The 72,089-nt window shown below is 34.2% G+C and overlaps 6 protein-coding genes across 13 annotated transcripts in view; 3 read left to right on the top strand and 3 right to left on the bottom strand.

The window, feature by feature from the left end:
- Window positions 1-296, bottom strand: part of LOC147408408 (uncharacterized) — a 5,549-nt gene extending 5,253 nt beyond the window's left edge. The window contains exon 1 of one of the 2 annotated variants that reach the window (XM_086437406.1): window positions 1-296. This exon is cut by the window's left edge and continues 27 nt beyond it. In XM_086437406.1, the coding sequence (XP_086293532.1) occupies window positions 1-125 (125 nt within the window). In that variant the 5' untranslated portion in view covers window positions 126-296. The other variant, XM_086437407.1, reaches the window with a different exon arrangement.
- Window positions 297-19,399: 19,103 nt separating this feature from the next.
- On the top strand, window positions 19,400-23,952 carry KUF1 (KAR-UP F-box 1). Its single transcript, XM_086437402.1, has 2 exons — window positions 19,400-19,738; window positions 22,814-23,952. The coding sequence occupies exons 1-2, from the start codon at window positions 19,494-19,496 to the stop codon at window positions 23,697-23,699; spliced, it is 1,131 nt and encodes a 376-aa protein (XP_086293528.1). The 5' UTR covers window positions 19,400-19,493; the 3' UTR covers window positions 23,700-23,952.
- Window positions 23,953-36,196: 12,244 nt separating this feature from the next.
- SRS (Seryl-tRNA synthetase) lies at window positions 36,197-43,256 on the top strand. Of its 5 annotated transcripts, none has more exons than XM_086437398.1 (10): window positions 36,197-36,347; window positions 36,510-36,697; window positions 37,761-37,854; window positions 37,926-38,074; window positions 38,150-38,242; window positions 39,772-39,951; window positions 40,379-40,545; window positions 42,033-42,167; window positions 42,254-42,347; window positions 42,742-43,256. In XM_086437398.1, exons 1-10 carry the CDS (start codon window positions 36,323-36,325, stop codon window positions 43,018-43,020), a joined length of 1,404 nt encoding a protein of 467 aa, XP_086293524.1. In that variant the 5' UTR covers window positions 36,197-36,322; the 3' UTR covers window positions 43,021-43,256. The 5 variants fall into 5 exon arrangements, with proteins under 5 accessions (XP_086293524.1, XP_086293525.1, XP_086293527.1 ...); XM_086437399.1 differs by having other exon boundaries at window positions 36,216-36,347; window positions 36,522-36,697; XM_086437401.1 differs by having other exon boundaries at window positions 36,217-36,347; window positions 36,522-36,697; window positions 37,754-37,854.
- Window positions 43,257-44,861: 1,605 nt separating this feature from the next.
- TL29 (ascorbate peroxidase 4) lies at window positions 44,862-48,524 on the bottom strand. Of its 2 annotated transcripts, none has more exons than XM_086437395.1 (8): window positions 48,327-48,524; window positions 47,521-47,619; window positions 47,001-47,085; window positions 46,885-46,919; window positions 46,747-46,812; window positions 45,833-45,873; window positions 45,296-45,426; window positions 44,862-45,014 (listed from the first exon to the last, which is right to left on the bottom strand). In XM_086437395.1, exons 1-8 carry the CDS (start codon window positions 48,420-48,422, stop codon window positions 44,881-44,883), a joined length of 687 nt encoding a protein of 228 aa, XP_086293521.1. In that variant the 5' UTR covers window positions 48,423-48,524; the 3' UTR covers window positions 44,862-44,880. The 2 variants fall into 2 exon arrangements, with proteins under 2 accessions (XP_086293521.1, XP_086293522.1); XM_086437396.1 differs by having other exon boundaries at window positions 47,521-47,616; window positions 48,327-48,523.
- An 852-nt stretch (window positions 48,525-49,376) lies between these two features.
- LOC147408404 (LOW PSII ACCUMULATION protein (DUF1995)) lies at window positions 49,377-57,682 on the top strand. 2 transcript variants are annotated; one of them, XM_086437392.1, is made up of 12 exons: window positions 49,377-49,533; window positions 52,422-52,601; window positions 53,475-53,522; window positions 53,622-53,661; window positions 53,763-53,863; window positions 55,414-55,606; window positions 55,685-55,783; window positions 56,192-56,309; window positions 56,567-56,712; window positions 56,832-56,949; window positions 57,085-57,154; window positions 57,341-57,682. In XM_086437392.1, the coding sequence occupies exons 1-9, from the start codon at window positions 49,468-49,470 to the stop codon at window positions 56,685-56,687; spliced, it is 966 nt and encodes a 321-aa protein (XP_086293518.1). In that variant the 5' UTR covers window positions 49,377-49,467; the 3' UTR covers window positions 56,688-56,712; window positions 56,832-56,949; window positions 57,085-57,154; window positions 57,341-57,682. The 2 variants fall into 2 exon arrangements, with proteins under 2 accessions (XP_086293518.1, XP_086293519.1); XM_086437393.1 differs by lacking the exons at window positions 53,622-53,661; window positions 53,763-53,863.
- Window positions 57,683-62,794: 5,112 nt separating this feature from the next.
- Window positions 62,795-64,223, bottom strand: LOC147408403 (protein CDI-like). The gene is given in 3 exon segments (XM_086437391.1): window positions 62,795-63,290; window positions 63,293-63,792; window positions 64,031-64,223. Coding segments are annotated over 2 exon segments (777 nt in total). The 5' UTR covers window positions 63,771-63,792; window positions 64,031-64,223; the 3' UTR covers window positions 62,795-62,991.
- Window positions 64,224-72,089: the final 7,866 nt, after the last annotated feature.

Raw genomic sequence — 72,089 nt, 5'->3', positions numbered from 1 at the left:
TATCCAATGGCTTCGATTCTTCGTGCAGCGAGTTCTGGCTTTGTGGCGTAGAATCTGTTACAGTAGGTTGATACCATCTCTGTGATCACACTCTCTACACAGCTCTCTGAAACCTCTCTCCCCATCGCAACCAACTAGGCTTCCTCTCTCTCTCTCTGCAAATTTAGATCGAAATAAGAGAAATTACAGAGTGAGTTTTCGGGCAACAAGGACGAAGCTGTAACGAATTAACGATTCGATGACCTAAAAATTTCCCCCCTTCTTTCTGGGCCTCCCGATCCATGAAAGCTGAAAGCTTAGCCTACCCATGAGTGAACCTGCTGATTTATTGACATCGTATGTATATGGGCCAGGCCGGTCAAGAATCATCGGTCTCTTTAACAAATATAGGATCTGAGCCTGACATGAAGCCCACTTGAATTCGTGTTTTGGGCCGGGCCTCAGATTTGATCTTTTAAGTTTTTGACTGAGACAAAAGACTTCTTTTTGTAAAATGATTGTGGAGGTCAAATCTGCAAGCCTCAGGATGAATCACAAAAATCGCCTTCATAATGACTGTTCTAGAGGTTGAGTTCATTGAACAGGAAGGCTTTGGGCCGGGCTTGGGTTTCAAAACCTAGGTCCGTACATTCAAGCTTGAAGGGCGTGTAACCATCTAAGTAATTACAACAATTTTAAAGCTCGGACAAGATAGTCATATGGTACCAAATGTCATTGATTCAGTTTTTTTTTTTTTGTGACTTGTGAATAGGTCACCTTGTTGACTCATCTTAAAATCGAGTTACCTCATGGGAGATTCAAATAAAATGTTTGTAATTTAAATAAAATGTGATGTTGTTATTGTAGTGTATGATAATTGTATCTGTAATAGAAGAGACGGTTATTATTTAAATATAAAAATATATTTAACAAATCCATTTGAACGGATTTAAATATAAATATATAATTATTATCTTATCTTTTTAGGGTAAGTTGGACCAAAACCCACCACCTTTACGTCACATTTCAATAAGTCAACCAATTGGGCTATGTTTCCAAGTCCAGGACAATAATAGTACTTTGGATGACCAACAAACATAAATTCAGTTTGATATAATTAACAACTTTAATAGAACTTGGAATTCAATGGTCAGAAATCGTCTATTCGACTTATTTTGGAGAATTATTTTATTTTATTTTATTCTTACGGAGCTAGTAGAAATCCAGGATCCACAATTACATGATCCCACATGTATAATGGCATCCCTAATTGACAAAACTACGCTTTTTCACTTACAAACCACCAATGCTTGCTTGAGTGGGGCAATAAGAGTCTGTGAGCAAACAATCACTCCATTTTGGATTTCAAAGTCCACACAGGCTAAAGCCAACAATTACGGGTTAGTGGCTCAAAGAGCTCCATGTGGCACTGGATTTATTTGTTTATTTTTATTTTAAATGACAAAGTTATTCAGAGCCGTAGCCCGATTAACACCAACGAGGTAATTGACCGCTTAAAACACCATATCTCACCCAAATCCCACACGTACCATGTAAGTCGAGATAAAATCATCTTTGATAAACCCCTGAGGTTTAGTGAGATGTCGAAGACCATGCCCCGGGAAGCAGAGGTGTAGGAGTCATCCTCATAGAATTATCCCAAGAATTACCTTGTTTGTGTGGGGGAAAGGGAGAAACAAATAATTATTTCGATATTTAGGAGTTCGGTGTCCATTTTAAAAGTTGGATGATCGAGTTGATTTTTTATTTTTTATTTTTAAATCTTGTATACCCCATGAAATCTAAAGAGATGTAGTCTAGGATTTGTCAATATGACAATCCATGCTGGCCTAACGACACTTAGTAACTTTTAATATTTTTAAGAGAGATTTACCGGACAGACCTATCGTTGGGCTATGTCTTTTATTCTTATTTGGTAACTTTGGACTAATTGGTGAGTAAATCATCCTCACAAAAGATTAGCCCAGTATGAAACTTCTACTCCATCAAAAGTGGTTTAGAATTGTGGACCGTCCATTTTTTATCGAAAATTTGTAAACCACTTTTAATGGACTTAGAAGTTTCAGATTGGGTTGATTTTTGTGATAATGATCTACTCACCATAGAGATCATCCTCACAAAAAATATTCCAATCTGAAACTTCTAACTCATGTTGGATAAAAGTTTTGCCTCCGTTTTACCGTTTCATCCCCTTTACTTTGTTTGTTGAACGTGCCCCATCTATATATATATATATATATATATATATATATATATATATATATATATATATATATATATATATATATATATATATATATATATATAGTCTAGTTTTTGTGTTGCCCTTGATAAAGATAGAGTTGTCGCATAATTGGAGAGATACATAGATAGAGGGAAATTGTAACTCGAATTCTCAATTAGTTGGTTTAGTGAAACTGCCACTTTCGCCCATGAATGTAAGTCAATTCTAACCAAATCATGTATATCTTGTGCCTTGTGTGATTGTTCTTTGTGTTTATTTTAATTCTTATTGATTTTATACTTTGATTCGTGATTTTACTATAACACCTATCTATTGCATTTATAATACAAAAACTCTCTTACTTTATTAATTTTATTAATTAACAAACCTTGAGTGGGATCCACATAAATTTAAATGATTAAGTACCTATAATACTCTCAGTTATTAATCACATACCATTATATCAGGGGTATTAAAGATTTTTTAAATGTGGGTCACACTTTAAGGTTTGTTAAGAAAGAAAAACACTTTCCTTGCCAAATCAGTATGGAAAGTTTGCTGCATCAATTGTTAGCATTCAAAAACACAATTTGTTGCCACAAGGTTCTAGAAGACGAATTTTCAAAACAAAAAAAAGTTAATTTTTACTCTTGGAATTTAATTTTAAATTTGAGAGTTCGGTAGTTGTCCACTTTCAACATCATGGATCAAACTCAAAAAAGATTTTTTTTTTTTTTTTTAATTGTTTTCTTTTGAATTTGAATTTTTCAATGAAATCTAAAAAATTAAGGTCTAGGATTTGATAATCTATGTGAGCCCAATGACCCATAATAAGAGTATATTTTTTTATAGAAAGAAAGGTTTGTTGAGTAACAAACTTGTTAGAGTAAGCAAACTTTTGTAATAGAACGCAATAGATAGATCTACCTAATAAAGCCCATGTAAGCCAAAGTTTTTGTCTTATATGAGTTAAAAGTTTCGGAACGAGCTTACTTTTGATGAGGAGTTCATCCTCACCCAAAAAATCAGTCCATTTTGAAACTTCTAACCCTATCAAAAGTGGTTTACAAAAAAAAAAATGAACAATCCATGAGTCTTCAACTTGTTTTGATGGGGTTGGAAGTTTCAGAGTGGACTGATTCAAAAACTTAACCCATTCTAAATTTTTTAACCCATATAAGAAAAAATCATTATTATATGATTTGAGTGCCCTTTCAATGAATTAAGGTGCCTTTAACATGGGTTGCTTGGTAAATCTCTCTATTTTTATTGTGAGTCGTGTTGGAGTGACCTCAAGTTAGAATCTCATATCGCACTTCTTGACGTAAAAGTGAATAGAAATCATAGATGCTTTTTCACTCATATCTCGATGAAAAGCATATATAGTTCCCATACACTTTCACATCAAGAAGTTAGATATGAGATTTCAACCTAAGGTCAGGATTACTCTTTTCTTATAACTATTGAAATTATGTATTTCTTTTAGTCATGTTGGAGTGACCTCACTTTAGCAGAATCTCATATCACACTTCTTGACATGAAAGTGGATATGAACGATAGATACTTTTTCACTTGTATCTCGATGAAAATCATCTATGACTCCCATACACATTCACATTAAGAGTGCAATATGAGGTTCCAAACCTCGAGGTCACTTCAGCATTATTCTTTTTTTTTTTTCTTTCCCTTAAGAGTTATCTTTCATTTAGTCACCTAACCCTTTACGATAATGTGCAAAAGCAATATCATGTGAGATAAAGGGTAGATCAATTCTGTGGCTAAGAGAAGTACGACTAGCTTCATGTGGGACCCAGTGAGATAAAGGAGAGATCAATTCTGTGGCTAAGAGAAGTACGACCAGCTTAAAGTACGACCCACCAAAGGGAAAAGCCGTTATTAATTGTAAAAAGTTCGATGTAGTCCAGATGTAGTTTTAATAGTTGAAAAGTTCAAACAAGTGATGGCGTAGGCGTGTTAGTTGGTGGATGTCTCCCCGTTTGGGTCCCATATCTGATTTAATTTTTTACAAAAACGAGTTTTATAAGAAACGCTTATCTACAAACAAACACATCGTAGAGATAAATATTTGTTGTTTCCTCGACACAAGAACTAAGGCTGCAACTTGGGAGGGCAGAACCCAAACCTGCTGGGTTGAACTCAACTTTGAGTTATGTCTTGACATAGTTAGCTTGGGTTCGATCTTAAATTCGGGCATCAAAAGAAATGCTCGACTCAAATCGAGTTAGGCGTTGGCATAAGTATCGGTCAATCCGATTTGTTCGAACTTGAACTTAATATAATTATAATTTAAAAATATTTTTTGTCTTGATTTCTTTTACACTCATAATTCATGTTTCAATATGTATATTTTTATTTATTTATGTGTTAAAATTAATGTGATTATTTTCATTAGATAAATAATCAATCTTTGTTATTTATTATTTGTTTTTAAGTGTAATTCTATATTGTCATACAATGATTATATTACAACTGAAAATTTTTATTTTATTTTTAAAAATTTATTTATTCATAAAAGTAATTATTTTAGTCAAACTTATTGTTTTTTTTCTCTCTTTAAATTTGCTTATAATTTTATGTACATAAACTTTTGAAACACCTTTTTAGAAAAAATAATTATAAATTTTAAGTTCTTTTGCACGTCACTTATCTTTATATAAATCATTACCATAACTAAATTATCAACTATTAATAAGGACTGTATTAACCCGACCAATTTGACTTGGGTAGAGTTCAAGTTGTGCATTTCATACCTAAGGTCGGGTTGGGCAAGGGTGCATTTTGGTGTTTGTCAAGTTTAGGTTGGGCACAGGTTGATTCCCAATCTGCCTGAGTTGCAATCCTAATACGAATTAGATGTTTCCCTCATCAAAGTACCAAACTAACCATCATCCATCCATAGTCCATACTCTATACTCCATGCCATACATCCTTAGACCCATAAAAAGGGTAATTAAGTAAAAGCCCATTAAAATTTGAGATATTGGATTTACCCCTGCAATTTACAAGATTAGGATTACTCCTTTGATGAAAGTCAAGGACCCCTTTTTTTTTATGAATTAATTATGAAAATTTGATTTTATTCAAATTTTGATTTAACAATTTAAGTTTTAAAGGGTGTTTTTTTATATATAAAAAAAAATCAAGATTTCACCATTTATTCATTTTTTTCAAATTAAAAAGAAGATAATTGCAATTTGCTGGGAAAACCTAATATCGCTAATTTCTCTAGGGTGTTTTACTAAATTACACTAAAAAAAACTAGTTTAATTAATTATTAAAAAAAAAATAGGAATACATCGCAACAAAATTGGAGATATCAGGTTTATCCCTGCAAATTTTAAATTATATTTACCTCTTAACCAAATGTAAATGTCCCATTTTATTGATGGATCAACGGTGAGATTTTGAATTTATTCAAATTTAAATTTCGTAGTTGACGTTGTTGAAGGGTATTTTAACTAAAAAGGGAAGTTAAGTTTCGATCAAAGGAGGCAAACCTAATCTTGCATTTTACAAGGGGTTAACCTACTATAATAAATATTGCAAGGAGTTGTTACAGAAATTCCTTTATCAAAAGTAAATGCCACATTTTGTTGATAGATCACCAATGAGATTTTGAATTTATTCAAATTTAGATTTAATAATTCGAGTTTTTGAAAGATATTCTGAATAAAAAGGGACTTTGACTTTCGGTCAAGGGATGCGATTCTAATCTTGCATTTTACAGGGGGTTAAACTAATATAACTAATTTAGCAAGGGGCTGTTACTAAAATCCCTTTAGTTATTTACAATGTTAGAATTGAATATTTAAAAATGATCCAACCACTAACAACCATATCACCAGCCAAGTTGAATGTTTGTGGATCCAAACTTAAGGTAGTGGGTACATTAAATTTTCAAATATATGCAGGCATCAATCATTATTTCAAATAGTACAATAAATTAAGAAACTTAAAGAGTTAGGCATGTGTGTCTAACCTAGTTAATTATTGGGTCCACATGGATTGTCAGCTTAACAAAAATAACTTTTGAACCCTATAGAGTTAGATCAGATTTTAAAAAACGAGAAATGCTAAATTGATGTTGTTTTTTTGCCAATGTCCTGTGATGTGTTGATTCTCAGCCCAACAAATGTTTGACATGTGGCGCAATGACATTAGCAATAGAGTGAGCTTCTCTCTCTTACCCGTTGTCACATTTTTTTATATTTAATTTTCAAATCTTAAAAGGGTCTTTGGGCCCACATTGATTATCGCATTGACAATCCAACAACACAGTCTTTTAGATTTCTTGAAAATATTTATATTAAAAAAAAATTAATATTGTTTTTTGAGCTTGATCCAAGGTGTTGAAAATGAACGGTCACTGAACACCCAAATTTAAAAATAAAATTCAACGGTGAAAAATAATAAATATTTTTTAAGTTCATATAATTTTGTCCTCTACAACACCATTGCATTGGATCATGTTTTTGAATGTCATAAGGTGATCAAATCAGAAAGTTTACTTTTTTTTTTTCACTATGAACAGGAGAGGAAAAGAGCGTCAGGGGCATTGGCAAAAAATAACATGCATTTAGCATCACTCTTTAAAAAAATAAAAAATAAAAAACTTGTTTGTACTTGATTCCGGGGAAATCAAATAATGAAAAGTAATTCTATTTTTATCTTTTATTTATTTATTTATTTTTATAAAGGGTAAATCAAAATAGAAATTGACATCATTTCACACATTGGTGTGGATAGAACCATAGATGCTTCTCACTCGTATCTCGAAGAAAAGCATCTGTTGTTGTGTACACATCCATGTCAGTAATGTGTGAAATGATGTCATTTTCAAAGTTAATTTAGTATTTTCTTATATTTAATTATAAAAAAGATTCTTCTATGAGACATTTTAAATAGATAATTTTAACTTTACATAAATTAAATACGAATTTTTATAACTCATATGCAGGGGAAAATGCCATCCAGAGCCATTACATGTTAGTATTCATGTGGATACCCTCATGAACCTAACTTTGAAATGGCTAAACTATTCTAAATTTTTGGAGGAGCCCTCTCCTTTACATTCCACATCATTATATATATTTTCTTATTTACAAAAACATTTGAGACAACTTATATTTTCAAAGAATAATATTGAATTGATCTCATGTTACATTGTCCTCGGGGTGGAAATGTGTAGGAATCATATATGTTTTTCATTGGGATACGAGTGAAAAACATTGATGGTTTTATGCGCACTTCCACATCAGAAAAGTGTGAAGTGAGGTCAATCCTGGAGTTACTCCAACACAACTCATTTTCAAACTAGTGACATGTTACTCCAACACAACTCTTTGTCATAATCGTTGTTACGATGGAAAAAGTTCTCATTCGCCTCGAGATCTATAGTACCACTTGAAATTTACAAGAATCTATGTTTGAGCATAGATGTGGTATCTTCCAAAGAAAGTCTGATGCCTAAGTTAGAATCACAAAGAAAACTTCAATTGGAATTAAGAAACTCAAATTAAAAGTACACTTTTATTTATACACCCAAGCTCCTTCAAAAAGTCATATGTGCAACTAGTTGAATCAAGGGTCAATCGAACTTTGGAGGGTGGTCTTAAGAAATTCGTTGTTTTGTGAGGTTTCAAACACTTGACCTACCCTTCCTGAGGAAATTAAAAGTACACTTTTATTTATACACCCAAGCTCCTTCAAAAAGTCATATGTGCAACTAGTTGAATCAAGGGTCAATCGAACTTTGGAGGGTGGTCTTAAGAAATTCGTTGTTTTGTGAGGTTTCAAACACTTGACCTACCCTTCCTGAGGAGCTTATCAAGGTTCAACTTGCCTTTTAAGCCAACCCCTTAGGATTTCCATATTCTCTATCTTCGATGATCTTCCGAACCCCTTTTGGCATCACAAGGATAATTCTCAGAATTATCCAATTTATGATAGATCAAATTGTCATTCTATAAGGTATTGATTTATTCTTATTAATTTGTCTAATTCCCAAATTCAAAACTAAAATCTAATGATTAAAAAACTTTATTAGTTTGGATTTATTCTCAACTTTTTTATTTATTTAAAAAGAGTCCTTCTTTTTTTTATACCATGAAATCAGGATAGTTGTGGTGTTAATTTTTGCCGCAAATCTATGTGGACCCTCACACCGGCCTAACTCTCAAATGTTGAGAGGATCCACGTGTCAAATTTGGACTGGCTCCGAAGTTTTTCCCTACTCTCCTAAATTAGTAATTTTCCTCGTAAGACGACGACGGTGTGCACCATGCCGCGTCGTGGTGGGCACGTGACAGACTGTGAGAGGTGCAGATTCTCCTTATACCTTTTGAGAAGCTACAAGACAAGAACACCTTTTTCAGCCATGATACGTGTCGCCACATTAGTGAATGTGAATCTGAATCAAACCCTTGCTCAACTGCTTCTCAAAAAGGTTGATCTGTCTTGCTTTGTTGGTTTTCTCAAATTTCTCAAACAAGGGCGAGAACCGGATCGAGATGAGAAATAAATCCCTCGCGTCGGTTTTAGGTGGTTTGGCAACTCAGTTAAAGTTGCACGGCTAATCTTGTCCGGTTTAACTATTAGTTTCTTTTTAGGAACCTGTATTTGAGTTTCCCCCTATGTTTTTTGAACTGATGATATGACTCTCTTGCATTTTACACCCTTGCAAAATGCAAGATTGGGTTTGCCATTTATTTTATTCAATTTTTTATTTAATAATTTAAGCTTTTTAAGGATATTTCTAATAAAATCAAGATACCACCTTTAAATCATCAAGAAAAAAGAGTTGTTGACTTTCAATCATAGGGATAAACCTAATCTTGCATTTGCAAGAGGGCAAACATAATATCATCAATTTTACACGAGATTATTATTAAAATATCTAATATTCTAATCAATTTTGAAGTATTGTCAGGATAGTGACATAATTGCCAATTGAGTCATCAATCAATGTTATAAAGGAAGGGTGATGTTTTAAGGTAAAATTACTTAAGTATAATATATTGTAGTATATTTTTTTTAATTGATCAGGGCAACATTTTTTACTATTTTACAAAATCTGACTCTAGGATACTTTGGGAGGCCTTGATATATATATATATATAGGGGGCGGTTCAAGGGCCATATGAGAAAACATATGAAAAAACTTTCGTTTTTCAAAATAAGAGTTAGATGTTTGGGATTGAGCTGATTTTTTGCAAAGATGGTCACTATGATGAAAAGATCATCCTCACAAAAAATCAGCTCAATCAGAAACTTCTAAATTCATCAAAAGTGATTTACAAATTTGTGATAAAAATTGATAAAAAATCGACGGTCCACATTCTAAATCACTTTTAATGGGGTTAGAAGTTTTCAGATTGGGCTGATTTTTTTTTTTTTTTTATGATCTTCCCATCATAAAGATCATCCTCACAAAAAATTAGCTCAATCCAAAATTTCTAACCCATATTTTAAAATTTTATTAAAAACGATAGTTTTTACATATGTTTTCTCATATGGCCCTTGAACCTGACCCATATATATATATAGGTCCCGTTCCCCACCTTAAGCTTTACCCAACACTTTAACAAACATGTTTTGTCTTACATGGGTTAGAAGTTTTGGAATGGGCTGATTCCCAAACTTCTAACCCCATAAAAAATGATTTACAAAAAATGGACGGTCCACGATTTTTCAACTTCTAAACATAGGGCTAAAAATTTTGGAATATGCTGATTTTTGGTGAGGATGATCTTCTAATCATAGAGATCATCCCCACCAAAAATCAGCCCATTCCAAAACTTCTAACCCATGTAGGACAAAACACGTTTGTTATAAAATGTAGGGTAAAGCTTAGGGTGTTGAACATTTCCCATATATATATATATATATAGGGCGGCGTTCAATGGCCAACTTTTTGGCAAAACATTTTTCAAAAAGTGAGTTAGAGGTTTTGGAATGGACTGATTTTTGGTGAGGATGATCTCTACACTGAGGAGATCATCCTCACCAAAAATCAGCCCATTCCAAAACTTCTAACCCATGTTTACAATTTGAAAAAATGTGGACCGTCCATTTTTTGAAAACTGTTTTTGATGGGGTTAGAGGTTTTGAAATGGCTTGATTTTTGGTGATGATAATCTCCTCACCGTAGAGATCATCCTTACCAAAAATCAGGCCATTCCAAAACCTCTAACTCATGTTTTGAAAAATGTTTTGCCAAAAAGTTAGCCATTAAACGCTACCCATATATATATATATATATAGGGTCCCGTTCAGCAACAAACATTTTGGCAAAACATTTTTCAAAACATGGGTTAGAGTTCTTGGAATGAGCTGATTTTTGGTGAGGATGATCTCCTCATCCTCACCAAAAATCAGCCCATTCCAAGACCTCTATCCCATGTCTTGAAAAATGTTTTGCCAAAATGTTTGCTGATGAACATTTCCCATATATATAGGGGACGGTTCGAGGGATGTGTTAGAAAACATATGAGAAGCCCATGTTTCACAACTGTTGGATTTTGAGAAACAAATGGCTGAGATTCTGTCAGACGTCATTTCCAAACGAAAAAATGAATTTTTGATTATTTAAAAAAAACTCCCTCATTTTATTTTTATTTTTTAAAACAAACTTACTTTCTATTAACATAATCTCTCAAACTTGACAGAGAACCCCTTTGTCTCGACTGAACTCACTGTCTGTCTCTCTCTTTCTCGTCTCAACAGAAAATCCATTTACCTGAGGAGCAATACGAGGAATTCTCGATGTTTATACCGAAAGAGGAGGTGGTATTGAAAAGGCTGAGGATCGTTAATGTGCTTATGGCGATTCTAAATAATGAAGTTAGGAAGATGAGAGAGAAGGTAATTGAGTTGATGCCAATAATTATTTACAGGAGACAAGGATCCTCAATGGGTTGGAGAGCGAAGAAGGACACTTTCGATGTTACACTGGAAGGAACCATAGGATCAAGTCACGATTCTCTGTAAGGAGTGACAGTCAACTTGAATTCTGTTACTTTTCTAATTGTTGTTATAATTTGATTTTTTTTTTGCTTAATTATTTATTATGGTAAATTTATACAAAGGTTGAGTGAATTATATATATATATATATATGTGTGTGTGTGTGGGGGGGGGGACGGTTCAACAACCCTAAAGTTTGCAAAGTTTGGTGCCAAACATTTTTCAAAATATGAGTTAGAAACTTTGGAATGAGCTGATTTTTTGTGAGGATGATCTCTATGATGAGGAGATCATCCTCACCAAAAATCAGCCTATTCCAAAACTTCTAACCCCATTGTAGACACCCAAATTTGCACGAACCCGTTAGAAATATTCAAATTTTCTCGAGTTGATTTCGATTTAGAACTCAAGTTCTTTGACGGACCCGCATTGCCACTTATCTTCATCATTCATGCATACATACATCATGTCATATAGTTTGCATACTCAACCTTGTCCCTAATCCACTTTAAACATATGTCCATCACCCATATCCTAAGCCCACACCCATACCATAACCAAGGTCCATTTCCTCCTCCAACCTAACCCAAGTCCAAAATCCAAGTCCATATCCTAAATCCAAAGCCAAGTCCATTCTAAGCCAAAACCCAAGTCCATATCCTAACCCAAACCTAAGCCCAACACCAAGCCCACTCCAAGTCTATTCTCTCACCCCCTCATAAGATGACACATGTTGATACCTCATAAGCCCCCAATGCCCAATGCATCATCTAATTGCAGGGTCAACTTTTCTTTTGTGAAAACTTAAGAATGCCCTTCTCAAAAAGTTTAGTCAAACCAAAAAAGTTATTTGGTCTTTGGTAATAATCCATAAAGGTGAGAGAACTTCCCATTATGCCCTCAAAAGGTGGGAATCTTCAAGTACATACATGGAGTTCTCCCATTGGTTCATTTCAAAAATATACTTCCATCCTTGCTTTATTTGTTATTTACAAATGAACCAAGATCTACTTTTCACCTACCACTTCACCTTTACACATGTCATTCTCCTATTCACCCTCCCAAATGTGCTTTGTTTTCCCATTGGTCTATTTCAAAACTACACTTCCACCCTTGCTTTATGAGTTATTTACAAATAAACCAAGATCTACTTTTTACCTACCACTCCACCTTTACACATGTCACTCCCCCATTCATCCTCCCAAAAGTACTTTTGTTCTCTCACCTCTATTTACCAAAAAACCAAGGATCAAAGCATGCTTTTAGGGTTTCTTCACAAATGTCATCTTTACCCTCATACAAATGGAAAATCCAAAAAGAAACAACCTAAATCTCATGTCCATTTTCTTTATTTTTAGGGTTGGACCACTTTATTCCCAAAAGTTCTCCAAAAACTCTATAAATACTCTCATTTTCTAAGAACAACTCATGTTCTCAAGCCCCCATCTCTCAACCTAAAACTCTACCAAATTCTCTACTCATCTCTCATCCCTCAACTCTCTCAACCCTCAACCACATCCTTCAACTTTCAAGTCCATTACACAAGCTCAAGTTATTTCAAGACTTCCAAAAGGGACAAGGTGGGACAATAGTTATTTATTTATCTTTTAAGTTGCATCTTCTTCTTCTATCCTTCTCCTCTTTTTATTTTTAGAAGCCTTTAGGATGTAATGGAGAACCCTCCTTCATCCCGAGTAAATTGAACCTCAACCTTGGGCATGGAATGCTTGAGGCGGTTTGGTCGAAAGGATGGAGGTTGAAGCCCTTTTAAACTCATTCTCATATCATGCATCATAATGTACACTATGCACACACATCACACATGTTGGCCATGATGAAGAAATGTGTAACTCTCTTGATGGGGTTAAAACACTAAGTTTCTAGCTAAACATGCATGCATTAAGGTTATAGATCTAAGAAAACTCCTTTCATGGAACTTCTCTAAAATCAAAAACCAATATTTCAACTCATGCAAAAGTGTGTTGACTCCATAGAATGTTTTTTTCCATAAGATATCTCTTATGTCAACACCAACATCAAAACCTCTTCCAATGAGGTACATACACACTATATGAACCCACCCACTTCATGCATCTCATGCATTCTACTTGTTATCTTAACCCTTTTCAAAAATGGCCAAATCTAAAGGTAAACCACCTTAGGTGGAGAGAATGGGGTGCTTAACACCTTCCCCATTCTCTAACCGAATCCTCTTACTTAGATCCTAGGTAGACCATACCTTTTTCATGATTGAGAGTCACTACAATGCCATAAAAAATGGTTTTTCAAAATAATCGATTCGGGTGCCCATTCACACCCATTTACAAAAAAAAAATGGTGGCGACTCCAAACAACGTAGCATTGAGGTTCAAATATGAACATTCTCATGTCTACACCCATCAAAAATGATTTATAAAAATTGGACGGTCCACGATTCTTCAACTTGTAAACTAGGGTTAGAAGTTTCAAAATGATCGAGCTGATTTTTGTGAGGATGATCTCTTCACCGTAGAGATCATCCTCACAAAAAATCAGCCTATTCCAAAACTTCTAACCCCATCAAAAGTGATTTACAAAAAATGGTTAGCACCAAACTTGGCAAACTTTAGGGCTGCCGAACTACTCCCTATATATATATATATATATATATATATATATATATATATATATATATATATCATTATTTTAAGTGATAATAAATCAATTAATTGTATGTTACTTTTTCCCTTCTAAGACTATATTTCCCTTCATAGTGTGTGGAAGATTTCATATTGTTTGATCAAATCCCCTGAATAAAGTTGTGCATTTGATAAATACCTCAATTCAACTTGAAAATGGAGAACTTCTAAGAGATTAGAGACAAAAAAAAAAAAAAAACATATTATTAGGGTGCCCTAAGCTGAACAGTTGCAAAATTTATAAGAACAAATGGTGGATATAAAAGCAGCATGATGGCCACCTCCTTCTCCTTGATACATATCAAATGTAAATTGACAAAAACGAAAATTGAAGTTTTTTTTCGTTCTTTTTTCCTATCTTTCTTGAACTGGTCATTGGTCGGAAAAGCATAATCATCTCATCCCCATCTCACAATGGCGGAACCCCATGTAAGGCTAGTCCCAAAACCTGCGGTGGCAATTGTTTGGCTTGATTTTACCTTCTCACTTCGAACAGCTTCATCCAAGTCCAAGGGAGTGAGTGAGTGAAAGTTCAGTCCATCGAGAGAGAAGAGACAGTGAGTTTTGTCAAGACTAAGGGGTTCTCTGTCGAGTTCGAGAGATTATGTTAATAGAAAGTGAGTTTGTTTAAAAAAATAAAAATAAAATGAGGGAGTTTTTTTTAAATAATCTAAAACTCGTTTTTTCATTTGGAAATGACGTCTGACAGAATCTCAGCCGTTTGTTTCTCAAAATCCAACAGCTGAGAAAGATGGGCTTCTCATATGTTTTCTAACACATCCCTCGAACTGTCCTCATATATATATATATATCCTCTATTTTTAAGCTGATGGTATACCCTAATTTACCTGAACTTGAAAGATATTTTTCAATTCTTCAACTTCTATGGTAAGTTCTTTTTCAATATATCTCTTGTTATATATGTAGATAAGGATTTTTTCTCTATAGTTTTCCCAGATTTTTCACATGGCATGCCAAACAATTTGCATGGTCTTTCACCATCTGTTAAGTATCTCTATTGGCATGTTGTACTTTTAGGTGTTTGATGATGTATTTGGCAAGCACGTCTTCTTTTTCGTATTGTCAAACAGTTCCTGTAAAGGTGATCAGACCCTTTTCTCATCTAGCATAAACCACGTATAGAACACCCACAACCAATGTCCTTTACTCAATGCTCTTGACTATCACAACATTCATTGGGTACAAATGGGGCTAAGACAACGACACAACTCGATGAAATGTCATGATGAAGTCTAGAAAGACACCACGAGTGGGGCACTTATCAACATAACTTACGTAACCTCGTCTTCAATCCATCATCTTCAACCTTTCATTGAAAATCCTTGATTTTTCTACTAAAAATTAATTATCTTTAACTTTGACAAAAGTCTTAATGTTAAGATTTGAAGGTTTTAAAGAGATGGATTATTGACGTCGACAACAAGGTAAAGAAATAATTATCCTCAAGTTTGAAGATGACATATCTTTTGAATAGAAAAATCACAAGTTTTTCACTGGAAGTAGAATCTGAGAGTATTTAAAAAAAATATATATTGTTAGTCTCTATTGAAGTCCATGGTCAAGGGGTGTGTCATCAATTTAAAAAATCCAATGGATATCTCAAACATTCACCCGGGGGATAAATGCACTTTGCATACGGTACATAATTTTTATGACTCCTTTTGGATAAAGTTAACTTTGCAGCCAAATATCCTGAATACAAACATATTAAGGGTAGAATTGGAATTTTAAGCAAGAGGACGAACGAGATAAAGAAGGATATTTTTGGAAAACGAGAGGTTCAGAATACCAGGATTCAGAAAGAATGCGTACCGATAAAGGCAACTTTTAAGACCACGCAACAGGCCTTTTTCCATTTAATTCGTCTTTTCTCATGCTCCAAGGGCCATTGTGAGGGATGGAAATGGCGCTCGAATGAACGCCACCTGTCAAGTTGTCCACCTCCCTCTCTATTTATTATTTGAAATAAATCCATGGGGACACTTTCTACTCCTCTTTAAATTTACAAAGTTGCCACAATTATTCTCGTGAGCTTCATTTATGTCTCAAAAAAGTAGAGATTTTCATATAATAGTTCTTTCAAGTACTAAAATGCCCTTTTATCACGATTCTGTCTCATTTTTTTTTTATTTTTTATTTTTTTTAATTTTATTTTAAAGAAGGGTGTGTTTGTTTGATGAACAACATACTATTTTTTTTTTCTTGTTTCAATTGCTAGTGAAAATTTGAAGGTGACGAAGAATGTGAAAGTGCCAGCCTCAAAATGTTTTGCCAACAACAATGCAGCTTTATAAGTTGTTTACAATTAGGATTAGGCCTATATAAAATCTTATATATAATTAGAGTTGTGATATTCTGATGTCCCCTTAGACGACTCCCTCTGACATACGCTGCCTTACGCTCCCATCACAAAATTGTAAATCATTTGCCTTAGGATACACAATAAAAAAAAATTATGATTCTATCTATCCTGAGACAAATGAAATATGGTTCTGTGATGGTGGTGTCAAAAAATCATTATTCGTATAATTAATAAATATCTAAAAAAAAATATAAAAAATCATGCTAAATTGATTAAAAAAATACGCTCAAAACACATTCATTGACGTGGCGGTGTGTATAGTATCATAGAAGTTTTTTCATCGAGATAAACATGGAAAAATCAATGGTTCTGTGTACACTATAAATGATCCCTATTTTTACCTCGAATTTGGCAAGTACTAATATTTTCTTTTCCATAGGGATTTTTACTATTGGGTAATAACTTTCCCAAGTAGTCCGATTGTATATGTGGGGGACGATCTCAATTTGTATGACATGCTCTTGAAATCTTTGGTGATAACAATCAACCCTCGTTCTTCATTCGAATAATATTATTTGTACTTATATCAAGGTGACACATATAAAATGATTGACAAAATCATATTATATATGATCCATTAATAGTCGTAAGCTTAGCAGATTTAGGGTCACCCCATTTCTTTGATTTGGTCATATGGGTTTTATTTTAGGTGTAGCTGGACATTTTCTTCCAGAAATAAAATAACATTAATGTAGGATTGTTGAAATAATTAGTGTAAATTCAACACAATTATCATCATCTACGTCTTATTATAATATTAATCCTATTTTTCCATTGAATCGGGATAATCTGACTTACCCATGTGACATACTCAATTGACACCCTTGACGTGACAAACTCTGGAATCATAGATCTGTTCTCCTCAGGATACATAATTATGATCCCCCATAAAAAGGTGAAGTTTTGTTTCCCAAGGAGAGTAGATCTATGATTTATGAGCATGTCACGTTAGGGGTGTCCATTGAGTATGTCAGGTGGATAAATCAGACTATCACGATTCTTTTCCATTTACTCTTAATCAATGTATTAAGTCAAGCAAAGTTCTTCAAAATTTTCTTAATACCTCATCTTTTTTACTATCAGTCTAGCACCACTAATTTCACCTTTTTAGTGCCCTCGACTTATATAGAAGTAGTTTTTAAAAAGGCCCAAACCAATTTCCAATCTTTTTACAATATTGTTTTTTTGAATGATTAATTTTTTTATAATAAAAAAAATATTTTTATATAGTAAAATAGAGGAATATGATTCGTTTGACCAACTCCTAATATCTGAGATAAGTGGAATTTGCAATAAGACTCAATGGGGTTTCAAGTTTGACTTGGTCAAGTTTGACTTGGTCAAGTTTATATAATTCCGTGAACTGATTTAAAAAAGTTGTACCGAATTTAACTCAAAATCTAATGCAATCAAGTGGGTTTATGAGTTTTAAAATATAGACTAATAATGTTGGAATGTATTGATTTATGATTACCTAAGGATCAAATATAGGGGTGGCAATCTCAACATGACCCGTGAATACGATACAAAAATGACACAAAGTTAGTGGGCTTAAATCAAACCTACTTGGATTTAGGTCATAATAGTGTCAACCTATTTAACACGATTATTAAATGGGTTGGGTTTCAGTTCTGATTGTCAACCCGCCTAATCTGTTTAGACACGTTTAGTTATTCTGTCATTAACGTATAATTTTAAATATATCAACAATTATTTAAGAATGTTTTAAATTACTCATGTTTTTAAAAAAATTCTTAGAACTTTTTCATGATACATTTTTTTTTTATTCTATAAAATATAAATGGTGTTTTAAGATATTTTTAAATTAATAAATGGTTAAACTTTAATTTAGGAAGGAAAAAATATTTTTCTTAATAAGTTATTTATTTATATTTTTTAATTCCACTATTTTCATTAAAATCTAGAGGTATGTAGTGTTTGATTCCTAATATTGGTAAAATGACTCCTAGTAAGATTTAACGTCTTACCAAGTAAAGCTATTAGGTCTCGCGTGATTATAAAATACATTTCGTTTAATCAATAATAATAATAATAATAATGAAAAACACTTTCCTTACTAACTTAGTAAGGAAAATGACATCCAAAAACATGATATGATACACATGGTTGTAAATGATAAACTTCTACTAATTAAAAAAAAAATTTAAAAAGTTATTTTTTACTATTGAATTTATTTTATGGTTTGATGATTTTATATTTAGTAATGATATTTTATTTTTAATAGTGGAAATGAAAATTATTTTTTTCTATAAAAAATAAAATTTTATTAAATAGGTTATATATGGGTTGGGTCTGAGTTTGGTAAATTTTCATAATATCCTTACCTCAACATGATACCTGACCGTTGCCACCCTTCTTCAAACATGACTTTGAACCAGGCGTCTTGTTAACGTGTGTTTTTAAGGGCACGCGTCAATGGACAATAAATAAACTGTGGAAATTGGATTTTGTATTGAAAATACCATTAACAAAATTACATTTTATCAAAATACGCTCAGATTCCAATTTCCAAAGTGAATTTATTGCACTTTAATGCGTGCCCTTAACAAACCTCTTTAATTAGATCATTAATCATGTAGAAAACTTTATATATATATTTGAGGCCCTAAGAGATCCAAATATTTTTTCAATGTATAAGTTAGAAGTTTTAGAACATGATGATTTTTTGTGAGGATGATTTCTATGATCACAAAAAATCAGTTAATATTAAAACTTCTAATCCTATGAAAAGTGATTACAAAGTAATGATTAAAATGAACTCCGTAATTTTTTAACTTGTAAATTAGGGTTAGTAATTTAAGAATATACTGATTTTTTTTTTTTCATGGATGATCCCCTCACCATAGAGATCATCGTCCTAAAAAATCAGTACATTCCCAAAAAAAAATTTTCCAATATAAGAAAAATACCTATATTATATATATATAGTATATATAGATATATATATATATATATATTCTCTAAATCTAATTAAAGAAAATAATCTAAACTGAACATGCAAAAGGGTAATATGGTCATTTGGACTTTTTTTTAATCCCAAAATGAGCAGAACAGGACAATGGCCATTAGTCTCAGGACCTCAAAGCGTGTAAATAGCACAAAAATAGGGCCTAAATTACATTTCTCTTATACCCATAAGAAGCCAAGTTACAGTAGTCCACAAATAACAATCAGAGAGAGAGAGAGAGACAGAGAGAGTCGCCATGATCGCCACTACAACCACAAAGCGATTCAAACCGTCAAACCAGGCCGGTGACGAAGACCAACAACACCAGCCACTCTTACCTGGACTGCCAGACCACCTAGCACAGTTATGCCTCTCACACGTTCACCCTTCTCTCCTCTACTCTGTCTGTCTCTCATGGCGACGCCTCATCTACTCTCCTTCCTTCCCTCCTTTTCTCTCTCTCTATGCTCTCCTCTCCTCCACCACTCAAAACCCAAACCAATCCCAACCCGACACGATCCAATTCTCCTCATTCGATCCAATCTCCTCAACATGGCATCCACTCCCACCACCACCATATGACCCAGATCTCCACCGTCCTCTCCTCCTCCGCCACCCATCCTTCATTGCTCGTAACCTCCCAATCCAAACACACACCGTTGACTCAACCCATCTCGTCCTCCTCGCCGCCACCACTCACCATCTCCTCCAGCCCTCTCTCCACCCTCTCACCTTCCAACCAATCCAACAAATGGCGGTCCTTGGCCCTCCCTTCTCGATCCCACGACGTTGGTGCGCAACCGGAGATTTTCTGCTGTTAAAAAGAAAAGTCTAATTTTTATAATTTTAGTTTTGATTAGATGATAATAGTGTAAGAGAAAAAGAAAAAAAAAGATAAAATATTTTCTCTTTCATATTTATTAATTATTGATTAATCTTTTATTTCGTTGAGAGCTTATTCATTCTGAAACTACCTCTTCCCTACAATATTTTCTTTATTATTGAAATTAGATATAACACATCATAAATTTTTTTTGCATATAACACATCATCAAATTTTATTTCTTTTGTACATCAAATCTATTGTGTCCTAACATCAAATCTATTGTGTCCTATCTAACCGACAAAATCCAGGGATTGTTTGCTCACATACCGGCCAAAATTTCCTAATAAGATCATATTGTCGCATTCAAAAACAGTATGATCCAATACGAATACGAAAGTGTTGTCGTAGATGATGAAATTCTATGAATTTCAATTTTTTTTTTCTTATGTATTGTAACTTTAAATTTAGATGCTCCATAGCCGTCCATTTTCAACACTATTATTAAGTCCGAAAAAATTTATCGTTTTTTTGTTTTTTTATTAGCATGAGTTTTTTCATAAAATTTAAAAGGTTGTGAGGTTACATTGCCAATAGGATAATTCACATGGATCTCATGATATTTTTTAAGATTTGAAATTTGAAAATAAAGATTTCTGGACAATGAATGTACGGACAGGAGATATATATATATATATATATATTTTTATTACTTGCATCTGCATGTAACTTTTGTAAACCACCTCCAATCAAGAACAACGTGCAATATTGACGTTAGGTTATTAGTAAGCTTTGTGGCCAATATTTGCTTTCTTCCGCGACTTGTCCAATAGGATTAATAAGAAGAATTCCTAAGAGATACACAACAAGAAGCTCTCAACTCTGTATAACCCTTTTTAAATTAGCTTTTTTTTTTTACATTGTTAGAAATGTTCCAATGAAATGATTTTTCTGAATTACGGTACATTACGTTGCGTTGCAATCAAGCATCCAGAAATCAAGTGAGCTACAACGAGTAAAATATTTAAGCAAACAAGGACCACCTGCAACATTGACTGCATGCCCATACAGAAATGATTTTTCAGATTTACGTCAATTAAGCATCCAGAAATCAAGTTAGCTACGACGAGTAAAATATTTAAGCGAACAAGGACCAACTGCAACATTGACTGCATGCCCATACAGAATCAACGTAAAGCTTAAGCAACCATAGTTGGGAGTTGGGACCATCTGCAATGTTGAGTGGCACAACCATTTGAGCAAACATACATAATCAAGAGTGAACTAGAAGGCGCACCTTAGGTGCCCAGCTCACCATCTAAGCTATATGGAATGTCTCCCCTTAACCTTCAGAGAAGAACTATATATGACACAGCTCATATGGTAGATACTCATACGTAATAACAGATTAGTGAACCATATGAGAGGTTCGAACCAGTGTTGCATACGTGCGGTGGTGCACGTACAAAAATTAAAGTTTTCTTTATGGTTAAAAAGGTTTATTTTCTTTGAACAGTCTACTAGTTTTATAGATGGTGAAGATGAAGAAGGATTACAAAGTATAAGAAGGATCATTGTTGGGTTAGTTTTCAAAGCCATAGAAGTTCTCACCAGCTGACAAGAAGTTCTCTGTTGGAGCCGTTTCATCTTTCGTCGGACCACTCAAGACCATGGGCAGTGATGGATGGGTGTATTAAACTTGCTGCCACATTTTCAATTAGGAATTTGATTACTTGTCTGTTTATTTCTTTAGCTGCATTGTGGAGGGAAGTCCCTGCACCTCAACTTTGAAGTGGGATGTGATTAGGGGCTCTCACAGGCAAATACTCCCATTATTTGCAACTCGAGCAAATATTTCATTCTACCATCTCAATCATTTTTATGTACCACAGACATGGGCTCAAATTCCACCTTCCTATCCTAAAATACAATATTAACTAGAAAATGAATAGAAGAAGATGGAGAACTAAAGCTCTATCTTTCAAATTAGGGCAAATGCAAAATTGATTACATGTTGTGAAAAAAAATACTTTAAATGATAAATGACAAAGTATAAAATGCCCTCCCAAAAAGAACATTATATTTAAATTTTTAGAATACAACGTCAAAAGTTTGACCTATATGGGTTAGAAGTTTCAGAATGGGCTGATTCGAAAAATGATCCAATACAGTAGATGATGAATTCAATGAATTTCAATATTATATATAAGGGGAATGTTCAGCACCCTAAGTTTTACCCACACTTTTAACAAACGTTTTTTGTCCTACATGGGTTAGAAGTTTTGGAATGGGCTGATTTTTGGTGAGGATAATCTCTATGATTAGAAGATCATCCTCCCCAAAAATCAGCCCATTCCGAAATGTTTAGCCCCATGTTTACAAGTTGAAAAATCGTGGACCGTCCATTTTTTTTAAATCATTTTTGATGGGGTTAGAAGTTTTGGAATGAGCTGATTTTTGGTGAGGATGATCTCCTCACCATAGAGATCATCCTCACCAAAAATCAGCCCATTCCGAAACTTCTAACCCTGTAGGACAAAACGCATTTGTTAAAGTGTGTGGTAAAACTTAGGGTGCCGAACGGGACCCATATATATATATATTTTGTTATTATTATTTTTTTCACACTTGTATTTTAATTTTAAATTTGGGTGCTGGGTAGCCGTCCATTTTCATCACCATTGATCAAATACAAAAAAATTTGTTCTCCTCTCCTCCACCACTCAAAACCCAAACCAATCCCAACCCGACACGATCCAATTCTCCTCATTCGATCCAATCTCCTCAACATGGCATCCACTCCCACCACCACCATATGACCCAGATCTCCACCGTCCTCTCCTCCTCCGCCACCCATCCTTCATTGCTCGTAACCTCCCAATCCAAACCACCACCGTTGACTCAACCCATCTCGTCCTCCTCGCCGCCACCACTCACCATCTCCTCCCAGCCCTCTCTCACCCTCTCACCTTCAACCCAATCTCCAACAAATGGCGTCTTGGCCCTCCCTTCTCGATCCCACGACGTTGGTGCGCAACCGGATCGGTCCGTAACTCACTCTACATAGCAAGCGGAGTCGGGTCGGGTTATACCCAAGAACTATCCCGATCCACTGAGAAATGGGATTTGAAGGTAAACGAGAACAAGTGGGGTTGGGAACAAGTGACGCCGCTCAAACATGGAAGATTCAGTCGAGAAGCTGTTGAGGCTGTTGGGTGGAGAGGGAAGCTTTGTATGGTAAATGTAAAGGGAAATGCAGTAAAAGAAGGAGTTATTTACGATGTGGAGAAGAATTTGTGGGAAGAAATGACAGAAGGAATGTTGATTGGGTGGAACGGACCTGCAGCATCGATGGATGAGGATGTAATCTATGTCGTTGATGAAGGAAAAGGGGTTTTATCGAGATACGACTCAGAGAGAGATTCCTGGGTTGGCGTTGTTGAGTTGGAGAAGATAAAGGGAGCGGTGCAGATAGCTGCAGGTGGAGGAAGGGTTTGTGTTGTCTGCAGTGACGGTGCAGGGGTTGTGGTTGTAGATGTGGTGACGTGGCCTGTGAGAGTATGGGTTGTGGGTCCACCTGAAGATATGGAATTTCTGGCCGTTCATGTTTTGCCGAGGATGAGTTTGCCGGAAACCTGACCCACCGGGATGAGCTGAGTTGTCAGAACGGTCTTGGAGTTGGGAGGCCAGACATTAAAGAGGTGCCTTCTTTTTACTACACAAAGAAAAGAAAAAGTCTTCGATTTTAAAGATTTTCTGCTGTTAAAAAGAAAAGTCTAATTTTTATAATTTTAGTTTTGATTAGATGATAATAGTGTAAGAGAAAAAGAAAAAAAAAAGATAAAATATTTTCTCTTTCATATTTATTAATTATTGATTAATCTTTTATTTCGTTGAGAGCTTATTCATTCTGAAACTACCTCTTCCCTACAATATTTTCTTTATTATTGAAATTAGATATAACACATCATAAATTTTTTTTGCATATAACACATCATCAAATTTTATTTCTTTTGTACATCAAATCTATTGTGTCCTAACATCAAATCTATTGTGTCCTATCTAACCGACAAAATCCAGGGATTGTTTGCTCACATACCGGCCAAAATTTCCTAATAAGATCATATTGTCGCATTCAAAAACAGTATGATCCAATACGAATACGAAAGTGTTGTCGTAGATGATGAAATTCTATGAATTTCAATTTTTTTTCTTATGTATTGTAACTTTAAATTTAGATAGAGCTCCATAGCCGTCCATTTTCAACACTATTATTAAGTCCGAAAAAATTATCGTTTTTTTTTTTTTTATTAGCATGAGTTTTTTCATAAAATTTAAAAGGTTGTGAGGTTACATTGCCAATAGGATAATTCACATGGATCTCATGATATTTTTTAAGATTTGAAATTTGAAAATAAAGATTTCTGGACAATGAATGTACGGACAGGAGATATATATATATATATATATATTTTTATTACTGCATCTGCATGTAACTTTTGTAAACCACCTCCAATCAAGAACAACGTGCAATATTGACGTTAGGTTATTAGTAAGCTTGTGGCCAATATTTGCTTTCTTCCGCGACTTGTCCAATAGGATTATAAGAAGAATTCCAAGAGATACACAACAAGAAGCTCTCAACTCTGTATAACCCTTTTTAAATTAGCTTTTTTTTTTTACATTGTTAGAAATGTTCCAATGAAATGATTTTTCTGAATTACGGTACATTACGTTGCGTTGCAATCAAGCATCCAGAAATCAAGTGAGCTACAACGAGTAAAATATTTAAGCAAACAAGGACCACCTGCAACATTGACTGCATGCCCATACAGAAATGATTTTTCAGATTTACGTCAATTAAGCATCCAGAAATCAAGTTAGCTACGATGAGTAAAATATTTAAGCGAACAAGGACCAACTGCAACATTGACTGCATGCCCATACAGAATCAACGTAAAGCTTAAGCAACCATAGTTGGGAGTTGGGACCATCTGCAATGTTGAGTGGCACAACCATTTGAGCAAACATACATAATCAAGAGTGAACTAGAAGGCGCACCTTAGGTGCCCAGCTCACCATCTAAGCTATATGGAATGTCTCCCCTTAACCTTCAGAGAAGAACTATATATGACACAGCTCATATGGTAGATACTCATACGTAATAACAGATTAGTGAACCATATGAGAGGTTCGAACCAGTGTTGCATACGTGCGGTGGTGCACGTACAAAAATTAAAGTTTTCTTTATGGTTAAAAAGGTTTATTTTCTTTGAACAGTCTACTAGTTTTATAGATGGTGAAGATGAAGAAGGATTACAAAGTATAAGAAGGATCATTGTTGGGTTAGTTTTCAAAGCCATAGAAGTTCTCACCAGCTGACAAGAAGTTCTCTGTTGGAGCCGTTTCATCTTTCGTCGGACCACTCAAGACCATGGGCAGTGATGGATGGGTGTATTAAACTTGCTGCCACATTTTCAATTAGGAATTTGATTACTTGTCTGTTATTTCTTTAGCTGCATTGTGGAGGGAAGTCCCTGCACCTCAACTTTGAAGTGGGATGTGATTAGGGGCTCTCACAGGCAAATACTCCCATTATTTGCAACTCGAGCAAATATTTCATTCTACCATCTCAATCATTTTTATGTACCACAGACATGGGCTCAAATTCCACCTTCCTATCCTAAAATACAATATTAACTAGAAAATGAATAGAAGAAGATGGAGAACTAAAGCTCTATCTTTCAAATTAGGGCAAATGCAAAATTGATTACATGTTGTGAAAAAAATACTTTAAATGATAAATGACAAAGTATAAAATGCCCTCCCAAAAAGAACATTATATTTAAATTTTAGAATACACGTCAAAAGTTTGACCTATATGGGTTAGAAGTTTCAGAATGGGCTGATTCGAAAATATGATCCAATACAGTAGATGATGAAATTCAATGAATTTCAATATATATATATATATAGGGAAATGTTCAGCACCCTAAGTTTTACCACACACTTTAACAAACGTTTTTTGTCCTACATGGGTTAGAAGTTTTGGAATGGGCTGATTTTTGGTGAGGATAATCTCTATGATTAGAAGATCATCCTCCCCAAAAATCAGCCCATTCCGAAATGTTTAGCCCCATGTTTACAAGTTGAAAAATCGTGGACCGTCCATTTTTTGTAAATCATTTTTGATGGGGTTAGAAGTTTTGGAATGAGCTGATTTTTGGTGAGGATGATCTCCTCACCATAGAGATCATCCTCACCAAAAATCAGCCCATTCCGAAACTTCTAACCCATGTAGGACAAAACGCATTTGTTAAAGTGTGTGGTAAAACTTAGGGTGCCGAACGGGACCCATATATATATATATTTTGTTATTATTATTTTTTTCACACTTGTATTTTAATTTTAAATTTGGGTGCTGGGTAGCCGTCCATTTTCATCACCATTGATCAAATACAAAAAAATTTGTTGTTTTTTCAATTTTTTTTACCATAAGTTTTTTCATGAAATCTAAAAGGTTGTGATGTTCAATTGCCAATGTGATAATTCATGTGAATCTCACAATATTTTTTAACACTTGAAATTAAAAAATAAAGATTTTTGGGCAATGGATGTGCAAGCAGGAGAGGGAAATTTCTTTTTTTTATCACTTACGTCTTCGTATAGCTTTTGTAAATCATCTCCAATCAAGAACATCGTCCAATATTGATGTTAGGTTATCAGTAAGCTTTGAGGCCAATATTTGTTTTCTTCGACTCGTTTGAGAGGAATAATAAGAAGAATTCCAAGGAGATAGAGACAACAAGAAGCTCCCAACTCTTTATAACCCTTTTTAAATTAGCTTTTTTTACATTGTTAGAAATGTTCCAATGAAATGATTTTTCAGATTTACGTTACATTATGTTGCTTTGCAATCAAGCGTCCAGAAATTAAGTAAGCTACAACGAGTAAAATATTTAAGCGAACAAGGACCACCTGCAACATTGACCCCATGCCCATACAGAAATGATTTTTCAGATTTAAGTTACATTACGTTGCGTTGCAATTAAGCATCCAGAAGTCAAGTTAGTTACAACGAGTAAAATATTTAAGCGAACAAGGACCACCTGCAACATTGACCGCATGCCCATACAGAATCATCGTAAATTGTAAGCAACCATAGTTGGGAGTTGGGACCATCTGCAATGTTGAGTGACACACCCATTTGAGCAAACATATATAATCAAGAGTGAAGTAGAAGCACAACTTAGGTGCCCGGCACACTGCCTAAGCTATGGAATGTCTCCCCTTAACATTCAGAGAAACAACTATATATGACACAGCTCATATGGTAGATACTCATACATAATAACAGATTATTGACCATACGCGAGGTTTGAACCAATGTTGCAATACGTGCGGTGGTGCACGTACAAAATTTAAAGTTTTCTTTATGATTAAAAAGGTCCCTTGTCTTCGAGTGGTCTACTAGTTTTATAGATGATGAAGATGGAAGGATTACAAGGGTTAGTTTTCAAAGTCATAGAAGTTCTCACCAGCTGATAAGAAGTGGGTGTGTCAATGGGTACCCATTTAACCAAAGCGAATCGAAATCGGAATCAAATACCCTTGTTCCAAATCCCTTTTTATTAGAATCAATTAAAATCAGGTCTAAAATGGAATCGAAGCGATAGGAATCGGAACCGTTAGATTTTATCTTATGGGTACCCACGGGTACCCAGAACCGATTTATTTTATCATTTCTTTCTATCCTATAGATAATGGGTCCCGTTCAGCAACAAACATTTTGACAAACATTTTGGCAAAACATTTTTCAAAACATGGGTTAGAGGTTTTGGAATGGGCTGATTTTTGGTGAGGATGATCTCTACGGTGAGGGGATCATTCTCACCAAAAATCAGCCCATTCCAAAACTTCTAGCCCTAGTTTACAAGTTGAAAAATCGTGGACCGTCCATTTTTTTGTAAACCATTTTGATGGGGTTAGAAGTTTTGGAATGGACTGATTTTTGGTGATGATGATATAATGATCAGAGAGATCATTCTCACCAAAAATCAGCCCATTCCAAAACCTCTAACCCATGTTTTGAAAAATGTTTTGCCAAAATGTTTGCCAAATGTTTGTTGCTGAACATTTCCCATAGATAATATAAGGTATTTTTTTATTTTAAAACAATAATGCATGTTATACAAAATTCTTCATATAAATTATCGATTGAAACTTAAAATGAGTTACTCTTTTAAAAAATAATTACTTTTAACAAAGATAAATTTCTATTCTTGAAAAAAATAATTAATTTGTATCTTTAAGTATAAAATAAATTATAACTAAGTTAACAATTTTGTTAATAATATATTAATTTTTTGAAAGAATTTTTTTTTTTATATAATGATTTGAAATATTTTTTTTCTCATTCGATTCTTGAGAATCGGAATAGATTAGTACCCATGATTTTTGGTGATTTCAATTCTATTTATTTTGGTATAGAACCCAGAACCAACAAGAACTGAAACCAAACTAATATAATGATTATGGTTCTAAGTTCCTTAGGAACTAAACCGGAACCGATCCATTAACACCCCTAACAAAAAGTTCTCTGTTGGAGCCATTTCATCTTCTCGTCAGACCACTCAAGACCATGGGCAGTGATGGATGGGTGTATTAAACTTGCTGTCGTCAATGTCATCTAGCAAAAATACCACATTTTCGATTAGGAATTTGATTACTCGTCTATTTATTTCTTTAGCTGCATCTGGAGAGAAGTCCTTGCATTGCAACTTTGAAGTGCGATGTGATTAGGGGTCCCTCGTAGGCAAATACTCCCATTATTCGCAACTCAAGCAATCAATCGTAATAATTTCATTCTACCATCTCAATCATTTCTACGTACCATGGACATGGGCTCAAATTCCACCTTCCTATCCAAAAATACAATATGAACTAGAAAATAAATAGAGGAAGATGGAGAATTGAAGCTCTATCTTTCAAATTAGGGCAAATGCAAAATTGATTACATGCTTTGAAAAAAATACTTTAAATAATAATTGACAAAGTACAAAATACCCTCCTAAAAAGGACATTATATTTAAATTTTAGAATACATGTCAAAATTTTGGCCTATACGAGCTCGAAGTTTCAAAATGGGCTGATTTTTGTGAGGGTGATCTCCATGACTGATTTTTCAAATAAGTTATTTTGCCAGAACGTGCGTTGAAAGAGTAAAATTCTCATTTCATCACACTATTCATTTGTAAATCTTCCATTTTAGGAACTAAAGTATTTTATTTTAGAGGGCAAAAATTTACAATTTTATAAAACAAACATATTTTTAATCATTTACTAAAATTAAAACAAGAAAAATATTTCCCATTTCATTGAATAGTAAAATTTTCTCCACTTAAGAAAAATATTTCAATTCGGAAATGGTAGATTTATGTTTTTAAGAATTAAAATGAATAGTGTCTTCAAATGGGAATTTCACAATTTTCTACCTTTTTGAGAACTTTCCATGCTGGGCTCTGGTTCAGTTCCTAAGAAAATTATAACCATAACCACTATATTTTTTTGGTTCCAATTCTTAAGAATTGAATTGAAAAAAATATTTTAAAATTATTATAAAAAAGTTTTTACTTCTAAAAATAACACATTATCAACAAAGTATCAACTTAATTATAATTTGTTCTACTAAAAATATGATTTTTTTTTCAAAAATTAAAATTCATTTTCTTTACAAGTAATAAACTTTAAAAAGAGATGACCCATTTTAAGCTTCGATGTTTAGTTTATATGAAAAATTGAAGAATTTTATATAATTTTTGTTAATTTGAAAATATATGAAAATCTTAAATCATGTAAATAAACGACAAAATAATTCTGTTCCATATTAGACGCGGCTCTTATTGGTTCAATAAAAAGAGAACTGGAACCGGTGTTTTTCGGTTACGGGTGGGTAATGATTTACACCCTATGCTGGGCTGCCCGATTGGCATAGCATCCTAGACCAAGCCCACCATTAAATGATTTGGCCCAAGCCTAATAAATAAATGGGCCTACTTACAGCACCCAAATCCGGTCCAAGCAGGGTCAGACCAAAGCCCGGCTCATTAGTATCCCTAAATAATCATCAATGTGGGGACAAATTGGTTAGTTTAAACTGAGGTGAGTGATAGAAGTAAAAAACTACTACTTTCCTCTTTACAGTCCTCTATTTTCCATGGCGAAGCATCTTCAAACCCTAATCAGTTCTTTGGTTCTTTTGGGATTTCTGTATTATTTCGCTCTTACAGCCCTCGCTAAATCTCCTCGACCGATTACTGATTCTGAGGTCAGAGCGAAGAAAAACTCTTGTTACGAAGATATCGAAAGGTTAGATAAAATATCTGTTATTAATTTTAAATCAGTGATTTTTTTTCTTTATAATTGTTCATAAATAGATTGCTATTTTCGTTCTTCGTTGTGATTGATCGAGAAAAGTGGGCTTTGGGGATGGCAATGCAAGTCTTCGATGAACCAAACTATGGTTGATGAAAGATGACTTAAAAAATATAATAATACAACTTGTAAAGTAATGTATCATTCGGATCTTGACGGATATAGGTATGGAACCATATCTGATCCAAATCCGACTTGGGTCAATGGACATCAACCCATATCTGAAACATATTTTAATTCGGATATACTTGATGAAACCAAACCCGCTAAATTCAGATTCGGATCACTCGGATTTCGGATAAAAATTTGTACCATTTTAAGTCCTAAGTACAAGGCCCAATAATAAAGGGAGCATCACTTTCTATTTGTCTACACTCAAATACCATAAAGAAAAAAGAAATGTACTCTGGGCTTGAGTAGAAAGGTGCGAGGAACATAGCCATGTGATTTACATATGAATAAGCTCATTACTACAAGAGCTATAATAAAGTCGGCATTCGTGATTTGTCTCAGATAAAGTGTTCCATTAGAGAAAAAAAGTATGAAATATATATATTCAGGCTCATACGGTATGACCAATGAGTCATAGGGTGTTTCGGATACTTGTGCAGGACACCTGTGTTAGTGTCCAATAACCATCCATTCCTTCTATTTGTTGTGGATGCATAATCACATAAATTAGACTATATGCACAATATATTTTCTGAGTCTGGATTGCTTTTAGTTTCATTTTTTATTTGTTCCCTCACAGGATATCAATGGGAGAAAGCCTTGCTGGTATTAGGGGCTCTTTTGATCTCTAAGACGTGATGTGTTGTTGACAGCCTTAGCAGCTTTTTCCAGTGTTTGTGGTATCAGGTTGATGTAAAAGTCGTAAATTTCTAGCAACTATTACGTTAATACTTTTTGTTCTCTTATGGACAACAACAACAACAACAAGGTAAGACATGGTACCACTGCTCTTGTTAGATAATACTTTGGCAGCTAGAGCAGCTTGAACTCAGGCAGTCTCGGCTGCATGGGCTGTACAATCATCTTTTCTATCAGCAGTGGCATACCATTTTCAAAATCTGCAGGCACAGTATGCTTGTCCAACGTCTTGTTGGACCTAAATGTAAAATTCTGCAGTTTATAGCCATTTTATATTAGATTTCTTTTTTCCATCATGGGATTAAATACCATCCAAGGATTTGAACCCTATATGTAAGAGATCAGCCTAATTGGTCCGAAGGAAGTGGGGTCTGGGGCCCCCCCTGTTTTAAGAATCCCATTGAATCAAGCTTGTCAATGGATCGGATCAGACCGAAATCCAATCTGTTCTGATCCAATAACTTCGGGTTTGGATCAGTTTTTGGGAATCCGATAAGGTTTCGATTCAATATCTTATTGGATCAGATCTGGATCAATAATGTCCTGATCCGATAATATGTTAGAAATTATATAAATTATATCATATATTTGTTGAGATGTACGGAGTTTATTTAGATTTGCATAAAAATCGTATTTAGTTTGATCTAGACCCCGATTTGATTGTTATAGATTTGATCTGGATCTTAACATTAAGTTTTGATAAAATATTTGATTGGATAAGAGGATCCAATCGATACTTATCGGATCAATTCCAGACCCAATCCATTGACAACTCTACCATTGATAATTGAAGACAATAGTAATGATTTTCATTACTATTGTGTGAAGACAATCGACGAAAACAATTGTCTTGTAACAAAGATGGTAAAATGTCAAAAATGTGCTCATGTTGATGTCTTTCGATCTCAACCATAATCGTAACTGTGAGAAGTCTAATCATTCTCAATCTATCTCTCATCGATCTTAACTTAAATACCGTTGTTTTGAAGTAAAATCTCATAGTTTTCATCCCAACATAGAAAATCTCGTTGTTTTCGATCCAAATACTGTCATTTTGAAACTAAGGGTATGTTTGATTGTACATGGAAAATAGGGTGGAAAATCAATTTTCATGGAAAATGACATTTTTCAAGTGTTTGATTGCACATGGAATGGAAATTCATTTTCCACCCCAATCAAAAAGTGAAATCCATCCATATTTTCCATCCTCAATTCTTTCCTACTCATATCTTCTTTTTTTTTACCACCACCACCACTATTACCCTAACCTCGTCGTCATCGTCATCGCCATCGTCGTCGTCGCCGTCGCCGTCTCTATCATCACCATCTCCGGCCACCTTCTCTCTCTCTTCTTCTCATTCTTCTCCATCCCTCACCTCTTCCGCTACCTACCACCACCACTATTTTTCCTCCTATCTTCCTGATCATATTCTTCCTTACTTACCTCTGTCGCCGCCACCATCACAATCATGTTCTCCCTTCTTCTTCCTCACTTACCTCTGTTGTCACTATCTCCAATGTCGTCGCTTACCACACCACCGTCCCTGCCGTCGCCACCACTGTCACCGTCACCGTCACCGTCACCGCCATCATATCTGAACCATTTTGCTTTCATTAAAACCATATCTGGATTCGATCTGACTGAATTAATCGATAAGATTATTTCAAATAAAATTACTAAACTGTGAGTTGAACACAAGACCTCTCCATTTTGGAGAGATGCCTTGACCACTACACCAAACTATGGTTGATGAAAGATGACTTAAAAAATATAATAATACAACTTGTAAAGTAATGTATCATTCGGATCTTGACGGATATAGGTATGGAACCATATCTGATCCAAATCCGACTTGGGTCAATGGACATCAACCCATATCTGAAACATATTTTAATTCGGATATACTTGATGAAACCAAACCCGCTAAATTCAGATTCGGATCACTCGGATTTCGGATAAAAATTTGTACCATTTTAAGTCCTAAGTACAAGGCCCAATAATAAAGGGAGCATCACTTTCTATTTGTCTACACTCAAATACCATAAAGAAAAAAGAAATGTACTCTGGGCTTGAGTAGAAAGGTGCGAGGAACATAGCCATGTGATTTACATATGAATAGTCATTACTACAAGAGCATGTCGAGGACAGATAGCCATTGAGATGACATAAGTCATTAAGAGCTATAATAAAGTCGGCATTGATTTTCTCAGATAAAGTTCCATTAGAAAAAAAAATATAATATATATCACTAGTGTTATGATCGTGTTTCGGTTTTGTCGGAATGTTATGTCACTGTAGTGTCCAACCATCCATCCATTCCTTCTTTGTTGTGGATGCATAATCACATAAATTAGACTATATGCACAATATATTTTCTGAGTCTGGATTGCTTTTAGTTTCATTTTTTATTTGTTCCCTCACAGGATATCAATGGGAGAAAGCCTTGCTGGTATTAGGGGCTCTTTTGATCTCTAAGACGTGATGTGTTGTTGACAGCCTTAGCAGCTTTTTCCAGTGTTTGTGGTATCAGGTTGATGTAAAAGTTCGTAAATTTCTAGCAACTATTACGTTAATACTTGTTCTCTTATGGACAACAACAACAACAACAAGGGTAAGACATGGTACCACTGCTCTTGTTAGATAATACTTTGGCAGCTAGAGCAGCTTGAACTCAGGCAGTCTCGGCTGCATGGGCTGTACAATCATCTTTTCTATCAGCAGTGGCATACCATTTTCAAAATCTGCAGGCACAGTATGCTTGTCCAACGTCTTGTTGGACCTAAATGTAAAAATTCTGCAGTTTATAGCCATTTTATATTAGATTTCTTTTTTCCATCATGGGATTAAATACCATCCAAGGATTTGAACCCTATATGTAAGAGATCAGCCTAATTGGTCCGGAAGGAAGTGGGGTCTGGGGCCCCCCCTGTTTTAAGAATCCCATTGAATCAAGCTTGTCAATGGATCGGATCAGACCGAAATCCAATCTGTTCTGATCCAATAACTTCGGGTTTGGATCAGTTTTTGGGAATCCGATAAGGTTTCGATTCAATATCTTATTGGATCAGATCTGGATCAATAATGTCCTGATCCGATAATATGTTAGAAATTATATAAATTATATCATATATTTGTTGAGATGTACGGAGTTTATTTAGATTTGCATAAAAATCGTATTTAGTTTGATCTAGACCCGATTTGATTGTTAATAGATTTGATCTGGATCTTAACATTAAGTTTTGATAAAATATTGATTGGATAAGAGGATCCAATCCGATACTTATCGGATCAATTCCAGACCCAATCCATTGACAACTCTACCATTGATAATTGAAGACAATAGTAATGATTTTCATTACTATTGTGTGAAGACAATCGACGAAAACAATTGTCTTGTAACAAAGATGGTAAAATGTCAAAAATGTGCTCATGTTGATGTCTTTCGATCTCACCATAATCGTAACCTGTGAGAAGTCTAATCATTCTCAATCTATCTCTCATCGATCTAACTTAAATACCGTTGTTTTGAAGTAAAATCTCATAGTTTTTCATCCCAACATAGAAAATCTCGTTGTTTTCGATCCAAATACTGTCATTTTGAAACTAAGGGTATGTTTGATTGTACATGGAAAATAGGGTGGAAAATCAATTTTCATGGAAAATGACATTTTTCAAGTGTTTGATTGCACATGGAAATGGAAATTCATTTTCCACCCCAATCAAAAAGTGAAATCCATCCATATTTTCCATCCTCAATTCTTTCCTACTCATATCTTCTTTTTTTTTACCACCACCACTATTACCCTAACCTCGTCGTCATCGTCATCGCCATCGTCGTCGTCGCCGTCGCCGTCTCTATCATCACCATCTCCGGCCACCTTCTCTCTCTCTTCTTCTCATTCTTCTCCATCCCTCACCTCTTCCGCTACCACCACCACTATGTTTTCCTCCTATCTTCCTGATCATATTCTTCCTTACTTACCTCTGTCGCCGCCACCATCACAATCATGTTCTCCCTTCTTCTTCCTCACTTACCTCTGTTGTCACTATCTCCAATGTCGTCGCTACCACCGTCCCTGCCGTCGCCACCACTGTCACCGTCACCGTCACCGTCACCGCCATCGCCACCGCTGCCGCCGTCACATCCTCCCCCCTTCCTCTTCCTTCTCATCTTCTCTTCTTCTTTTTTCTCATATTTTTTCCATGATTTTATCAAAGTAAAATCAAACAATGGAATTTGATTTTCCAACCTTACCTATTTTCCACCACTATTTTTCCATGGATTTCAAATTCCATGGAAAGTCACTTTCCATGCAATCAAACATATCTCATTGTTTTAACCCAGTGCTTGGAATCTTCAAATGCAAAATATTGAAAAATAAAATGAAATAATAAGCAAAATGAAATTAGTAATACCCCCATACTGTATATAATTATATTAGTTCTACCCCACCATGTGGTAATGAAAACATATAGGTTTTTTTTTCCAGGGAAACTTAACTTGAGGTCAAAACATTAAAATGAGCTCTTATGAGAGTTCAAATCTCCACCCATTGCAGGAAATACGATATCTTAGAACTTCAAAGCAATGGGTCCAAGAAAAAGAACCCTAATCCTCTCGACTCTCAAGAAATAGAACCCTAACCCTCTCGACTCTCAAGAACAATCTAGCAATAATGTGTAGAGATCTTCTTAAAAAATATGAATTAGGATTTTTATTTTAATCCAACGGTGTAAATTGTTTCAATCCAATTATTTAAGTTAGTTTTTATTCTTTCATTTAAAACAATGATATTTTGGTAAATTAAATATGATAAGGGTAATTTGGGCATTTTACTAAAATACTTTTTTTTTTTTTTTTTTTTTAAGGTAATCAAGGTATATCTGTATTTCATGGCAATGGTTCATGGAACTGAAGTTTAGTGTCTCTCGTCGAAGGAGGTGAAGGAGAGGAATCATGGGTTTCTCTTCTCTTGTTGGAGGTTTAACACTAAAACTTACATCCATCCCATGTTCGTCGTCCTCCATTTTCAGACCTTCAATCCTTCTAAAATCTCCACCTAAAACCCTAACCCTAAATCTAAATTTCCGACATCACTTCTCCCAAAGATCTCCACTTTCTTTCATTGCTAACGCTCTTTCAGTTTCCGAAACAGTTCCTCTTCAAGCCCAAGACGAGAAGGTTTCGAAACCTCAATGGAAAGCTTCAATCGATTTCAAATGGATTCGAGACAACAAAGTTGCAGTCGCAAACAACATAAAGAATCGCTACTCTGATGCCGATTTGGAGCTTGTTCTTGAACTTTATGAGAGATTGTGCAATCTTCAGAAGGTTAGGATTCCTTATCATCGGAAAAAAAATCCTATTTTGTCAATTAATTTCCCTTCTTTGATGTGGTTTTCTGTAAAAAAAAAATTGAAACTTTTTGCAAGAATGCTATTTATTTGATGGTTTAAAATTTTTATATAATGCCATTGCAACATTGGTGCCCCATTATACTCCATTATTTGATATATACTGTTCTTCTGTTAAATTCCCGCTTTCTTGTTTTTAAGAATTTTCTTTTGGGAGAAAATAATGGGTTGCAGCGGTTTATGTTGTTTTCGGATTTTAAGATAATTTCAAATTCAAAAACAAATTTTTTTTTTTCACTTTATTTATTTAATATTATTTTTTAAATTTACTATTTTGTAACAAGATGGGTGTATGAAACTATGGACACGTTTCAATTTTAATATGATTTTGATAATTTTGTAGTTTGGATTTTCCCCTGATTCTTTTTGTAAAATATTATTTGTAAAATTAATTAATTATCTATTTTAAAAAGTGCATGCTTGTGAGGCTTGTGTCTCATGGCTTTGGCTAGTGAAACACCTTGTCCCACTTCTTAACATTTAGAAACACTGGTTTTATGGTGGTGGTCGGTAATTTAGTATCATCCTACAGATTGCATATGAACATCATCATCATTGTTGTCTACACTTTATTGTGACTACTAGGGCGCATGAACATACTGACGCACAGAAAGTAGCGGGGAGTTCTTTAGAAAATTGGAACAATTTTTGGCTAATTTTTACTCACAAATGGAGATGAAAGTTGAGTGGTTTCTTGGATAAAGATATGTGCGACAAACACTTGTATTGATTTTTATGGCATGCCCGTGTATTAAATAGATGACGCCCATAGTTGTGAGGTTGTGGTTTCAGTATCAGCTTACCTACACAATAGACTTGAACATAGACACCACCACGACAAACATCCATCATTTACACCTTATCCTGCTTACTGGGGCACATGAACATAGTCACACACACACAGACTAAGTATGGGGGCTGTCATATGGAGAAAATTGAAGCAAAACAGCTGGTAGCTAATTTTCACTCACAGATGGCAGGAAGTTGAACGGGTTCGTGGAGAAAGAAATGTGGTCGCTAACAAAATGAAAGGAAAACTAGAACCATTGGAGCGCCAGAAACTTATAGAAGAAGGTACTTGGTTGATTTATTTTCATTAACATTGTTCTGGTTTTAAGAGTCTGCTCACACTTATTGTATTGCAGGAAAGAGTCTGAAGGAAGGGCTTGTAACTTTGGAGGAAGACCTCGTTCAGCTTACTGATAAGCTTCAACAGGAAGCACAATGTATACCAAATATGACTCATCCCGATGTTCCAATCGGAGGAGAGGATTGTTCAGCTTTGAGAAAAATGGTATTTCAGATCCAATATCCTCTAGTTTCAACATTTGTCAACTTTCTCTTTTTAAATTTTCTCTTCATTGTGTAGGTAGGTAGTCCACGTGAGTTTAGTTTTCCTGTCAAAGATCACCTCCAACTTGGGAAAGAGCTAGATCTGTTTGATTTTGATGCAGCGGCTGAGGTATCCTATCTGTTATCTCCTAAGGCATATTTAACTTGTGTTTATGCAGTTCTAAATTCCGTTTTCGAATCTTCAGAGTTCTCAAATTATTGATTGTGTCGTAAAGATCCTTATTTCCACGCCCCAACCCCCCCCCCCCCCCCACACACACGGAGGAATGTGTGCTTCTAAAAGATCTTTCATACTGTACCCAATCCCTCAGTGGTGCGGTTATACAATTAGCTAAAAATCTTTATTCTATTTTGTTGACATCATTATCTTAAATATATCTGTTAGGAAATTTCTTAGTCCAGTTCATGCTTGTCTCCATTTTATGGGTGTTTATTGGATGTGAACTAAGAAATTCAGTCGTTATTGTTTCTGGCTGAATGATTAGTGAGATTGGGTAAGAAAAAAGCTTTTTAGTAGAACAAATCAATTGGAAGAATACCATAGCATTTCACCCTGCCACTTGCGCTTCAAGGGTTGGGTGTTAGATACCTTGATTTGAACTTGTCTACTCACCAGTGCAGTTTGGAGTATGCATATAAATTGCTAAATATTAGTTTTGGTATGTGTGGCTAGCTTTTCTGTGGAGCAACAAAGTTTATATCTCATGAAGTTGTCAAGTGGATTGTGAGACAGAAAGTTCTTGTTCTTATTATTGTATATGTTTGTTTGGGTTTGGGTAGTGGTTATGGAGTTGCGGTGGATTTTGTAAGTAGCTTAACACTGATGCTAGGAAAAAAGACACTGATTTAAGTGGGTGAAACCTTCAAAGAATCACACAGTATCTCTCTTGTAGGGTACTTTCTACACTTGCTAGTGAATAAAGAATGGACCCTTATAGGAATTTCCGTAGGTCTTTCTGTTGAATCATACAAGTATCTCTCTTGTAGGTCTTTCTGTTGAATCTAGAACGATTCTTTCACTTACATTCCTGGAAAGAAACTTTTCCTGGTAACAAGTGGCTGTGATGTAAGGATTTCTAGAAATTGGTCTATATTGTGTTCGCGTTGAACTATAAAATAGAGACGGAAGAATAGTGTAGATCAGCAGGACACGGCAGTTCTTCAATAACATATAGGAACCTATGCTTTATGCACATTCACCTATTCTAATTGTGTATGGTTTTCATTGGCTTGTAGATTGTGGTAAAGTTGGGAGGGAAGGGGATGGAGGGATTTCATTGCACTATGTTAATCATTGTTGGCCTGACATTTTCTATAGTAATAACTAAACAAAACAAAACATCTGTGCCAAGATGGCAATGCTAATACATAGAGCATCTGGAGCAGCTGAATCTTTCAATTTATTAAAATTGAATAAAATCATTGGATTTTAATAAAAAGAGAATCTGGAGCATGCTTATGTCTAGAACCATCAGTTATTATGAAACTCCATGCTGTTTCATTATGAATGAATTTGATGGTTTGCTCCAAATTTAATCTAAAGATGGTTTATTTATTGAATTTGATGACCTATTCCAAGTTTAATAGCAATATCACCCATTCTTTCTGCTCATAATGTGCATTTACTGGTTTGTTTAGGTCAGCGGGTCAAAATTCTACTACCTAAAAAATGAAGCAGTCATGCTAGAGATGGGCCTTACAAACTGGGCCATTTCAGAAGTTATGAGAAGGGGTTTTACACCTCTAATCACTCCTGAAATTGTACGATCATCCGTTGTCGAGAAGTGTGGATTTCAACCTCGAGGAACAAACACCCAGGTTATTTATTTATGCTGTCCTTTGTCAAAACAAAAAAAAATGCTGTTTAAAAGTTAAATACATCTACTGTTATCTTCTTAATGTTTCCACCTCTTTCAAGTTATATACCTCAATGGTGCTTCATGTACAGTGTGAAATGCAAGTGATGGTGATAAAGGTGTTTGTGTCTTCAAATCTTTTCTTACTATCTCCATGAACTTCGTTTTTGGTCTCCCTTTTGTTTTATTAAGAGGTTTTGATCATTACTAAGTACATTCCTGTCCACATTGTTTGTTTGGCTTCCCTCTCATTCTTTATGAGGCTTCAATCATTACCAAAGTGTGCATTTTCACCGGTGCCATTGTACCAAACTGTCTCAATTGACTTTGTTTTATTACAATTATTAATAGTGTGTCCCAGCCTCAAAATTCTGATTCTTGTTTGACAGATTTATTCTATCGAGGGCAGTGACCAATGCCTTGTCGGGACTGCAGAGATTCCTGTCGGGGGAATTCATATGGATTCTATTCTTGCTGATTCAGTGTTGCCCTTAAAGTATGTTGCCTCCTCCCATTGCTTCCGCACCGAGGCTGGTGCTGCCGGCACTGCAACAAGGTAAATGGTTGTGTGAGTTCTATCACAATATCCTGTTGGAAGTTACCTTACATCTTTTCACTTTCAGTGTACTGTCTTACAGTCTTAGATGATGAATGTACTTTACAAAGTCATTTCTACAAACTTACAAAAAAAATTACATCAGTTGGATTGTCTTAACAAATGTATGATCAGTCTCTACTTTATTGGTCCTTATGAATGGGCAACTTGAACAAATGGTTAGGAATCGTTGTGATTTTGTACCAACAAACTTGTGGAATTGTCTCAGTACCATCACAATTATATAATATGGTCTCCTGTCTATGTGCCATATTAGGTGTTGTACATTTTTATCCATCTAAAGCTTCCAAATGAATCTTCCCAACTGTCCAACCAATTACATTATTTACACAAACAAATAATGAGAGCAGGAGTCTAGAAATGAAGTCTATTTTTAAGATGGTTCAGATTGTTTGTGTTTGTTTTTTGGGTATAAAAAGAGTAGAGATCAATTTACAAGGAATTTACAAACTTAGCTTGTGAAAGGGCATCCCACTAGATTCACAACATAGCCAAGTGCTGATTTACATCTGAAACTAGCCCATGATACATTTTCTCCTCGTATCTTTGTTATGGTTGAGAATACCGTTAGGATTATAGACTTGAAGTTGCTATCTTTACCTTCAAACTAGGGCTATTTCATTCTTTACATGGGTTTCAACAAGTGTTTTCCAAATAAACTAGGTCATTGAAACAGATTCCCCTCATATCCTGATTAATGGTTGACTATGAAAATACTAGTGCTCTTACCTTTTTGGGTATAGCCCTGAAATTGCTGTCATTGGATTAAAAAATACAACTGTTGCATTCTTTAATCAATATGTGCGCACCTCTAGGAAGTGTTCATTTTGTTCCAAAGGATAAAAATAATTCCTATAGGATACAAAATAATTCCTATACATTTCTAGACATAACACTATAGATAAGATTGTTCAGATCATTTGTTTTATATATTTTTGAGTTTACTATCATACAGGCCCACACTGAAGGAAGTTGCACAACAAAAAATGACGAGAGTATTGGTCTAGATACAAGATTCATTTTCAGTGGTTTAGATCATCTGGTCAAATTGATTCTTGATGGGGCGGGCCCAATCATTGGATGGTTTGGACTAACAAGATGTGCACCATTTTTACGGTGTAAGCCTGTAGTTCTATAAGTATGATATTACCATCTATGAAGACGCTGAAACTATCCTGCATACCTAGTTTTTCTAGAACTAATCCAAAACGTTGAGCCTTTTTAAAAAGTCGTCATTTAGGGTTTATGTACTATATGGTTATCTGCATTTAGCCCACCCAACATTTTTTATTTTCTCAATAGTCTTGCCACACAAACTAGCATTGCCCCCCATTTATTTCATGAATTATACATTCTTTAGCTAACTCTGCATTATATTAGGAAGAACGACATTTATAATTTGAGACCATGGTCACATAATTACGCAGGGGTCTTTATCGAGTCCACCAGTTCAGCAAGGTGGAGATGTTCATCTTATGTCGACCAGAGGACAGTGATACCTACCACAAAGAGCTGATTCAAATTGAAGAAGATCTCTTCTCATCACTAGGACTTCATTTCAAGTACGGAGTTTTATGTTTTTCCCTTCAATCATGTTATTCTTCATTGTGATTCAGTTTTTAATTTATGATCTATGATTTGCTTGCAGGACTTTAGATATGGCATCGGGGGATTTGGGTGCACCGGCTTATCGCAAATTTGATGTTGAGGCATGGATGCCGGGACTAGGACGGTATGGTGAGGTATGTCTACAAGATATCCAATAGATTCTATGTGAACCATAGTTTTAAATCTCTTCCAAGAGATCTTGTTATCATTCAACAACGAGACGGATATACACGATGTTTCGGACTTCACACCACCTCGTAAGATAAACGAGATGACTCGGACGATATTTTGAAAATCTTGGTCAAGTCAGTGAAGCTTGACCGAGTCAGTAAAACTCAGCCCAAGTCAACTGGGATTTTGTAAATGGTTTATCTCGTCTGAGACAAAGTGGTCTTGTCCATGGACGAGACTAGATCTCAAACCAAGTTTTGAAACCACGATGTGAACTACACGTTGGATGGACTGGTCACTTAACTGTTAGCCATATTGTTTTTAAGTTTTTCTAATCCACATCGTCTGTTGTAACAGATATCTAGTGCATCCAACTGTACAGACTATCAAAGTCGGCGATTGGGTATCAGATACCGCCCTTCTTCATCGGAACCAGCATCAAATTCTAGAAAGGGCAAGGTCAACGTCAGTCCAACGCAGTTTGTGCACACACTTAACGCCACAGCTTGTGCAGTCCCGAGGATGATTGTGTGTTTGCTAGAAAATTTCCAACAAGAAGATGGTTCTGTTGTTATTCCTGAGCCATTAAGGCCCTTCATGGGTGGTCTTGCTCTCATTAGTCCCAAGTGCAAATGAGGATGGTGATGGTGTCAGTCCCTCGAATTTTAATAAGGTTACAATTTCAGCTCTCACCGGAAAAATGTTAAATCATGGATGTAGAATTCTTAAAACGGTGGAATTATGTTTAAAATTTTTGTTTGATACTTATTTGTTTCAAGAAGAGAGGGCCGATTTTAGGGTGGGATTAGTGAATGAGTTGGATTATTATTATGCATAATTTATTTTAAAAAAATTGCCATTTTTTCTCTTTTCATGTTTGCTTTAGAAATTTGAATCTGCATCAACATTTTTCCTGTCAATTCTTCTATTTTATTCATTTTTCTGTTCTCTGTATTGGACCTTTCAGCTCCATCCCCAAACATAATTCTATTATTATTCAAAAAGTATAAACCTTTGAATGATCCTTCGCTCGGTTACCCATTGTGCGAAGAATTATAGCCCTTCTTAGTTAGAAGCACTAACTGAGTCACCTGCGGAATCGCAAATCTCTCAAGGAGCAAAACCTCTTTGTGTGTGTGTTTGGGGGGGGGGGGGGGGGGGGTGGGGGGTTGCTCCAGTTGGGCCACATGTTCAATAAAATCTTTGTTGCCCTGATAGATCTTTAGGACAAAGGCCAAATCGCTTGCCAAGAGACCTTTGTATCCCACCATCATTAGGAAGTTGTTAGGGTAAGGCTCTTGTAGCGATATTTGGATAGGGACCCATCATTGGTAATGGATCTCTGGAAGAACACAATTTATGAGTAGGATTTTATTTCTCTGTTCCATACCCTCTTCTCGTGTTGCCAATTGCAATGACTAGATTGGGGCCTGGCCTTAACAGATCGTAAATTATGTAAAATAACAATCGGTTGATTTTAAATGAAATTATTTCTGATCTAGCGTCATTTAGCTCTCAAATGATGCTAGATCATTCCTTCCGGCCCTTGGAACCATTTCAAGGTTTGAACCTGAGATGTCGTGGTGGGTTTGATATCTTTAGATTCAAACCTTTTTTTTTTTTTTTTTTGGGTATGCTTATTGTGGGCATCCCCACCCTTTTAGGTGAGACTAATCCCATGGTCACATGCACTGCCCCCTTGTGAAAAGTCTTAGGTGTAACTGGTTGAGTCGAGGGTCAACCAGACCTTGGTGGATAGCCCTAAGGAATTCAATGCTTGGTGGGGTTTTGAACACTTGACCTACCTTTCCTGAGGAGCTTATCAATGCTTGGCTTGCCACTGGGCCAACCCCTTGGGGTTCATTAGTTATGAACCTAACGCAATGCCTAATGTTATGCAAAGACCAGTTCTCCAAGTTGGTCAGGACTGCCTTTTTGAGGGGCGGGACATGGGTTTCAGAACCTTTTGCAGCTTGAGCTACCCATCTTGCTAAACAGGCTTACATGGTGGAAACACCAAACATTCTCAATTGCCGATGACCCATGGACTCTTTACGGTACTTTTGACACGATTAAATTATCTGGTAAAAACTTTGGTGGAAATGTAAAAGAAAGGAATCTCCATGCCATGTTTCATGTTGTTTCAAATTTATTTTTCGTTGTCCCTAGTGGTACAAAATTTCCAAAATGTCTCTAGAAGGTTCCTTATTCAATATCTGTTCAAAAGGTCGAAAACTTTGGGTACATATAATTTACGCATCATCTGACCTTACATGTAGCGTTACATCACGACCGTCCGGATTATAGATCCAACGGTGGATATCACCGCATTATGAAAAATGATTCCACGAGTTGAGGATTTCACTATTCTTAATGTAGGTGATAATGGCATGAATAGTTGATCATTTCCTAATAATGGTTCGCAGAATTGATGTCATGAATTAAACCACCTTCAACCTACTGAGACAGTAAGGTTGAGTGTTGGGATTACATGTATTAAGGAAATAAAATAGAGAAACTAACCTGTCCATTTGAACCATATGCAGTAAATAGTAAGTTCCCTTTTTCTACATTTCCACCACATTTGCGAATTGCTGAAGCGAGAAAGGTACTTTTTATTGCTGATTCCGCTACATTGACGAAAAAGAGTATATAAATTCATGGGCATTTAGTTGAAGATCCTGTTTTAGAATTGAATAAGCATAAACTTTGTAGTATAATACAACTAACTATATGGCAGAAAAAACAGTTGGATAGGCATCACAAGCTGATGCTGTGAGGCGTAATAAAAGTGTATCGATTTTTCACTTGGGGTATTTGAAACTGTTCGAATCATTTGAAACAAATACGAAGTTTGATCTGTTTTACAAAGGTTTATGGTTTGAGTCTGTATACCCTTAATATATCTCACCTGCAAATTGAATGAGATCAGCATATGAAATGGGTCCACCTTTGGAATAAGAATCTATCTCCTTTTTTGCTTCCTCCAAAAGATTCAAAGCTGCAGAAAGCCCTTGATTTTCAGGTCTGCTTATCTCTGACCTTTAAGCAACAAAAATAATGAAAACGATATCAAGTTAACATCGAAACAACATTTAAAATGTAGATGCCTAAATACGCAGTAAAAGGCCAAAAATACTGGAAGACATGATTCTTGAAAAAAGTATCTGATAATGCATCATAACATGGACCATTTGAGAATCTGGCACAAGTCAGCATCATTGGATAGGCTAGGAGGTCTCTTTGGAGAGACCCTATACAACTCATATACTTCATAATGTATAATTTTAGCCATGTTAAAACTATACTTTCAAGTGCAAATGTTGTGTCTACAATGACCCGCATTTGTCATGTTAATGGATGATGACCTCTATGTCAGGTAGACTTCGGGGTCTCATTGTCAAATACCATCACGTATTTAAGAGATGATATCATGCTTAAGAAATACCTGAACCGGATTGATCCATTTGCCCCTCCAGACTTTGTAGGCTACAAAATCAGATGCGATTATATTTTTTCGCCCAAAAGTAATAGGGTGGATGCTAATGTCCAATGCAAGCAGCCTCCAAAACAATATTCTTTCCATACATGACCTTAAAAAAGGAACCAATAAATTTTGTCTTTCGGTGGCAAACAAGGTTTAATGTGCCATATATCAGATTTTGGGGAGAAAAGCAAAAGCAAAGGTTCTTGACTAGAGATTGAAGATGAGGACATTCAGGTAATTTTGATTAGTCTATTAGAGAAGACTGAGGTCAATGGACATGTCATCAGCTTGAAAATAAATGGGGGTACGAGGGTATCTCAAATATTCAGTAGAAAGAGAAAAGAAAAGAAGAGCGGAACCACATAATTGTACCCCAGAAATAGTCGTCGTTTCTAACTTGCCCTCTATTCCTGATAATTAATTTAGTTTCATTATGTTTGGATTCCTCTTGAAATGCTTCAACCAAAACATTCTGCTACAAACCAGAACATATAGAAATATTTCGAGAGAAATCAAAAAGCATTCATCAAAACTTTGATTTCAGGCATGTTTCATATCTGACTATTATATAATGAAACACTTCGAAGCAATACGGCATTTTAAACTGTGGAAACCAAACGCAAGGCTTTTATTGTCATTAGTGAAAAGAAAACTTTTTGAGGTTTTGTTATTATTTATAACTGCTCCATTGCACAATGACAATAAATCCATTTTCTTCTAAAATAAATGATTGATTGCTTTTTAAGGGCATTTATGGGTTTAAAAAAAAAGTGATTTTGGAGGTTGCTAACATCCAATGCTTGCATTAGCATCTCCCAAATAATAGATATAATACAAAAAAAAAAAAAATGGTGATAAAGGTTCTAGATACGAACCTTATCGTAAGTCATGATATCGTTTAGTGCTAGAGTTAGAAAGGATGGAACAAGTTCCGGATTCGCCTAAAGAAAACACACAACGTCAAGCGTATAGCTCATCATGAGATCATTGTGGAGCACATAAGTAAATCTTACCTTTATGGCCGTGTACAGAGTACTCTTGATATTTGCTGTGAGAATTGTAAAGGAAAATTTTGTTAACCATAGGAAATTCTAAAAATGAGAAGCTAGAGAGTATGTGAAGAACATACATTGAAATTCCGAACGTTGTCTGCGTTGGTTTAGATCAGCTGCCTTGGCCATTTCTACCAATGATCCCGAGCTTGCTATTAGTTCCTAAGGAGGAATGAAAACTGGCAGAAACTCATCATCACATCATTCTTCATAGAATATTATAAGAAGATAACTTACTTCATTGTTTGAGTATTGATTTGAAGAGTTTTTTATTTTCTTTGTGCCAAGCACCAAAGAAGCATAATTAGACTGAATTGATATGAACTAGTCTAATTCAATTAAATAAGGTCTGATTGACAAAACCAATCTTCTCAGAATCATCTAGACCTACAACCCATGATTAGTCGTGTTGAATGTTCCATTATGGATTTGGCAGAAACCGATATTTATTGGCTAGACTTGCTGAGACGGTAAGAAACTTCAAAGTATGGACCCAATTTATAATTTTATACAAAGGTTTACTTTCCCAAGTTCTAAGCTTAGACACTAGTCCAACTAGTAGAGTGTGTAATATTCTACAAGTTGGATATTACATACCACGCCAACCGTAGCCCCAAAGCACTTCAACGCGTCCCTTCGACTGAATCCATCTTCATAGTGAACCAAGTCCTGGATCTTACAACGAATGCTGCCCTGCTTTTCCATATAAAAATGCTAGTTAGCAACCAACTGACTCAAAGAATGAGCTTTTGTGCACATTTTAAGAGTCCCGTTATGGGATACATGAAACAATTCAAGTGTACATGAAAACAAAAAACACAAAGAATGATTTTTCTACCAAGAAAATTACATTGTTGCAACACTGAAATAGGGATTAACCCAACCGATTAAGAGGGAAAAAAAATGAATCTTGGTAATTTACTAATTTTGCACATAGTAATAATAATCAACAAAATAGTTTCCAATCCAAAACCAACTCTCCTGAGCTCAAAACTTATTTGCCCTTACATCGAATTTCCCCAGGTTGGGTATTTGATGAATGGTACCTATTGGGACCTTACACATTCAATTCTTCCTAAAGACATGTCTTCTGTTACTTCAAATGTGTTCATATCAGTTATCATATTGCTTGTCAGTGGCCTAAATATTGTACAATTTACGATATACATTCATAATGCACTATAAATTGAAATAAACAAAACTTGAATGCGAAATCTAATAAAATGGTTTATGTAGAAGATCAAGTGTTTCCAAGCTATAAATTTTTTTTTTTTTTTGATGGGTATAAGCTGGACTTGAAACCATGACCTCAAAGTTGCTTTGCAATGTGTCAAACCAATCAAACAAACTATTATTATATGAGACTGAAAAATTAGACAAGTGGCAAAAGTGTAAATACTTACTGGGGAGTATCTAGGTGTGGTGGTGAGAGATGAAAGATGAGATGATGGAAGCAGAGAAGGGAGGGTTGAGAGGAATGAGAGTGTTGTAATTGCCATTTTCCTTCTTCTGTTTAACTAAACTTTCCTCCTCCTTTGTTAGCTTTGAAAGAGGAGAGAGTAACGTTTTTCAGGATTAGTTTTGGATTGTGGAGGGAAGGGTACTCGTGGCAGACATGAATTGTTTCTTTTGATGGAAAACGTTATCCTAAATTCCCAAGTAGAGACATTTTCTGATGCTTCTAAGGTGCATCAAATAATTGATGCTCCAGAGATCTATTTTGGGCACAAGTCGCTTAGGGCTCATCCATTTTAACCTTCTCACTTGGGGGGTCACTTGTGGTTTAAGGATTAAGCTTACATTGAGGGTCTCTTGTGCCATGTGATCATACAAAATTACACCTTAATATTTTTCTTTATAAGATATGTGATGATTGTGGGTAGGGTTGTACATTGCGAATCTAATCCGATTTTTCGAGTACAAGTCAAGTATTCATGGAACTTGAATCAAACCAATTGATTTTGGGTCGGGCACAGAAAAGTAATCAAAAGGTATGTCCATACCCTACATAAATCTGATTTTTTGGGTGTGGGTTGTGCACGATTTCGGGAATACATTAAAATATAGTAAATTTAATTTTTTAAAATATCAAAATTTATATAAATACTTTAAAATATTAATTTACTTTAAAGTTAAATTTTAAATTCAAATTTATATAAATATTTTAGTTTTTAAATTATAATAATGGATTGACAATTTGATATATAATTTCAATAAAATGAATCAGGTATAAGGCCTAGCTGATATTCGAATCTATTATGATGTTGGGTTTGGAATCGAGAGACATCAAGTTCGAAATAGATGTAGGGGTATTGATTCATGTGATCTGGCGCGTGGCCTAGATTGCATTTTATGTAACGTACCTGTTATACTAGATATTTTTCTCTTTTTCTGTTTTTGTTTTTGTTTTTTTTTTTTTTTAATTTGGTGGACTACACTCTCTCTCTCTCTCTATATATATCTTTTTTTTTTTCTTTTCTTTTCTTTTTTTTATTGAAATAAAATCTCTCGTTGCGCGCGAAGAAGAGGAATAGAATTTCAAAGATGCGGCTATGCGACACTTCAAATATTTCTAGGGCTTCAATTCCCATTACTACTCTGCCACACCAGGTAAGAGAAGTCTCTTAGCTGGATTTTGATTGAATCATTTGTTTCAATTTTTTAGTTTGTTCATCTACATTTCATTAGTTTTCGCAATTTTGTTTTTTGTTTTTTTTCGTCTATTGGATTTAATTACTTGTAGGGCCTGTTTGGATCGTTGAATTAGTTCGGTCTCAGAACAAGCTTGATGTTACTCTCTATAAACTACTTCTAAGCTTGGCTTAAACTAAGGGTGAAATTGCAGTTTTTTCATGAATATTCTGTAGTAGAGATGAGGATGAAGAGATGGATAGACTAAGAAGGAAAAAATTAGAGGGGAACTGTTATACCCATAGTAATACAATTCGCATTCGGTTGTTATTTGGCTGGGCTTCAATTTGATTAGTTTGAATAAAATCTTGTTTGTTTATTTTCAGATTTAAGAACAAGAAGACATTTTCAGCCGAAAAAAATCAGTCATAAAAAGTTGCTGGACGAAGTTCTGAAATCTGAAAAAATATTTTATACCTAAAATACCCTCCTCAAAATAATTATTTTCATCACTTATCCCTCTTTTGTAAAAATCTTTAAACCCTTACCTCTCATTTTTCTTCTACATCTCCTTCATGTCCAACTTGACTGTCAAGATCTACAAAAGTATGTGCATCTACTACTCTATTGTTCTTCCTTGATCGATTAATAGCATGTGAATCTCATATTGAGAAAATCTCAAAATCAAAACTTCAACAAACAACCAAATCAAAAATCAAAACTTCAACAAAAACCCAAAATCAAAACTTTAACAAACAACCAAATAAAAAATCAAAACTTCAACAAAAATCCTAAAATCTCAAATAACCAACCGAACCCATTATGGAGAAATCGAACCATTTTCAACGTCTTTCCTTATTTCTCTCTCCATCTTCTCTTTATCTTTCCTTCTATCTTTTTTGTTTTTCTTCTTGCATAAAATTGGGTCATTAGACGAATAGAGAGAGAGAGAGAGAAAAGAAAGAGAGATGGATAGGTTTTGTTAGGTGTATGAGTTGTTTCCTTAGTCCTTAGGTGGACTCTTTAGGGTGTATGAGTTGTTTCCTTGGTCCTTGGATGAACTCTTTAGAGTGTATGATTTGTTTAATTGGTTATTGTGTTTTACTTGGTTCTTGTATTTTCTTGGTTTTGATAAATTGGAGAGAGAGAGAGAATAATATAAATGAGAGAGACGAAAAACAGAAAATTGGAAAAAAAATTATATTATTTTATATATTAATGATTTATTTTTGTACTTTGAATGAGAATTCAATTTGAAAATAATACTTTTGGATTGTTTGATTTGTTAGGAATTGAAATTAAATATGTAGATGGTTTCATTATACATGTTTTTTGGTTAACAATTTATTATAATTACAAAAGGGTAATATTGTCAAAATGATCATTATGTTTTAAAATTCTGTTTGTAACCAGAAGCTCTTATAAATTATAAACAAACAACTTTTCCAGAACAAGATTCCAGATTTCAGATTTCAGACTTCAGACTTCAGATTTCAGACTTTAGACTTCAGACTTCAGAAGTGTTACCAAACATACCCTAAATCCCAGAAAGTTTGTAAAAAAAAAAAAAATTCAGCTAAATTTTGGGGAATAGAAAAATGATGTTTTTGGGTTTCTAACCAATACCCATTGTAGAGGTTATTTCTTTACTAACCTTGAATGCCTCAGCAGCAACTTTAATGCTGAGTCCATCCTTCACTTAATCGGGGCACCATTTGGTATCTGCCAAACACCCTTCGATGCTCTAGTTAAAATAGAAGTTGCAGGAAATAATGGCTAGCAAATTAAACTAATTTTCAAAAGTCATCTCCTTCATGACCTCCTTTCCTACTTATAGGCTAATCTCATTCCTTAAGCACCCCCTTAGCCATATCACCTCTTTCCATATTCAAGGGGATTTCAGGTGATCCTTTCCTAGATCTTAGGTTTAGCTAACAGAAAGTCCTCACAAAGTAGTAACTCCTAGATTCCTGGGATCCTTCCTCTGGCCGATCTAAGAAATAGTTGAGCTTGTCTCAAGTATCTACTCTACTCTATTACTCCAATAGGTAATCAACTCAACTCGGTTATGTTGAGCTGAGTTGATTAGCTCCTCAGGTGTCATGGGGTTGAGTTACGCTGGAATACATTCTTGCCTAACCTTCCAACCTCCTCTCAGATTATGCCACATGTAGGACCTGGATTTTATCCAGATTCTATCCTATACACCCATCATCTTCAAACTTCCTAAAAATCGTATCTTCTTCTTGAAATTTGAATGTTGAAGAAAATAAAATTTTGAGGGTGATGGGAAAACATGTTACCATGTTCCAGGATAAATCGAGAAATCATCGATTGATTTGTTGATTAGCTGATTTTTGGAGAATTTTAGCGAATTTTGTGACTACAACTTATACCCACTGACATTTTTGGTGCCCTTTACGACATTTTATTTGGGGGGGGGGGGAGGGGGGGGGGGGTAAGGATTGTCTTTATGCTCGTAGACATAGTTAGTAATAAATCTGTTAAGAGTTATATTATGAAGGGTGAGTAGTTTCATGCATTTGAATTTGAATTATGTAAGGGTTGGGAGGAGTCTTGGGGACTTTGTTAAAGTTTAGGACATGATTAGGGGGTCGGTTAGGCAACTTTGTGCAGCTGTGCTTCTATAAAACAACAATGGATGTACGCTTCGAAGGGAAGTTTTCAATAAACCTTATTCTTCACTGTTTCATCTTGTTTTTTTTTTTTTTTTTTCTTTCGTGGAGTTGTTTTTTATCAACCTTGTAGTTGTAGATTTTATATTAAAAAGGACCATACTTTGATTGAACTAAATACATTGACCTTTTTTTTTTCAAATTTTTTTATATCCTTTTCTCATATTTTAGGTTCTTAGTGGATCAGCTTTTCATGCCTTGAAGAGTAGGAATGTTAGTTGCACCAGCTTCTCAGCACTAAAAAAGTCTAGAAGCTGTGTTTTTGTTACTCGGTCTATTTCAAGAGATAGCAGTACTCCATTGGGGTTCGATGTGCAATTTCCTAGTGATTACTCTGAGCTTCTCAGACAGGTAAATTTCTGATTCCTTATGATATTTAAAGTGAAGTTCTTAATGAAAAAATAAGGGATACATTGGAGATACCTAGCAATATAAGAAGAATTGAAAATGACAGTAAATTGTTTGGTAGAGTGTTGATACCACAACTTGGGTTCAAAACCCAAGTTCACCTTCTAATTACTAACCACTAATCCTCTTATTCATAAAAATAAAATAAAGTAAAATAGTGAATTTGTTGGGGGTTCCCCTCTTCATGAAATCAACAGACAATTTTTTTCCCTGAGACTTAGGTGCATTTGGTAATCTAAAGAAAAAAATGGATTACATTTTCATTTTTTATCAGTGGGTATATTATCTAACGAGTAGACAGTTTCCCAAAAAATGTAATCACGATCTCTTGCTTTTATATCAGTAATATAATGCACAAGCTCATAAAAATGTAATCACAATCTCATAGAATTTGTTGTTTTGAGCTTCCAAGAAACCAAAATTGTTCATTGAATCTTTTTTTGAGAACTTTTGAATACAAATCAAGCAGGCATCTGGAGATTTGGCGACATTCTTGAGCAAATTGAAGATCTATTTAGGGTGAAACTTTTGTTTTCTCATGTAGGGGGATAATTTGTTCAGATTGTATGCCAGCTAGAGTGAGAAGTCAAGGGTATAATGTTTGAAACTTGCACTTGGAATCATTTTAGTCATGATGTTTTCCTTTCTTCAATGATCAAATACCGTATTGTTTTCTAAATATCTCATATATAAATGTGATAGATGTAACTATAAATCTCTTTTGTTTCTCCCACTTTGGCTGATCTCTATGTTTTCATTTTGACATCTCTTTGCTTTACCCTAATTGTTTTGTAATTTGGGCCTCTGGCTAAACAGGCAAAAAAAGCTACTGAATTGGCTTTGATCGATAACAAGCAATTGATGGTGAGTTATTTTGTTTTTCGTGTGAATTGAATAAAAGGAAATTAAACTAGTCACCTCTGCCAATATTTCATAGTTTGTGACAGAGAAATCTGCTAACAGGAGATCGAATTTCCAACTGCTGGACTTGAATCTGTACCAGGTTCTTTGTGCTTGCTTTGGAATTCCAGTATTTTATTTTTTTGTGATCCATTCTTCCAATTGACTTGAAGTGTCTCTTGTGGAAACTCGGACTTGCATCAGGTGACGGTGAAGGAGGAATAGAGATGACTGGAAGCATGCAGTTGATCCGAGAGTTTTGTGACTGCTTTGTTACTCCAGAGAAAGTAACAAGGACTAGAATTGTATGTCAGTTATTAAGAATAAAGCTAGGATAAATCCACTTTTATCTGGAAACACTAATAATTGCTCATATGCACGGTATCAGGACTTTAGTTTACAATGTGGCTTCTAGATTCTATCTTGACATTCTAGTTGAGTTAGATATGTGAAAACAAATCATCATCCTGGAAGCCTTATTTCAAAGATTTGGGTCGGCTAAATGAATCCTGTTCCTCTCTTCCATTGTGTTCAGAGTCATGTCTGTTAACCAACAGACTACTCCAAAAGACTGTTCTGTTGGAGAGGGGGAGAACTATGAATATAAGAGGGTCATGGGACTTAACTGGGGTACGACACACCCGAGAGTGGAGAAAAATATACACTCATCAGTGTCTTCCATTGTTGAAAATCTTCATATCTGCTTTGACTATTGCCATCCATGTTTTTTTGGGTCTTACTCTCACTCTTTTAGAATCTTCAACTTGAATATAGATTTGTGAAAAATAGTTATTGGGGAAATATGTCCTTTCTTAAAAAAACCCTTTAGTTGTCTGGGTGAGATGATTTTTTGAACTGATGCTATTATAATCTTGGATTCTATTGGTTATTGGTTTTTCACATGTCACATCGTCAGAGAATCTTTTCCTTGCATCATTCACCCTAGCACACAAACCATCTTAGGTATCTTTATTTAAAGCTACAACATTGTTGGTACTCTGTCTTCTCTTTCAAAAATAGAAAACTCAGCTCTGGTCAAAGTGGAATGAAGAATACTTTATGAAAGTAGCTAGTCCAATAGGAAATAAGCAATATCCTCATTTCGTCCCATATGTTCTCTGTTTCCTTCTAGGAATTATACATTATATGCTTGTGAAAACTATTTCCGTGATGTATATTTGTTGAGTCACTTCATATTCTACTATAATATGTGCGCAATAACAATTTTTCAAATATCGTAGTGGTATTTTGTTTGTATTAGTCCTTAAATATGAGAATTCTGTTGGATTGTCCCTGATGCACTTTGATAGAATTCTCTTCCTTCCCTTTTTTCACTTAGGAAGTGGAAAAGAATATCAATGGTATTTTGTTTTCTTGCTCTATTGCTGCTTCTGCAGGACTCATGCATATGCATTAGAATGCATTTTCTAGAGTATGAGGGGAGGGGAAGGGGACTCACTGTCCAGCCCTCTATGGGTCTAGAGACAACAAACTGACGGGCTTAGCTCAACAAGCTCTGGCTCCTGAATGTGGGCTGAAGTGCTGAGGGTTGTTTTGTTCCCTGGGGTGAGAGCACTAAGGATGATTCTATTATATGAGGGGGATGGGTAGGCTACTCTTGTTGGGCCGAAGGGTGTCAGATTGAATTATTGTAGTGGGGCTGAAGTCAGGTACCCTTTAGCACTTTGACCCCAGTTGGGGGGCCAAAGTGTGTCAGGTTATTATGTGATTGAGCATTTATAGCTTTTTCTTATAATAATGTGTGCAATGAATTTAAAAAATATATATGTTTCTTGGACCATTTTATGTCCAGATTGTGGCTTATGTATTTATGCCTTTACACTTGCAATTTCAGTTTTTTCCTGAGGCAAATGAAGTGGAGTTTGCAAGAAAATCAGCATTTGGAGGAGCTTCATTTAAGCTAGATTATTTGACAAAGCCGTCTTTATTTGAAGATTTTGGTTTTGTTACAAAGGTCAAAATGGCAGATCGTGTGAAACCACAGGATGAAATGTTCATGGTCGCATATCCATATTTTAATGTCAATGGTACTTTCAAACACCATCTGCCACTTGAACTTCATTTGTAGATTTAGCAGAATATGATTTTTTTCATTTGTAATCCAGAAATGCTTGTGGTAGAAGAACTCTACAAGGAAGCAGTGGAGAAAACGTCACGAAAAATGATTATATTCAATGGAGAACTTGATCGCATAAGAACTGGGTGTATCCTTTGCCTTTATTTCATGCTCGTGAAGATGAACAAACCTCGTTAGAGGCCACCCGTTCATTTTTCTTAAAAATCATGTGAAACTCATTTTTCTGGTTTATAACATTTGACTGAATCTTTGATACACTTAGTCTTAGAACACGTCCGGGCCCCGTTTTTGGGATAAGGTGTTGATGATGAATTGTCTTATAATAAAAGTGACATGCTTTATCGAAAGCCCACACTTGATGCTCTCTTCCCTTTCCTTTTCTTTTTTTTTTTTTTTCCTTTTTTTAGGAAAAAAAAACTGCTTGAGTTAAAAGAGTTGGCTTCTAAAAGTTAGTGAAGGAGTTCTCAAAGCTTCTGTTGAAACAACTTTTGGATTTTCTGGCTTCAAAGGCTACTTGACTTTTATTCGAATTAAGATTATCCACCATTCTTCTATCCAAAGCTAGCAGCACTTACCAAGACCTTCTTGCCCAAGCTGGAGACTGTGTATTACATTCACAATTTTAAAGGGTGGAATGGAGGAGCACTTTTCAGGTTTGCTAAGTAATCAATAAACAACTTTGTCATTTGACCTGGTTGATACCATTATCTTCTGAAAAGAATTATTTTGTGGGGAGCTTGTAAGTTAGCTTGTGACTTTATACGGTTCAGCTTGAAACTTTTGTATACTCGAAAAGCCTCTGAATATTCTGCAATATATTTGTAGAACATGGAAGCCCAATCTTCTTTCTCCTATTTGGAGTACCAAGGGAAGATTATATATGCATAACTAGTCACTTGGTTTAATGCAGGTGCTACCCTGGACCTTGGAAGGTCCTTAGGAAACTAAAAGGTAAATATGTCTGCTTGCATCAGCAGGAAGTGATGCCATCCCTCAAGGAAGTCGCTTTGGATATCCTCCCGTCAGCGTGAACTTTTGAGAATCCATATATTTATAGTGAGCAATTTCAGTTTATCTTGCTTACGTTCGCATATAATAGACATACACACACACTTTAGTGATGGAGAACAGTCTTGCTTATAACATAAAATTTTATTGATCCACTCATGTTGCAGGTTTCAAGTCAAAGCATTTCCTTATTGTCGTGCCCTGCAAAAAAAATTAGAGCATTTCAAATGAAATCCATTGCATGAGATTCGTCTCCAAGGAACAACTACACCTTCACTACTATAGGTGCTCTTTTTCCCCGAGTGTCTGATGTTATTAGTTTCACGAACACAATAACATATGCTAGAAGTTTGACCAAATGATGAGAGCACCTGAGAAACTCATTTAATACTAAAGTAAACTGTTCTGCTATTGGTCAAGGTTCTTCTATTTAACTGCATATTAGCCTCCAGAGAAGTGCCCGGCGGATTCCTTCCATCACCGAGCAAAGGTATTTGCTTTTTCTCTGGTAGTCTGCTTCCTTGGGTGCGGGTCATTGTTTCCATAATGTTCTTCATGGATTTATTGGATTGGTTTTTGTTCTGATTATGATATAGTTTATTTCCATGTGAGCCTCGGTCTGTTTCTTAATTTTTGTATATGCATTTATTGATCAATTTCTCTGTTGATTATCCAGAACCTTCTAATCATTGCAAACATGTAACACTACGTATTTATAATTTCTTCTATCAAAGTTACCTAAGGTATGTTAATTCCCTCCCAAAGAGCTTTGGTGCTGCACTCTTTTATGAAGAAAAATTTGTACTCCATTTCTGTTTTTGTTTCGATATTGTGTTTCTATTAAGAGGCAAAAAATTGGAGAAACAGGGGTGTTTGGGTGTGGGATAAATATTGCATTTGCCCCTGCACCAATACCACTTCAGGATTATATGCAGAAGTTCGGGCATGTAAAGATTTGCATTTGGGTTTAGTTCAAATTAAGGTGGTGCAAGGTGTTCAATATATTGTTCATTCCAAACACAGTTTTAAAAATCGTCCATGGCTGAGATGATTCGCCTGAGTCATTCGTGAATGAGTGGGATTTTCAGTGTAACTCGGCCTTCACATTGACTCATCCGAGATCTGATGATTCACTTGATATTTTGAAAATATCAAGTGAGGCAATATAAATCCTGGTTGAGTCAACTGTTTTTTTTGGAACAAAAATATTATTTCTTAATTTTTTAAAAATATTTATTATTTATATGATCATATGACTAAGCATCTTGTAGTTGTCTTATTGTATACAAAACAATCATAATTATATATATATATATATATATACTCATCAAAAATGAAACTACTTGGGCAAGTCAATTGGTATCGTTGGAGGTGGGATAAACTGAGATGGAGTACCGTTTGGATACACTTTAAAGGGTAAACAAATTTTCTTTCAAAAGTTGAAAAGTTAAGAAAGGTTATTTGGATTAACTTAAAGAAAAATTAATTAATGATTTTTTTTTTTTTTTTTGTAATTTAAAAAAAATTATTTTATGTATATTTGCTTCGATGATATTCAATCTTCTCTCATAATAGTAATTATTTAAGTGTATTTTTATTATTTAAAAGATTAAGTAACGATATTATTTACCCTTTCATTATATTATTAAAAATTTAAGGGTATTTTTATAGTTTAAAAAACTACTTAATGGGGATTTGTGGCAATAGCAGTAAACCTTCTCTCATAACAATAGTATATATATATTTGGCATTCAATATGGTGATTTAGTTAATTTTAAAAATTAACTAACATTTGGTGTCAATAGTTTTTCACCTTTTAACTGGCAAAATGAAGGATGGTTTTGAGACCGTGTTATATAATTTTTTCCCTTCTCCCAGTATAAAAGATATTTTATTTAAGAGTTGTGCTAGAGTGACTTTAGCGGGGACACCTTGACATGGTGGTGCGTTCATGTCCGTATATGTGTTTACTTGTGTTTCAAATAAATGCATTTATGGGCATGTGTGCACCACCTCACCAAGATATCCTTAGGTCACTCCAGCATTAATCTTTATCATTTTATAGATTTATAGATACTTCTATTGACGCACCAACTTTTGCTTATAGCACAACAATCCACATAAGCACAATTATTTACTTTGAAAAGGATTGGTGTGTTTATAAATAAAAAGCTGGTGTACTAATAAAATCTCTCTTATAAAAGTGACATTAAGTGATAGGTGAAGGTGAGTTTTAAACCTAGATTGCCCTATCTATCTACCACTCGACTTTAACCAACCTAGCGAGTTTCACTTTCTAACACCTTTTACTGGATAAAGAGAGGAAATTTTGATAAATCAGCCATTATCCTTTAATTCATGACTTGACCAAATTATCTGGATAATTTATGTTATATAAACCATGAATTAAACCCATCCATCACAACAAAACCTCATCCCAAAGATTTGGGATCAGCTACACGACCATTTGATTGCATTCTGTCAAAAATGCCAACTCTTTGGATTTTGTCTACATGTGGGTAAGTATGACCATTTCAAAATTTCTTTCTTGTGAGGGCAACAATGACAGATTTTGTTTTCCACCTTTGTTATTAATTATAATAAATCCTTCTAACTTTAAAAAGAAAAAAAAAATGTGAGGTATGCCCCCCTTATAGTAAATCCTCCCCTAATCATTTCCATGGTGGGCTTGAGACTACATGTAATTAGAGCACATTTCCATGAACATGTGTAGGGATTTTAAATCTGAGAAAATTTGAGACTATAAATTATTATATTATACATTTTATTTAAATATATGATTTTTTGATAAGCAAGTGGGTTAGTGGTTACAGCTTAGTAGTTGGTTGGCAGTTTTCTATTTTTAACATTTAAAATTAAATAACTTTTGGTGTCAACAATATTCCCCCTACTCTCATTATATAATAATAAGAAATTTTATATTTAAATATATGAATTTTGTATTTTTGTTTTTTTAAACTTTCTAAGGCACTATGCTCAAGATTGCACTCACGTGGTACTGTGACATTTTTCTTCTCTTTTTTTTTTTTTTTTTATATTTTATTTATATAAGTGGGGTTAGAGATGAAAGCAAGATTGTTGTATCAACACTCCACACTTTAATGATTCAATTAACTTGGCAAGGCGCAATTTATAAATAAAATAGTGCTGGAGTGACCTCAGGCTGGAATCTCATATGGCAGTTCTTGACATGAAAGTGTATGGTATCATAGATGTTTGTCATTGATCTATGGTTCGTATCCACTTTCACATTAAGAAGTGCAAAATGAGATTCCAACTCGAGATCAATCTAGCACAACTCTTCTAAATATGTGGAATAATGTTGAAGTGACCTCCTGTTGGAATCTCATATCGCACTTCTTTCTGTGAAAGTGTATGGGAACCGAAGATACTTTTCATCAAGATATCAATGAAAAAGTATGTATGGTTCCTATCTACTTTTACGTCAAGAAGTGCAATTTGAGATTTCAACTCGAGGTCATTCCACCACAACTCTTCTAAATAATGCTGAAGTGACCTCATGTTGGAACCTCATACCGCACTTCTTGACGTGGAAGTGTATGGGAACCATAGATGGTTTTCATCGGGATATGAGTGAAAAAGTAGTTATGGTTGTTATCCACTTTCACGTCAAGAAGTGTGGTATGAAGTTCCAGTTTGAGGTCGCTCTGGCATGACTCAAATATGCGATATGAATAATGTTGAAGTGACCTAAAGATTCAAAAAGCATCTATTCATTCCTACACACGGGCATGCCTGGATGTGCGAAATATATATATATGTATGGGAAATGTTCACCATAAAGATCATCTTCACAAAAAATCAGCCAATTTCAAAATTTCTAACCCCATCACAAATGATTTACAAAAAATGGACGGATCACAATTTTTCAACTTTTAAACATGGGGTTAAAAGTTTTGAAATGGGCTGATTTTTAGTGAGGATGATCTCCTCACCATAGAGATCATCCTCACCAAAAATCAGCCCATTTTAAAACTTTTAACCCATGTGGACAAAACATGTTGGGCATATTGTTGGGTAAACATGCCCCCTTGATCTTCTTACCCATCTCCTCCCCTTAATTTTTGGGTGGCCCCTCCTCATTTTGGAAAATATCTGAGATACCTCTATATTTTCAAATTGATGACATACCCATTTTAATCTTATTAAATTTTAAAAACACTTTCCTTACTTAATAAGATTTCAAATCTTACCAAACGTCGTTGGGTTCACATGGATTACCATATTGACAATCCAATACCAGTCTTCTAAATTTCATGAAAATATTTAGATTAAAAATAAATAAAAATCTATTTTAAGTTTCATCCAAGGTGTTGAAAATGGACAATTATTGAACTTTCAAATTTAAAATTAAAATTCAAAAATAAAAAATAACCTTTTTTTACAAATATTTTTTCAAATTTCTTAAAATTTTGTCCTCTACACCCCTGTGGTATATTATAATGTTTGCTAATGACCGTAATAAGATTTGAAATCATACTTAGTCACGCTAGCCCGACTCTTAAATTTTGAGTGAGTTAGACATCCTTCTGCATTTTGTAGATATTGTTTTCCATTTTTTATTTTTTTTAATAGATAAAAAAGAGTCTAACTACCCTCAATTCCAATAATTGAGATTTGATGTTAACCAAAGACGTTCTCAATTGATGAGTCAATGGCATGACGACACATGTATTGAAATAGACATGAAATCCAAGTATGAAAATCATTGAGAATTTTTCTCTCACAATTTTCGCACCGCCCATTGGTTCATCAGCTTAGCACCCATTTTTTTTAACAACAAATCTCTATTCCATTTTAAACCTTTAACAAATTTTTTAAAAAAGAAAATTCCTTAGAAGTATCTATCTTCAAGCTCTTCAACCTTTATAGTCATTTTTTTTTTATAATCTTTTTAGATTTTCATCATTACCTTGCCTTAATCCCTTTAAGAAAATCTGATTATTTTCTATCGAAAGATTCACATCATCTTCTATGTTAAAATTCTATATTTTTCTTTAGGTTTGAAGGTCAAAGTATATTAATATTAAGGTTGAAGATTAAGGTAAAATTTTTACCTAATAGTTGAAGATGACTAGTTTTGAGAATAGAAATTAAAGGGATTTTGGCTTCAAGTTGAAATTGAGGTAATGAGATAATTTCGCATTAATCTACTAGAGAAAATTGAGATCAAGGGGGAAAATGTGGGCATTTTGATGAATATTTTAGATGTCATATGTTTTTAAACTGATGACATTACCCCCCTTGAATAGGTCGTATTTCATAGATTAATGACAAGTAATCTAAATGCGTTTTTTTATTTTACTTCTAATAAAAATCTTTGAATTATCTCCTCAAAACCACATCTCTCCAAGCTCTTCAATCTTATGAATTAACTATAGTTTTCCCCCTTTAAAAGAAAATCTAGGATATTGTTTAGAGTTCTAAAAAGAGCTAAGCATTTTTTCAATGTATGGGTTAGAACTTTCAAAATGGGCAGATTTTTTTTTGTTTTATGATGATCTCTATAATGAGGAGATCTTCTTCACTAAAAATCAGCTCATTTCAAAACTTCTAATCCCATCAAAAGTGGTTTACAAAATTGGATGATCCCATAATACATATGTATATACTTATATTCTTCATTAAATAAGATTTGATTCGATTGAGATTGAGATTGGATTCGAATTGACCAATAAACTATTAGATCCATTGAAATTCATACCTTTTATTACATGAAGGTAAGAAATTTGGATAAGTCGGCCCCATCCATTAATTCTTGCCATGAGTACATATGGCCAAAACTATGTGGAGAATATTTAGGTCGTATATGCTATGAATTTTACCCAATCGATGATAACAAAAAAAAAAAAATTGAATACCCCTAACAATTTAGTTTAGTAGTAAAATTAGCGACAATGATTTATTTTTTTTGGTCATGTGTTTGAAATTGTATGATCTTTTAACTTACTCTATTGCTCGTTAAAAAACTTTTGTGTGATCAGGACGTGTGATCTAGCAAAATGTTCATGTGTCCAGACATATTATTTTAAGGACTGAGGACCTTGTCATATAAGAAAAAAAAACTTATCAAAAGATTTGGGATCAACCAAGTAACCACTCAATACCACTCTATTATTATTCATTTACAACCAAATCTCGAAATTAAAAAAAAAAAAAAAAAAATTACATAATCTTATTGAAAAGATAATCTGCAATCATTGAAAAGCCAATTAATCATTGATTCAAATACCAGACCTTGACCTTGACCAATTCAATTCAATTTCATTTTTTTTTTTCTTATTTTCAGAGCAACTTCATTGCTTTCTTGTATTCTTCCATTTCATTCAACCAAACATCAGCAAAATCACAATCCTTCCATGACTCAAACCAAGGTCCTCCAGAAGTATAATGTATCGCCTTAGGCCGTGTGGTCGGATCGTTCTCATCGACCACATTATGACCCACAAGAAAATTCCAAACAAATGGAATAGACCCAATTTCCTCATCATCAAGCCACATAAATCTATGAAGAAAAGCACCTGTTTCAGAATTTACAATCTCAGGTGTCAAAATCTTGTTCTTTGGATGACTACAATTATAAGAACCATTGAAGACCAATTCTTCTTTGGATATACAGTCTGCACCACTCCATCCATCTTAGTACTTTCCTTTGGTGTGTAATCATGATGAACACACATTACTGCAAATTTCTCATCAATTAGTTCTGTTAATTCCTTGATGTCTGCAAGATAGAGAAAATCACAATCCACAAACATTGCCCAGCCTTCATAATTAGCTAGATATGGAGTCAAGAATCGAGTAAACGAGAATTCTGTACTCTCTGTTGCTCCCTTTTCTCTCCAATAGAGGCCATTGTTCCTCAAATCAGACTGTTTGATTGGTATCACTACAACTGGAATCGAAGAACGTTTCAAGATCGAGTGACGACAAACCTCGTAAGCTAGATCTTCTCGAGTATCGTATCCTACAAAGATCTTAAATGCCTTTGATTTAACTTTAATTCCATTACTCAAGTTCGTCTCTTTTCCGTTCGAATTCACATGAACTGGCGGGAAAGACATTTTAGATGCTTGTAGAATAGATCTGAAAAAGGTAGAAAAATAAATAAATAAATCAAAATTTGTTCTTAAAAGTTACTTGAAAACAAGACTAATTGTACCAAATCTATATAAATTTGGGGAAATTTCGGATAATCGCGAGGTTTTCTTAAAATCAGAAATACTAAATAAGTTAGAGATTGCAAAATCTAGACTTTGAAATCGATCGAATTTTTTAACAATTTAGTTTCAAAATTGAGAAAACTACGGTTCTTGAAATGTACCTGGAGATAATTTGATGAAGAATGATCGAGCCACTGAGCTTGAATTCAGATCGACAATGTTGATGATCTCAGATTCAAATATAAAAATTTGGACAAAATTTTAAAGAATCAAGTTGATTCTACAGAGAGAGAGAGAGAGAGAGGATGTTGTCAGATTGAGATTGAGAGATGATGCTTAAATAGAGGAAGAGCAAGAGAGGGACTTTCCTGATGAGGATGACAGTTACTTTTTCTTTCTTATTTTATTTTTCGTCGAGATTTGTATTGATTCAAAAAACTTAGATGAGCATCAGTGGTGTAGACCTAAGGATGACAACAACCTAAAATGTATTCATATTTTATTATTTTTGTTGTCCTGTTTTCATTTTCCCGCGCTGACGGAATTATTGGACAGTAATTTTCTTCACACACCCACCGACAGAGTAACAACTACATGTGACGTGTACTCGTGGACGTCAAGTAGTGTGGTGGGACCCATATAAAAGTAAATTTAGCCATACCCCCTCAATTATCTGAATATTTGAGTTATACCCTTATATTGTTAAATTATGACATGCCCCTCTTCAGTCCCTTGCTAGCAATCTTCCATTTAATTCTTAAAACATCGACGAAGTTTATAATTTTTTTATAAAATTTAGTGAAAAAAAAATGTTATTGTAACTTGTTGTATGTTGCAAAGTATAAACTTGTCATGCCCCTGATTTTGAATCTAGATCTTTTTTAAATTTCGAGGGTGGAGCAAAAATAATAATAAAAAAAATCTAAATGATGATCTTTAAAGTTTAAATATGATATAGATTTCTTTAAAGTAATTTCGATAGAGTTTTCTCTAAAAATTGGACTTATGCAAAATTTTCACATGTAAAAATATATTTGTATATTCAAAATCCACATATCCATTTCATTTCTACTATCATGTCATATAAATATACATTACTTAAAAACATATTATTATTATAATCTAAAAGTATATATAAATTAACTACACATCTCATATCGATCAATAGTTATCCATGTCATAAATATTAACTCTCACTTTCTTGACATATATATATATAGGGTCCTGTTCAGCAACAAACATTTTGACAAACATTTTGGCAAAACATGGGTTAGAGGTTTTGGAATGAGCTGATTTTTGGTGAGGATGATCTCTACAGTGAGGAGATCATCCTCACCAAAAATAAGCCCATTCCAAAACTTCTAACCCCAGTTTACAAGCTAAAAAATCGTGGACCGTCCATTTCTTGTAAACCATTTTTGATGGGGTTAGAAGTTTTGGAATGGGCTGGTTTTTGGTGATGATGATCTCCTCACCGTAGAGATCATCCTCACCAAAAATCAGCCCATTCCAAAACCTCTAACCCATGTTTTGAAAAATGTTTTGCTAAAATGTTTATTGCTGAATATTTCCCATATATATATATATATACAAAAATACACAACACACATTATATTAATATATACAAGGAAGTCCAAAACTACACAAAATAATTTTAGTAAACTCAGCTCACATATAACAGAAATAGTGTTCATCATCTTGATCTTGAGATCCCTCTATATAAAGTTCTAAGAATATGCATCTTGATACTTGAGACATCTGAAATGTTTTATTGGTAGGGTGAGTAACAGAAAAGTTACTCGATAGTAAACTCACATTTCAAATTAATAGTCATAATATAAATAAATAAACAAACTAATTTAGTATAAGACAAAAGATCGATAAAATTGGGAAACATTAAATAAATTAAAAAAAAATGTAAAACAAATATATATTTCATATACTAAATGATAAAATAACACTTAAAAATAAATATAATATGTTTTCTTTTCAAAAAAGTATTAATTAAATCATAATTAATTGTATTTTTTTAAATCATTTTTTTTTCAAAGACATCCTAACTTTTTGAAAAAATTGTGATTTAATTGATAAAATCTAAAATCAGAAAAAAAAATTATAGATTTTTATCACTATAGTTTATAAGAGATGATCAAAGTATAAATGTATGTCATCAACTTGAAAATACATGGGGACATCTCAAATATTCACCAAAGTTTTGAAAGGTATGCTTAAATAACCTATATTTAAACAGGCTTCACTTAAAATATCATAAACGAGCTCCTCGCATAAGTTAAAAAAATACGAAAGGTACTCATGGGTACAGGTCATTGGAATCGCCAATTTATCGTTTTTAAATAAAACGTTTTCCTAGTGATAATTTGGCGGGCCCACCAACCCTGTATTCGAATCATCTTTTATTAATTTTTTTAAAAACAAAATCTAATTAAATATTAGATATTAGATTTGAATAATAAAAAAATAAAATAAAATAAAATTTGTGATTGGAAATATACAATGAAAATTATCATAGTTAATGTTGGTAGGTTATCAATCAAATGAAATGTTTACTAAAAGACCATAAATAAAGCATTTTGTGTACATAGATACAAATTGACAACTACTTACTTCAGGGCCTACATATTTAAGGACTTCATATTGCACATCTCGATATGTAAGTGGATAGGAACAATAGATGCCTTTTTATTTGTATCACGAGAAAAATATTTATGATTTCTATACAATTTCACATCGCGGTTTGCAATGTGAGGTCCAATCTTGAGATCACTTCATCATTATTTAAACATTGATTGTTATTGTGACGGTATTGTTCTAATTTCTCCATCAATCAATTATACAATCATCAAAACTTTAAATATAGAAACTTTGACAATCAAATCAAACTGTACATTATTTTGAATGAAGTGCCTTTAAATCACTATTGAAAGTAACCAGTTTGGTTTTCTTGAATTTACTGCACATGATGATGGATAGATTGAGAAGATATCATCCCTAAAATCAGAACTAGGTATCTCGAGAAGGAGTAATAGTAGGAAATAATTCTTGATCTAGAACATAATGACAAGTGTCGCCTTAAGATTTGAATCATGATACATCAAGATCCGAGTTAGGTTATGTTTGGTTGTTCAATATAAAATTCGAGATCGAGTTCAAGATGAGAAGCTCCTCTAAATCAAGCTTGGACTAGTGAAATAATAATGGACGAATGGCACTAACTCTGATGTCCAAGACCAAGGAAATTTCCATCAATTTTTGGGATAGTTGTGGCCTAGCATGCGCAATCTTAAGAGTCATTCCAAGCAAAAACCAAGTAAGCATTATCTCAAGGAAATTGTTATAAAAATAATGGATATGCAATTTTTCTATGATTGAGAGATATAAAACATAAGGATTGACTTTGGCGTTAAAGGATGTTTTGTAATTACTTCCTCAATGATTTGATAAATTCAAATCTAAGAAATGACCAAAGGTTTTCTCTGTAAAAAACACTTTTCTTATTAATCTAATAAGATTTCAAGTCTCATTAAGGGTCATTGTGCTCAAATGGACTACCAGATTAGCAATCCAACACCATAGTCCTCTATATTTTATGAAAAAAAATTTAGATTCAATTATTTTTTTCTTTAATAAAAAATATATTTTGGATTTGATCCAAAAAATTTGAAAAATGGTCGGCTACCCTTTGGCATTGGATCATGAATTTGAAAACCACAAGGTGAGCTCAAGTCAACAACTAAGTTAGTAAGGCTAGTCTTTCTCTTTCTCACTAGTGTAATTACACTTTTCTTAAATATTTATAAAAAATAATAAATAAAAATCCTAATTAGAAAAAAAAAAACTCAAACTCTTAGAATTCTATTAAATTTTTTTAATCAATCTCTTCCAAAATCTTAATCTTTAAAAAAAAATATCATTTAATCAATACACTTCATTACAATGCATTATATAATTTGTGGGACCCATCTAGTGTTGTGTAACAATAATTGATGTCGAGATAATCTAACTAAAAAATTGTTGAGTGGGTACCAATCAGAAAATGAAGGTCACACTCATTTCAGATTTTTTTGATTGGTCATAACCCTTGGCATTGATTGGCCTATAGGTTAGAAATGCGAATCCCAAGGACTAAAGCGTTGGCATTTGGAGCCCATATCAGATAAAAATCAGAACTTATCAGGGCAATCGAGTCAACGTTTTTAAAAAGTAAATATCAGGCACTACACGACACGTACGGTTGCCAACGAAATAATGAAGGAAAATATTTGTTAGTAGGGTCCACGAGTTATATGTTCACATGGTCCTTGGCTTCGTAGTATGCTGAGCTAACTTGCACCTACGGATGACATGCTCCTTAGGGTCCATACAGCTCAAAAGCTTCGAACCTGTGTGGATACAGGAGCCCGAAATACTTAGAATATAAGTACTCCTAAAAATACTTTTTGAAATATTATCTAAAGTAGGTAGATAACTATTGTGTGTTTAGATGAAGGTTTCGAGAAATATTATCAGAAGTACTCTGAATTATGTTAAAATGAACAGAATGCCCTTAGTATTAATTACTATTTTTAACATTATAACTCAACAAATTATACTTCAAAAGAAATAAAAGTAGTTACTAATTCTATCCATAAAAACTTATATAAACACCCAACAATTATACAACCACTAAAAATTTGAAAAAACTTTTACCACATCAATAGATAGTAAATTTGTGTGTAATTGTTCACATCAAAAGGCTACCACCACATCAAAAGATAATAATATAATATTATTACAATTGCATTTTTAAGGGTATACTAATAATTTTTAAAATTTATGAGAGGTATATTTATCTCAAATACTACATCAAAATGCTACCACCACATCAATGGATAGTAATATAATATTATTCCAATTATCTTTTTGAGCGTATGCGTGTAATTTTCAAAATTATGAAGGGTATACTTGTCCCAATCTCGTCATTTTGACGATGTTTTATAACTCTACAAAAAAATAATTTAGAAAAGTAGCACCAACGGTACTTTGTGAAAAAACATTAAAATAACTCCAAAGTAAATAGTTCTCTTCAGGAGGTATTTATCCAAACACCCTTAAAGTGCTTATGACTCTTTACAAGAGTCAGAAGCACTTAGAAAAATCAATCCACACAGGCCCTTCTATTCTCACACTAACTTTTACTTATAATATTTAAACTTTTCAAATTGAATTGTTTCTTTTGGAAGTTATTATTTGAAAGAGTAATGATTTCCTCATGCCCCCCTCTTAACAAACACCCTCGTCCCAGAATTATAGATCATTTGCCTTAGGATATGCATAATCATAAATCTTTTTCACATATTTCCCGAGGCAATTAATCTATAATTCTATGATCGTGTGTGTGTGTGTGAAGGGTTGGGGGAGGGGGCGCCAGATTATCACGACTCTCTTTCAAATTGAATTTGCTTTAAAAAAAAATAGTGCTAAGTTAAATAAATCAATAGTCTGATGACATGTGTATAGAAAAATCTGAGTACTTGATTTCTTTGTTCCTTTCTGAAGATAACGATGGAACCCCATTCTATAATTTTTTTGTATGCACCATTTGATATCAAACCTTCGATCCTGATTACATAGTGTGTCTTTACTAACAATAGCACTATTTATCTCTAGTGTGAAAATCATTTATGTCCTTACCCACCATCGTAACACGTGCCCCCAAATATGAAATTATTCTCCCATGATAAGATGGACTCTGAGCTCCCAAACTTATTTAAACCAATATGATTAAGCAATTCATATTTGTATATATATATAGGTCGGGTTTCCTAGACACATAAAGCTACTCACATTGCGACACAGTGTTTTGTCTTATATGGGCAAAAAATTTTGGAATGGACTGATTTTTTGTGAGGATGATCTCTATGGTGAGGAGATTATCCTTGCCAAAAATCAACTCATTATGAAACTTCTAGCCCCATGTTTACAAGTTGAAAAATTTTAGACTGTCCAAGTTTTGCAAATCAATTTTGATGGGGTTAGAAGTTTTGGAATGGGATGATTTTTTTTGCAAGGATGATCCCCTCATCACAAAGATCATCCTCACAAAAAATCAACCCATTCCAAACCTTTTTGCCCATATAAGACAAAAATGATGTCGCAATGTGAGTTGCAATATAGATCGTAGGAACGTCACCCAATATATATATATATGGATAGCGTTATTACGACTCACATTACGACACACCGTTTGTCTTATATGGGCAAAAATGTTTGGAATGGGATGATTTTTTGTGAGGATGATCTCTGTGATGAGGGGATCATCCTGGCAAAAAATCATCCCATTCCAAAACCTCTAATCCCATCAAAATTGATTTACAGAAATTGGACGTCTAAAATTTTTTAACTTATAAACATGAGGCTAGAAGTTTCATAATGAGCTGATTTTTGGCAAGGATGATCTCCTCATCATAGAGATCATCCTCACAAAAAATTAGCCCATTCTAAACATTTTTACCCATATAAGACAAAACGGTGTGTCGCAATGTGAGTCTACGAAACCCAACCCTATATATATATATGAACAGCGTTCCTAAGACTCATATTGGGACTCACATTGCAACACACCGTTTTGTCTTATCTGGGCAAAAATATTTGGAATGGGCTGATTTTTTGTGAGGATGATCTCTATGGTGAGGAGATCATCCTTGCCAAAAATCAGCTCATTATGAAACTTCTAGACCGTCCAATTTTTGTTGAAAAATTATAGACCGTCCAATTTTGTAAATCAATTTTGATGGGGTTAGAAGTTTTGGAATGGGATGATTTTTGCCAGGATGATCCCCTCATTACAGAGATCATCCTCACAAAAAATCAGCTCATTCCAAACATTTTTTCCCATATAAGACAAAACGGTGTGTCGCAATGTGAGTCTCAATATGAGTCTTAGGAACGTGACCCTATATATATATATATATATATATATATATATATATATTGGTTTAGGTTCCAATATAAATGGAATCGGAAGAAAACTGCAAAAAAAAGGGTACCCATCAGTTTCAATTCTCAAGAATTGAATGAGAAAAAGAAAACTTCAAATCATTATATATATAAAAAAAGAATTCTTTCAAAACATTAACACATTATCTATGAAATTATTAACTTACTTATAAATATATAAGCCAATGATTTTTTTCAAAAATAAAATTTTTTTCTTAAAAGTAATAAATTTTTAGAGGATATAACTTATTTTAAGTTTCAATCCATAATTTATATGAAAAATTTAAAAACTTTATGTAACATGCATTAATTTTGAAATTAAAGAGTGTCATCATCTATAATATAAAAAGAAATCTAGCGGGCGGGCACTTGCGGGTATTTGTCGGATAGAAGCTAATGATTTCAATTCCTATCCGTTCGGTTCCATTTTAGACCTGGCTCTAATTGGTTCCAAATAATAGGGAATTAGAATTGGCGTTTTCAGTTCTAGTTTGATTTTGGTTAAATGAGTACCCATTAACACCCCTATCTACAATTGCTTCACTCAGAAAGGAATCCATAAATGAATCAATTGAAATTTTTCTACAAAAAGAGTTACGAATGAGAATGTATGATATCTTGGAAATAAAAGGGATAGACAATAAGGAAAACATGGAAAAATTCCCTTTTCTATGGTATATATAGGAAAATGCTAACTAACTTCCTCTATGCTGACGTGGATGTGTGCACAGAACCATAGATGTTTTCATCGAGATACGAAGATATATTTCCGAATAAAAAATCAAGGTTCATGATCCAGTTTTGGAACTAAGTCCTAGAATCACCTATGATTAACCAATAGAGAGAGGGTGGAGGTCAGGTGTAACAAAGAGCAAGGTTGGATTTATAATGGAGGCACTCCCATTATAAGAAGTTTTAAATTTTATAAGGATTTATGTGGTATTACAACAAATAAGAGCATCTCTAACAATGCTCTTTACAATAAAGAGTATATTTTGTCAAAATCTGAAAAATGTTATTTAGCTAGTACAAAATTTGGTAGGTGTTCCAACAGACTCAACAATCATTTGTTGAAAATTAACTCAAATCTTAATAAGAGTTGTGACATGACATTTTGGAATCCAAAAACATGATCCAATGCCACAGACTTATAGAAAATAAAATTCTAAGTACTTTGAAAAAAAAATATTATTTTTCACATTTTATTTATAATTTTAAGTTTTG

The sequence above is a fragment of the Akebia trifoliata genome, chromosome 3 (assembly GCF_017979445.1).
Source record: "Akebia trifoliata isolate Shusen 1 chromosome 3, ASM1797944v1, whole genome shotgun sequence".
Classification (NCBI taxonomy): Eukaryota; Viridiplantae; Streptophyta; class Magnoliopsida; order Ranunculales; family Lardizabalaceae; genus Akebia; species Akebia trifoliata.
Note: the sequence above shows the minus strand (reverse complement) of the source record. Positions and strands in the feature narration are given on the sequence as shown.

Excerpts from the sequence above, each read along its gene's own strand:
- KUF1 (XM_086437402.1), top strand. The coding sequence starts at position 19,494 with ATGATCGCCACTACAACCACAAAGCGATTCAAACCGTCAAACCAGGCC. Across the intron at positions 19,739-22,813 it reads ACCACTCAAAACCCAAACCA|GATCCAATTCTCCTCATTCG; the intron begins ATCCCAACCCGA and ends CCAACCCGACAC.
- SRS (XM_086437397.1), top strand. The coding sequence starts at position 36,323 with ATGGGTTTCTCTTCTCTTGTTGGAGGTTTAACACTAAAACTTACATCC. Across the intron at positions 37,855-37,925 it reads CCAGAAACTTATAGAAGAAG|GAAAGAGTCTGAAGGAAGGG; the intron begins GTACTTGGTTGA and ends ATTGTATTGCAG. Across the intron at positions 42,348-42,741 it reads GACTAGGACGGTATGGTGAG|ATATCTAGTGCATCCAACTG; the intron begins GTATGTCTACAA and ends CTGTTGTAACAG.
- TL29 (XM_086437395.1), bottom strand. The coding sequence starts at position 48,422 with ATGGCAATTACAACACTCTCATTCCTCTCAACCCTCCCTTCTCTGCTT. Across the intron at positions 47,086-47,520 it reads TTGGGGCTACGGTTGGCGTG|GAACTAATAGCAAGCTCGGG; the intron begins GTATGTAATATC and ends ATTCCTCCTTAG. Across the intron at positions 45,427-45,832 it reads AATGGATCAATCCGGTTCAG|GTCAGAGATAAGCAGACCTG; the intron begins GTATTTCTTAAG and ends TGTTGCTTAAAG.
- LOC147408404 (XM_086437392.1), top strand. The coding sequence starts at position 49,468 with ATGCGGCTATGCGACACTTCAAATATTTCTAGGGCTTCAATTCCCATT. Across the intron at positions 53,662-53,762 it reads TGGACTTGAATCTGTACCAG|GTGACGGTGAAGGAGGAATA; the intron begins GTTCTTTGTGCT and ends GACTTGCATCAG. Across the intron at positions 53,864-55,413 it reads AAGTAACAAGGACTAGAATT|TTTTTTCCTGAGGCAAATGA; the intron begins GTATGTCAGTTA and ends TTGCAATTTCAG.